This window comes from Tachypleus tridentatus, chromosome 6 (assembly GCF_004210375.1).
Source record: "Tachypleus tridentatus isolate NWPU-2018 chromosome 6, ASM421037v1, whole genome shotgun sequence".
Taxonomy (NCBI): domain Eukaryota; kingdom Metazoa; phylum Arthropoda; class Merostomata; order Xiphosura; family Limulidae; genus Tachypleus; species Tachypleus tridentatus.
In genome coordinates, this window is record NC_134830.1 from 13,577,303 (window position 1) to 13,649,391 (window position 72,089).

Below are 72,089 nucleotides of genomic sequence, written 5' to 3' on the forward strand. Positions count from 1 at the left end.
ATGAATTAACCAATCCACAAATCTCACTTCACCAGTTTAGCCCTTTACGTTTAATGATAACCCAACTCGTTCCCCTGCTCCTTTTTAGGATATGTTTTAGATGTAGCAAAACAGCGACATTTATCATTTCAGTATTCTCATGATGTATTAGCATATTGTTTTAATGTTGCCAAAAATACATTTCAATTTGAGCTGCTTCAGGAAGTTTATGCATGTGTGTGTGTGTGTGTGTATACGTATATATACATAATACACTTGCATTGGTAATCTATATTAATGTGCGGTTTAACTGTCTCTCGCCAACAGTGGTTCAACGGTAATTCTGCAGATTTACCACACTAAAATTCCGGTTTCGATCCTCTTGATGGGCACAGCACACAATTTATAGTCTTGTACCAAATAGTAACAACCAAGCTAACTGGCCCCCTATATATCTATTTTTGGTGACCGTATGTGGACTGTGAATTGTAGGTTACTTAGCTCTATTCCGTTGCTGCAAAAAATGTGGTCCACACTTTTGGGCTTTGGTTGCGTGGTAAGAGTTACTGTCAAATCGCACTATTCTTTCAAAGTAGATTTATGATGAGTGCTGTTGACTAGCTACTTTATTTTATCTGTACTTTCAAAATTACAAAAGGCAATGCGAAATAGTATGTTATGCAGTTTAGGGCAAAAATTTCAAAAAAGTTTTTTGTTTGTTTATCGTTAAGCCCAAAGCTACACAATGGGCTAGCTGTACTCTGCTTACCACAAGTATCAAAATTCGGTTTATGGAGTAATAAGTCTGCAGATATACCTCTGTGCCACTGAGGAAAAATTCCTAGACAAACAAAGTTTTCATTAAACTCCGATGTGTAACTCTTTTAAAAATGTCATTCTGTTATTGGGCTGATGTTTACAGCACTCACTCATTCACATTTTAGGTTTCAGTGTATCATAACTAGTCTGCATGTATTCTTTCATTACTAGAGAACCCTCAAAAAGTGTTGATAGTACATAAGGTAGCGCAAATAAGTTCGATTTAAACTGAAAGAGAGAGAAAAATGAGGTAACAATAAAACAAACAAAATTCACGTTCTTCTAGTTTGGAACTTTAGATGTTTTTCATCCTTTACTTGACATAATTCGACTTTTCCTCGAGCTGTAAGCTCGCTTTCTCTCTTTTCTTTTGGTACAGAAAGTTCTTCAGACCAATATACTGTTAATTTCAAAATTAAAACTTTTGAACAATGTAGTTCGATATCTCAACTAAAAGTGACGCTCTATTTTTTATGCAGTGAGAAGGGGCTGGATCATATCTTGACACATCTTCGATCATTTCAAACAACACAATGTCGATATGGGAACAGTAGTATAGTAACATGTGATCTCTTATGCAGGTCTTGCTAGCTTAATAAACTTACTTATTCGAGTAGCATAGCACTGAGTGGGCGTTGTCTATGTGGCTTTCTGCGCTCAAGGAAATAAGTCTGCCAAGCAGGGTGGGATCACCAAGCATGATGATAAAGTTCAGGGACAGAAAAACATTATAGCATACGTGAAACGACGCATCTACAATCGTATGTTTTGTATATTTTTTGTTTATTCTGGTAACAGTAAAATATTATATAATTCAAGAATACACTGCTTATTAAAATCATTAAATTACTTCGTGAGAAAAAGATGTCTTTATTACGAAAAGTTCCTATTAATCTGAGACTTAAGTAGTAATGCTATAAATGGGTGTGAACCGCCCACTTCCAAAAATTTGAGTCTCAGCACACGTAACCTTCGTCCTAAGTACCCATGCTACGCACTGCATTGAACGTCACTTTTATTTGGCGTCAGCTTCACATAGTTAAAAATTGGAACCAAACTCGAACTGTTCGTCTAAATTGTTATCTATTTAAATCTGATATTTGAGGGGTCCACCTCAAATTGGTTCAGCTGGTTCCTCAAACCAACTTGTGGCATCAAGACATTAAAAAAAAAAAAGAGACGAACATAGATAGAAAGAAAATATTTCCTCTTCTGAAGTAAAACAAGAACCATAAAACACATTATTTACAAAAACAAGCCTTTCTAAGCTCTTATTAGTTAAAAAATAAAACTTATATATTTACTTCATAAAACCATAATATATGGTTAATCCTTTCACACTTGTATCACGTCGTCTGTTTTACAGTAATGACGTGATAGGCTAATTAAAGGGTTGTTGTTGTGGAAAAAGTCTAAATAAAGAACGCAATATTTCTCTGTAGCAGCGCCAAACAAGACGCAAGTTTTAGCCATCCAAAGTTCTGGTACGTCTTGGAACCTTTGGACACAAATTCCAACTCTGTTTCATCGCTTTTCAGCACGTGTAGATAGTTTTAGAGACTATATACTAATCATTATATTATTAATTCACAATCTATTTACTCTATGTACCCCACCATTTGGGGTCATGAGTGCGTTATAAGAGTGAGGGTCAAATCTCAATGGTCATCCAGACAGAGATTAGACCAAACATTTATGGTGTATGCTGTTGACCAGTATATCAGTTTAACATTAGCGATGACTACGTGTAGATAGCGCTCATGTAGATTAGTGCAAAATTCTGAAACAAAAAAACAAATTCCTTTCTTCACGCGACTAATAGCTAAGCTACATAAAATACGTGTTATAGTTAGTTATTTTAAAAATTTTAAGTTGTACTTGCAATAAAAACTTGACCCTAAGATTACGAATGAAACTCGTTTCATTGGCCTTTTAAACATATTCTCTAAACTATTTATTCGAAAAAGTTGCTAATGGATCCAATAATTTATTGATTTACAGGATTCTTAATAACATATAAGCCAGATATAAAAATGTTTGTTTGCTTGAAGTTAAACACAAAGCTAAACAATGGACCATCTGTGCCACTGGAGGGCCGAGAAAATGAAAACAAAAATACCATCAAATATTTCAGCTTCCTTAACCACCATGAACCTTAACAGATTCTTGGGTGATCATAAAGGGATTTTGACGCCCAAATTTATACAGTTCTTTATTTTAATTTTAAACCATGCTGCCGCCCGCATACTCAATATAATAAAACTGAAACCTAATATACCCTTCGAATCATTACTGATCACCGAGTTTTACCAGTTTTGAGGAATTCCACTCCACAACAGTAACTCTGGATAAATGTATGTGTTTGTATGTGCGCGTGCGTTTTTTTTTTTCTTATAGCAAAGCCACATCAGACCATTTGCTGTAACTGCCGAGGAGAATCGAGCCCCTGGTTTTAATGTTGTAAGTCTGTAGACTAACTGCTGCCCCCATGGAGGACCTATGGGCAAGAATAGTAAACCAAAACAATAACTTTGGGTTTCTTATGGCAGTGTAACGTATACGTATCATGTTTTAAATCGTACTTTATTCACCGCAGTGAACCTACGTTCATACAGAAGTGGAAGAATAAACTGGACTATTGCTATTAATTAAGCATTATGAGTTATTAGGCAGTCAATCTATTTAATATAGCAGAAATAATTACTGCTTTAACTCTAACTTCTTCGTGTTCATTAGCTCTGTGGCTTTTCTCAGTTTTCATATTATTACTGCCTTAGTTGTTAATTTTAATAACAGCCACCTATGCTTTCTTGAAGGGTCCGAGATGGCCAGGTGTTTAGGGTACTGTACTAGAAATCTGAGGGTCGCAGGTTCGAGTCCGTGTCCCATCAAACATGATCACCCTTTCAGTTGTAGGGGCGTTATAAAGTTACAATCTCTTGGTAGCCAAAGAGTTGGCGGTGAATGGTGATGACCTTCGCTCTAGCCTTACACTGCTAAATTAGAAAAGGCTATCTACGCTAGTTCTCGTGAAGCTTTGCGCGATATTCAAAACAAAAAAGCAAACTACGCAGTCGTATGTTATACGGTGTGAACATCTACAGAAAAAGAAAAAAACAAACAAGGTTGCGCCAAAGTGAAAACATTTCAAAATAGGGTTTGTCTGTTGTATACCGCAAAGCTGCACATCAGGTTACCTGCGTTTTGCTCACCAGAGTTATCAAAACTCGATTCTTCCTGCCGTAAGACTTTCCCCTGAACATTTCAGAATGGAAGTGAACATTATAACATATTGTACGTTCCTTAAGATACTCTATTAATGTTAAGGTAACAGTAATTTTCGTACAATTTGTTTTACACAAAAAATGGCAAATTTAATTAATTAAAAACAGGTTGTCATTTGTGTCAATTTTACAGTTTTCTTACTACTTCCTGGCAGAACACCAGTAGCAGGGTAATGAGTACTTCGACAATGGAGCCGTGCAAGTCATCATAAGCGGTATTGTAAGTTGCTCCTTTATTTTCCTTTTTAAAATAAGTTACAAAATTGTATTTTTGCCTTTACTTATATCTCTGTGTGCTTAAGAATTCCTTTAACACGCTGACATTTAGTAATAGTTATTAACCTGTCAGATTCGGCAGTTTCATTATTCTAATTTTATCTGAAATTAAATAGAAATGAGATCTATATTATGGCTTTTAGATTAGTTAATGATAAAAGCGACTAAAATATCTACCATTCAGTAGAGATAAGTTAATTTGGTATAAATAATTGCCCAGTTACAATTCTATCGACATGTTCGTCTAATCGATTCGGTAGAAGTAATTGGCTAGTTACAATTCTATCGACATGTTCGTCTACTCGATTCGGTAGAAGTAATTGGCTAGTTACAATTCTATCGACATGTTCGTGTACTCATTTTTTTTCATTTTTCTCGCTGTACAATCCTAAAATCAAATTGGTAATATCACGGCTTCTTCCCGATTTCTTATTTTAAACTATAGTAAAATAATCTTACAGAAAATATTTTTAACCTTATGTGATTTTAGTTAACCCACTATAACATTTCTTTAAAAGTAGAAATTGTGAAAATTTATAAAAAAAAATTATAATGACTGATGTTCAAACAATTAGCGATGACGAGAAACTCACTTGAAGTAAACGTGCATCTCAGGACGGCTGATGTGGGTATTAACACTTTTATTAATAAAGCAGAGAACAACGTTTCAATATTCTTAGGTCATCTTTAGGTCAACAAAGAGATGGTGATGATGACAGAAGATTACCTAAGAAGGTCGCAACTTTGTTGTCTGCTTTATTTTGGTAAAAGTGTTAATACCCATACCAGCCGTCCTGAGATACAAATGTTCAAACTAACTCGATGTCATGAAATCTAAAAATTAACCGATTAAAAATAGAACAATTAATATTTGATTTAACAAGCAAAATTTCAACGTTGTTTAGGTTATTTTAGTGTTTCAGATCTTCGTTACTTATGATTCATTATCCATTGGACATATACACAGGCAAAATACTCATTTACCTGTTTGTCTATAAACTCCAAAAACAGGTGTTTAAAGCGGAATTCCATAAGGTTGCGATATTATGATTTAACACAAACTTTTGTTATCGTTTTCAACAAAACGTCTAATTATTCATTTGTTTCCTTTCATTTGATTTCTTCATAATTTTATGATGGTCTGACAAAGAAATTGCAGGAAAGCCTGGAATCACATCCAAATAAAATCCAGTAATTTCTTTTGAAGGAGCAAATATGTCATATTTATGACTACATACGGCAGCATCCAGCTCTGCATGAGCGCCGTTTGTGAGTAGGAAAAGAAAAACCTTTTCACCATATTTTTATTCCACTAAAACCAACATACTTTAGGTAAGTATAAAGTGACAGCCATTCAACTCTGGGGTTTAATTTTGTCAATTAGTCGTGACAGCCCTCCTATTCTGGGGTTTAATCTTGTCAATTAGTCGTGACAGCCCTCCTATTCTGGGGTTTAATCTTGTCTGTTGGTCGTGACAGCCATCTCACTCTGGGGTTTAATTTTGTCTGTTGGTCGTGACAGCCATCCCACTCTGGGGTTTAATTTTGTCTGTTGGTCGTGACAGCCATCCCACTCTGGGGTTTAATTTTGTCTGTTGGTCGTGACAGCCATCCCACTCTGGGGTTTAATTTTGTCTGTTGGTCGTGACAGCCATCCCACTCTGGGGTTTATGAGAACATCTATGAGCTCTCCAGTTTCGACCTGATTCATCAACGATACTTCATTTTGAAACAGCATTTCAAGTATTTAATCAAATGTTTATCAATTGTGATAAAACACACAAAAATAACGTGTTTGAATCACAAAGTAAAAGTTATTTGCACAGAAAGCATTTGGTTGTAGTCGTCTAATTTCACTGTTGAATCAACTTATCACAAAAAAAACTAAACAAATTCGAAAAACCTACATTAACGGTGTACGTGTAAGGTTATGAAAATAGAAAAGACAAAAAGTATTTTAATGTTAACGACATTTTAACCTTCACAACTGCAATAGAGCTTCAAGCTTAAATAAAATCTTGAATGGATTATTTTGCGCTGTAATATTTATTTGCTGCGATACTGTTGCTTCTTTTCTAAGTTAATTTCAGGGAAACATAAAAAAACAAACAAACACGATCATTTAGATTGTTAAGAGTATCGATCTAAATTTATGTTGTAGGAAAGGTTTTGAATAAGCATGCTGTTTCCAGTGTATTAGTCATGTTGTATAATTGGACATTCGTTATATTTTAATGCAATAAGTTTTCTGACAATGTCACAGTTTTCATTATATTAATCTTATAAATAACCACGAAGGATGTGTTTTACATACACTTTGAGTTCTAAGATATGTACACGTGAAAGGTATTGTCGTAAAGACACAGATTTATTAGAGCATCGATTGCTCCTGCAGTTTTGAGTTGTTGTGTCTATGAAATAAATCTAACGCATTGTATAATTTTGAGAAAGGCATGCAAAATAACTGATTTGCTTACTTTATGCATGAGTTAATATACCACACCTTTAATTAATTTAAAATTATAAGAGAAAATGTGTGTGTTTTCTTATAGCAAAGCCATATCGGGCTAGAGTCATAGTTAAACTAGGTTTAAGATATTGACTGATTACGAAGTACTATGAAGTAAACCTTAAAGATACAATTTAAACCATTTCTATAATATCACAAGGCAGGAATTGAAGAACAATTCATTAAAAGAAGTATTATGTATCTAAAAAAGAAAACAGTGAAACGCCTTGTTGATTGCGTCGATAAGCCATTCACACATAAACTTTCAAGGTGTACGATCCTAAGAATGCTGAAGAAATGTGGTCTGCGAGGAAGAGTGGCAACGGTAATGTCCTTAATGCACAAATAAAATATAACAAAGAGATTAGTATTTGCAAAAAGCAAACAAAAATGATGTATCTTGGTCTTTGGAACAAAAAACCCAAAGGGCTTTGGAGGCACGAATCACAATCTGAATTGTTTGGTTCCAAACGATGTGTAAAGGATCATGGAAGAGTCAATGACAGGTCGCAGAAGGAGTGCTTTCTTCCAATAATCATGCATGGAAGGAGACTCTGTGATAGTTGTGGATACAATATCTGCAAATAGTGTGAGACATTATCATAAATGACAACATCAAGGATCAACATAATACCACAGTAGTTTATAATCCCTCACTCTGGAAAGAAGCTGCTTGGGTATAATTTTATGTTTCAAGAATATATTTATTTGATGAACATTTAAAAAAAATGTAGAACATATTTTGTAAAGAAGGAAAACTTAGAGACTTGCTGTGTTCCATATTTAATAGTAGTACCACCTATAGTGAGAAAAGTCTTGATGTAGCGCTAAGAAAATATAAATAAACTATAAACTTTTCCACTTTTACATTTAATTAACGTAGAAATTAATTTGTATTAATTTGGTGAAAGAATAATTTCAACAACTACAAGGTAGTTTATATATCAGATAAGTAACTCTTGTTTGTAATGCTCATAAAATAACTAAGTTCTAATAAATTTGCAGAGTACTGTAACTTTATACTCTTATTTAAAGTTATCTTTAAGCAAGAAAAACAATGATATGCACGTCGGTTTATAGAAAACTTAAAAGGACATATATATCACTTACAAAGTAAATGTTGAGTAATAAGTAAAACACTGAACTTCACATATTGACAAAAAATTGGGAAATAACACTTAAAAAACAGTAAAAAAATGTAATTAGGCTATTTGATCTTAACTCCTGGTTATAATATTTTATATTAACACCTAATTAATTGTCTGGACAACAACTTTTTTTCACATGGCCACTAATAATCGAAACGGATCAAATTTGAAGTTATTCACAGCTTTATTTGACTGTAACTTGTTCGATCCTTCGAAAGCCGAGGAAAAATATTCTTTTAATTCCTCAAGGCAGTCAGTGGGGTCAAAAAACATATTGTTCATCTGTTGTGAGGACGACAATGAGGCAAGAGGCTTGACCAATGTCCTGAGGACGTGCAATGCAATCGCTTAAATCCAATTCGACGATAACCTTTGTTGCATGACACTACAATAACCTCTTCGATTCTGTAATAAAATTTTGTTGGCATGATGTATCCATTCGCTGGTTCACCTGGGAACTCGCATGCGGGTTTACCTTTTCAAAATAACAGAATATTAATATTATATTTGAGTAACTATACAGAACCCCCCTTTTAATATTAAGAGAGAGTTCAGTATTTTAAAGTCTGAGCTGTCATAAAAATAACGTATTGAATTTCACTCTGAAATACTTAAGATAAGGATAGATTGGTTCCTGAAATAACCAACATAAGGATAGATTAGTTCTTGAACCAATCAAGATAAGGCGAGATTAGTTTATTTTAATACATGTGTATATAAACACACATATTGAAGCAACATCGATAACATCTAAAGCCAGTAATTCACACATTTAACAAGCCGTTCCTAAAATTCTCTTAAATTAACTGTATTCACTACATCCTCATACGTTCCATGCTAAGGGCCAACAACCTTGTTAACTGTCTTAGTTGATGATGGCTCCCACTTTGCCAAAATGTTTACTTGTTTCCCGTAGTCTTATCACTCTCACCATTAAGTAGGAAAAAAGATAACGTATCAACACTCTCAGTTCCTCTTACAATTAGTAAACACCTTAATCAGATTTCCTTTAATTTTCTTTTGTCAACAGGAACCAATTTCAAAGATCTTAACTTATCATCGTATGACATAAGTATCACCCTAGTAGCCCTCTTCTGAACTCGTTCGAACAATTCAAAGTTCTTTCTAAGTAAAATGACTTTAAAAACCTATTTTATCATGCTTTTAAGAAAATTTTCTACCACCAGTCTAGGACTAATAGGTTTATACTCACACAAACAAAAAATCTGGAAATTAATTTTTAGTACAAAGATAGAATTTAATCGTGGCATCTCACAACCACTGATATAATGTAAATTTGTAATATTTTGTGTATATATAAAATACTGGTGGCTTGGAGATAAGTTTATAATGTTAAAATTAGGTTTTTTTTCCTTGCTTTGGGAATGTTACAGGTTGTTCATTGTGCAGCTTTGTGTTAGTCAACAACAAACACACTTGCTGGAGAGAGAATTTTGTGTGTGTATGGGCTACCAATAATAAAGGGTTATTAGTTTAGTCCACTGGTTATGGATTGTTTTTTATATTTAGAAAAAAAAAAAAATTGCGGTGTTATCTTCATAAAAATTTACAAATGTCATTTATGCTAACCTATTAATTTATTTGAAATAAAATATTAAAAAGTGAAAATTATTCCTACACCAGATGTTAATTTATGTTATGTTCGCCAATTGTCAATTAAAGGCTTTTAATTATTCTTCTTAACAGTATAAATATACACTCTTGTTGTTGTTATACTTAGGATTCTTCTGTAGTAGGTGTCTGTGAATGTTGGCGCTACATTCGGAAAAACGAACAATACTCAGTTCAGTTATTTTCAAAATAATATATGTACTGAGCGGCATTAAAAACGCAACAAATAATAAAATGAATTGTTTCGTACAGGTTGAGCAATAACGGTACAAACACGCCTGTGTTTTAATCATGAGTATTCTCTGAAAACAGTTCAGTAGTTCAGATCATTTTAATCATCGTGATCACGTGTCCGTATTTAAACCGGTAAAACTCAACCTTCCCTTGCTGTTGTACATAATGTGAGAGTATAGAAAAACTTTTGTATGCACTACACACTGTTCCTTTAGCCTATAAAATGCCGTGTTTTAAAAGTTTAATTTTATCACAAAGAAAGATGCCACGGCTGACACAATAAAGCAGAGATCAGGGGGTCGGGATGCTCATGACAGGGATGGCACCAGCCAGGGTCACGGCACACTTTGGGTGAACCTTCATGCACGACAATACACGTCCGCACACAGCAAGAGTGTGTACAAATTGTTTGAAAATGAGAGCACTGTGAATGTTCTGGACTGTCCTCCATCTTCGCCCGATATGAATCCCACTGAGCATCTCTGGGACATTATGGATCAGTGCATCCGTCATCGGGATACTACCCCCAGCTATCTCGCTGAACTACGTGCAGCACTTCTGGCTGAGTGGGACATCATTTCCCAGAGGCAGATTGACAGTCTGGTGACATCTATGTCACGCAGGATCCAGGCTTTTCTGGCGAATGAAGGACGTCGAAATCCTGATTAAACTGTTTGTGTGCAGTTTCTAATCAAATCTGAATATTATGTAGTGCAACGACATGATGATTTCATGACATGTACATTCAAAACTTACGTTTAACCTTGTGTATTAAAATTGTTTAACTGTATGCAGAGATGCCAAGCATTACGATTTGAGTGTAACCATTACGATTTTGGTGTATACATTACGACTATACGCTCATACAGACAAATATTACGACTTGTTGCAACTCCTAAATTATTATATATTGTATAGGCCTATATAATAAAGTGATAAATTGTTCCCCCAGGGCTTGAAAGGCGTGAAAAGAAAATTTCTGGTGAGATAAAATAAATTTTGATAATAAATAAAAGACATAGTCCAAATGGCTACTTGCGATAATCATGTTTGTGCTTGAAATAATAAAAATATTTGTATCTCCGACGTCTACCAATAGTTTGAGTGAGGTGCTTCTCCATACTGGGTACGTGGGGAATCCATAGTTACGTCATCAGTGCTTGTCAGCCAATCAGCGCTCGCGTAGATGGGTATTTCTCGTTTTCTAAGCGGCATAGAAACACCAATGTGATTGTTCAAAAGATGTAAAAGAAGAAGCCTCGTTCACCAGATTGTCTTGTTTCTAGCAAATCTAAAAGGAATAAAACTGTGAAAAGGCTCTCTGTCTACAATCATTACGCTCAGTGATTTGAAATAGTTGGCATCTCTGTAGTATGTATGTTGTTGCATTTTTAACGCCTCTCAGCATAATATATTCGGAACTGGTTAAAGGTACGTACAACACATTCCTTACACTAGAAATGATTATAAGAATATCATAAACACTATATATTTCTTTTCTTCCCATCCAAAGTTCAGTTAGGGCTATTGAATTGCTTCAGAATTTCAATTGAGCAGCTGAACTTTTCTCTCTTATTATCGCAAAACTGTTCGAGAACATTTCAGTTACGTTTCGTTGAGTTACTGTACTTCTGAAATCGTCTGCTCAATTTTTGTGTTTGGGCCTACTTTTCGCTTATAGGCCTACTTTCAAATAATCACCTACCTTTTGTCAAAGTCCCCACAGGCAGTTCAATCACTTTAGAACTCTCTTTGATGAAATAAATTCTTATTATTATCATTTTTTGTTGTCGTTAGTCTTACTCTAATGCATATCAACCGTTAGGCTTTCCTTCTCTGTTCAAATCTTTTTTAAGTGACTTTGTTTCTCGTTTACTTTGTCTGTTGTATCCCGCTCAACTCGTACTATGTATTCGTTTATTGTTAGATCGTCTGCTCGCTATATATTCTCGACATCAATAAATTTCAACTGGCATTCCATAACCTCGACATTAGTGAATTATAAACACAACGTACGACTCTAACCAAATTAGGTAACTGCACCTGTCATAACATTTAGTTTAAAATAATTGATCCTAACTCTCTTATTATGAACAAAACTAAAGAACATTAAAATATTTACTCACAAAATAAGTAAATTTATAATATTTATACTAAACAATTTTTTGTATTATGATTTCCTAATTTGTTGAAAAAACAATTAAGAACTGTATTACTGTATAACTGTATTCTGGATAGTTGTTTTTTCTTAAGTGTACAATATTTATAAAAAAAGAAACTAATATACTTGAAACAAGAAGGAGGTGATTGTCCCAATTTGATATTAACCTGAATATTAGAAAAGGATCCAGAAAACAGGGCTATTCCCACTTTAACCGAATGACTAGTTACTATACCTAAATTGATAAAATATTAAACGTTAAGTGAGGATTTATCATATTCTACTACGTTTAACAAAAATAAGATAGTTTTGAGTGAAAAAAACATTCCAGGAACGTACTTTCTCGAAGTGAGTTGTCTATTTTATGAACACTATAATCAGTTAACAAAATAATATTTTATCCATAACTCCTATAATGTAAAATACCATGTTCGAAATAGGCACAATAACTGTTTGACAATAATTTTCATACTATTAACAGAGAAAAGTCACAATGTTTGATTGTAGCTAGCCACAATATTAAATCTAGGCAATACAAAATAAGGCTTTTATTTGAACTCACATATTGGTGGTGGTCCAGACCACTCGCCTTCTTCATTACAAACAGCCAGTGGTTTACCTATAAGGACAAAACCTTGATGACAGATGTACGTTATCGTATCCCTCGTTAGGTAGCGCCCTGTATGTAAGACTCGACCATTTATGGGTGATAATGGAAGTGCACAAACTATAGCTGTCACAATAAAAAAAAAAATATATTACACAATACAATTATAAGTAAAACTAGAAAAATAATATTTTAATTAAAATTACAACTTAGAGTAACTTTCACTCACATTAACTTTTATTAAAACAAAAAGTGGTGTGGTTTTTGGCAACCATAAGTAGTTTGAGGAATAATTTATGTCATCGAAAAATTGCTATAAAATGTCGATTTTTAAATTCGTTCTTTACCATCTCGACCAAACTTTTACAAGTTAACACGTTAACCCGCAACGTGTATAAACAATTTTGAATATCTTTTTGCTTTCTAACACAAAAATTAAAAGACAGTAGCTCTTTTAAAAACACCAGTAACCGGTATTTTAATAGAACATTTCATTGTGCTTTTTAAAATAAACAAATAAACGCCAAGCTTACCATGTGAAAGAAATTTTTTATTGGAAGTAAACAGTTAATTTGAGAAGATTTGGTTTGCTTTGAATTTCATGCAAAGCTACACGAGGACTATTTGCACTAGCCGTCCATAATTTAGCAGTAAGAGATCAAAGGGAAAACAGACAGTCATCAACACCTACTGCCAACTTTACGGTTACTCTTTTTCCAACAAATAATGAAACTGATCGTCACATTATAACGCCATCAAGGCTTAAAGGGCGAGCATATTTGATGAAATAGGGATTTAAACTCCAGACTCGTTGGAGTGCAAGTTAAGCGTCTTAACCACTTGGCAATGAAATGTTCATTGATAAGACATTCTGCTGGTCGACTTTCCTCTTCTTTAGAAATTCATGCTAAGTGGAGGGTAAACAAGGACACCATAATTAATTTATAAATATTGAATAATTGAAGTTCTACGTAGTAAAGGCACACTAGCGTTCAGGTTATCTGAGGTCAGTTTTGTCTTCTTTTTGTTTTTGAGGTAGAATATTCATTTTTGATGATGTTTTATTATGCTCCTGGTTTTGTATATCCTGGTAGTTACAGCGCTTGAAAAACAAACTACGGTTCACAAAATCAAAACCTGTCACTGAAATGTTCGTCGTTTCAATCTTGAGAGTGTTATATAATCTGACTGTTTTGACAACTGGTTAAGAAAAGTCCAAGACTTGGTGGTGGGCAGAGTTGACTAGCTGTCTACTCTTTAGTATGTCACTTATAAATTAGGGTCAAGTAGCACAGGTAGCCCTTGAGTAGTTATATGTGAAGTTCAACAAGGAAGCAGTATTTTGGCGTTTTCTTAGAACCTCTGATGTTGCAGTAACAATACCTAGATTAATCAATAATGTTGAATTTAGAATTTAAGAATACATACTGTGTTTATTTTGTTATAATAAAGCACGTGTTTTTTTTTCTTGCCAGATAATTTCATTATGCTACTTGCTTGTCAAATAAGTCAGTATTATCTAAGAACTGTTACGTTATTAGTAAGAAATTAAACCTAGATCACGAAACACGAATGCCTGACACAAAATAGATTTTTACTATTAGTAGCTAATTGTTTGATGCAAAAAATTGCGAGTATATCAAAATAAACGAATATACAACCATAGCAGTGCAAAACAACTCTACAGAAGTCATCATTTTTAACTTGTCACTTCTTATCAGACAGGAACCTGTCTTTGCTCAACGATTGAGTTTGTTCATAAATCGAGGCAAACTCACACACTACACACACACACAGAAAACATTATCTTGCATAGTGGGTTTCCAGCACTGTTCATAACGAAACCATATGTTAGTCAGATATCAATAAAACAAATCATGATAACAGTTATCAAATAAGTTACGGACTATAAAAGTTTTGCTGAATTAATTACTATTAATTATATTGTAAAATATTTATTGTACTTATACAGTTACTTAAACTATTATATCAAATGTAATTTTCTGTTTATATGTATTCAACTTTGTTAACAACAACTTTCTATTTTTTCTATTGAACATTTATTTAATTTCCTGATATATTATCGATAATGCAGGACTGTGTCATATGTTTGTAAGTGTTTTCAACCTATGAAGATTCTTTAATGTTCACTTGTTATGGAAGAACAAACTTTTGAATCCTTTCAAGCTCGCATTTTCTGCCTCTTGTAATTTGGCGAAAAGAACACATTATAGGGTTAATACAAATGTATAACAGTTTTTTCCGGCAAAAACAACAACAATCTTTTTTATAATTGTTATCGCTTCAGGAAGTTAGCACTCCACCAATAACAAAAGTTTACTCAGAAGAACCGATAAGTAATAGGACTACAAAACAAAATAAACATCTCTATCAATCAGCACTTAGTGTTTTGGCTTCCCGTTTTCTACGTATATGACAAACAAATACATGGCTATTCAATGGTTATTAAAAAATAAGCCAAACAAGTGTACTACAAACGAAATGAAAAATAAAAATAATTGTTGTGTGAAGATTGAAACAATTGTCCGGAAAGAAATGTTGAATTTATGTTACATATGACTTGTGTTTAATTGTTGTCATTTTATCTTATGAATCTAAGATACTGAGAAGTCAACGTGAAGTTATAATTCATACTATGATGATAAATTATTGAGTTGTGTTTGTGAAGTGAAAAGTTACCATATGATTGTAGCTATTCTAATCAAACCAGCTCATTTAAAAGAGAGCTTATGGCCAAGTTTGGAGAACCAACAGAGATTGAACTAAATGTAGTGTTTATATTCCTTCTTATGGATCTATTGAAATGTTGAGTTTGAAATATTTTTGTTTGTTACATTCACATGTATAGTTTTAGTTTCACTGTCTTGTAATATTTTTTTGCTGGAAAATAAGGGTTAAAATTTAGTTTAAGTCTTTTATAACAACCGACTTAAGCTCTTGAATGAGAAACATATATAATAATAGATTCTTCCTTACGATACATCACACATGTTCTAATTTTATGCTAGTGCGATCTAGTATACCGTGCATGAAAAAATAAGAGTCAACTGGAAGTAATAGAACTCAGCTACTAAAAGACAAAACCATTGCTAGTTTGATTGGTTTGAATTTCGCGGAAAGCTACTCAAGTGCTATCTGCGCAAGCCGACCCTAATTTAGCAGTATAAGACTAGAGGGAAGTCAGCTAGTCATCACCACCCGCCACCAACTCTTGGGCTATTTTTTCACCAACGAATTGTGGATTGAACGTCACATTATAACACCCCCACAGCTGAAAGGGCGAACACGCTTGGGTGACGAACCCGCAACCCTCATATTAAGAGTCGAACGCCTTAACCCACCTGGCCATAAAAGTGAATTAAGAGGCGCTATTCAGAATATTTTTAAGAGTAGATTTTGTAATAATATTATAAACTAGGGTTACACTTTGTTTTGTGTAGCGTAGTTAATAAACAATAACGATTAAATCTTATAAAGTTAATTTGTTACCATTTCTTATTGCATTATGATATTATGAAGCGACCAGATACACTTTTGGTTAAATTATTACCAGTACTTAAGCATAATTAATACAATTAAGATGACAAGATAATGGAATAAGCTATGAAATATGGCAAGTTCCATTATTCTAAACACCAGCAGTGAAACATTTATTGAAGGTCTACTTATTGTGACTGTACACTAAATTTCTCGATTCCATGTAATGTTGTGGGTGAGTGTTTTATTCTGACTTTGTATAGTTTTACTAGAAAATTAGTTCAAAGCTCGTGGGAGAGGTTTGCAATAAATGAGCATCCAGGTTAAAAGTTGAATGAAAACTGATAGCACAATTTTATAACAAACAGTTTCATGTGTTTTTATCCTGTTTAGCAGAAAGTTACACAACGGGCTGTCCGTGCTCTGCCCACGAGGGAATCAAAACCTGACTTTTGATGTTATAAGCCATCAAATGTTATTTAGCATATCTTTTATCTATATTGACCCTTTTATGGAAATACGTACATTATACATTTTTATCTCGAAGAGTCCAAGCAGTGCATTTGTTAGTTTGCAAATCTACAATGGGTTATCTGGTATGTCTAATGTATAGAATTGATTGGTTTGGTTTGATTTGAATTTCGCGCAAAGCTACACGAGGACTATCTGCGCTAGCCGTCCCTTATTTAGCAGTGTAAGTCTAGAGGGAAGGCAGCTAGTCATCACCACCCACCACCAACTCTTGGGCTACTCTTTTACCAACAAATAGTAAAATTGACCACGCATTATAACACCCTCACGGCTGAAAGGGCGAGTATGTTTGGTGTGACAGGAATTCTAATCCGCGACCCTCGGATTACGAGTCGAGTGCTTTAACCATTTGGCCATGTCGGGCCATTTTCGTAGGGATTACATTGTCTTGTAATATTGCTTGAAGGAAAGGGAATACGTGTCGTTCTTTTGAGGCAGACCTTTTCGTTTTATAATTTTATATAAACTATTCGATGCTCTTACAAAGCTTTAACATAAATAAAGCTGAATTTTATGTTATTACTCCCATAAGAGGAATCAAGTTGCAGAAAATATACGATATATTAGTATACCCACCGAAGTATTAAAAGCAAGGGCCCTGCATGGCTAGGTTGTTTAGGCAATCTGAGGGTTACATGCTCGTCTTTTCAGCTATGAGGGAGTTATAATGTTACGCTTAATCCTACTATTCTTTGGTAAAAGAGTAGCCCACAGGTAGCGGTCGGTGGTGATTACTAGCTACTTTCCCTCTAGTCTTACAATGCTAAATTAGGGACGGCTAGCACAGATAGCTTTGCGCGAAATTAAAAACAAAAACTTCGAAAAACACTGTATTTTAAGTATCTCCGTAAAAATGAAAACCATGAAAAGCACAGATTTTAAGATAGTTGAATAAAACTATAGCTGAAAATAAACACCAGAAGCTTTAAGCACTATCAATACAATCGCAAACATGGAAAGAACTTTTTAAAATAGTTCACGACCCGGTATGGCCAGATGGTTAGGGCGCTTTACTCGTAACCTAGGATCGCGAGCCTGATTCCCAATCACACCAAACATGCTTGCCCTTTCAGTTGTAGGAGGTTTATCATTTGACGGTAAATCCCACTATTCTTTGGTAAAAAAGTAGCTCAAGAGTTGGCTGGCTGCTTTCCCTCTAGTCTCACACTACTAAATTAAGAACGGTTAGCACATATGACCCTCGTGTGGCTTTGCGTGAAATTCAAAAAACAAATATTAGTTCGCTTTTTCCTCAAGATATTGTTAGTACCTTGTAACACGTCTATTTAATTTCACGTTTTCGCATCCTGTTAATTTCAAATTTAAATACTTTTTTTTTGCTAATACTTGTTTTACTGACGTCATTTCTTTTTTCACACACGAGAGAAGGTATTCACCAACTTACCTTTACATACTGGTGGATCGTCAGACCAAGATTCATTTCTCAGACACTCAAGAAAAGACGCCCCCACAAGTCTATAGCTAGCTGGACAGGAGAAGTTGACTCTACTACCATATGTCCGTTTATGGGTGCTAAGAGTCATATGAGGGTTGTCCGGTGTTAGGCGTGGACACTGGATGGCTTCTCAGCACAACCAAAAAAATAAGTAAATATCAAAACAAACAAAATATATCGATTAGGTTAACAGGATAAGTAATTTATTATATCGATAAGGTTAACAAGATAAGTAATTTCTTTAAGATCGAAATAAATGTAAAGCAAATAGAATAAAATAAATAAAGTAAAGCAACAACCGAAACAACAACAACAACAATAGTGTGGATAGCTAAAATGAAAAAAGAAATTAATACTAAACTAAGTAAATAAAAAACATAAAACTTAATATCATATGTTTTATTTTGTTATAGGTTAGAAAAGATAATACTATATAAAGATTTGTTAGATATTCTCTGTAATTTATGTTTTACTTGCTTCACCCTAAGTGTTTTAATTTAGAATGAGGCTACTGTATATATAGCCCTTCCCCAATGGCATGTCTGTGGACCTACAACACTAAAAATCCTAGACTATCTAAAGGCCTGTGATGTTCAGCCACATATTGTCGGTTTTGTAAATGTCTTTATGTACTTTATTTGCAGGGTTGTACACTTTATATAAAAATATTTCTATCGCCCATGTTTCAAGCTCTTCCATTTTTAAAAGCTTTGTCAGAGGTGTTAACCGTGTTTCTAATTTACTAGTTGTATTCATTCCGGGCGATGAGGAGATGATAGACACACGCTCTGTTTTAACGATGTGAAGAACTCCGTCTTCCAAGCGGCACCGCTCGCGCTACCAAAGACTAATGTGGATTCTCAGGGATGTCGAGAAAACCCATTTGTAGAGAAATATATATGTAAAAACGGCTCGTTTGGGTTGAGAAAATATTTTACGTAGAGGAGCAAACAACGTTTCGACCTTCTTCGTAAAATATTTTCTCAACTCAAACGAGCCGTTTTTACATATATAATGTGGATTCTCCTACTCACTGCATTCATTTCTAAAATGTTCGCCCGCACTACTCGCGTCACGTGTGGTGCACCTCTAAAGATACAGTGAAAAATGCTTATAGCTTTGAGAAGGCTACGAAAACACAAGGAACTACTTTAAAACCTTCAGCAATGGAGTGATAGTATGAAACAAACAAAAAGAGCAGAATAATGTGAGAAAAATGAAAGAAAATGAACAGAAAGGCAGAAAAACAAAACGAATAATGTGGTTAATAAGTGAAAAAGAGGCATTTCGAAATATCACGTCAAAAATGTAACTAAAAACAACAATAATAGTCACTGGCGTATTAAAAGAACGAAACAGAAACTGATTGACTGAGTAAAGTAAAATGCAAGTAGGCTTCGCAAAATTGAAGAATATATATATATATATATACATATATGCACACAAAGAAAAAAGCAGAGGATACTATGAATGGTTATAGAGCGATTCTTCAAGACAGCAAAAAATGTGTTGAAAAACGCGTGAAAATAATGTTGGTTGGTAGTGAAGAAATATATTGAAGCCATCAATATGGGGTTCACAATATTCTAAGGAACTGCGACATTCTAAGATTGTAACGTATAGAAGGTGGTTGATGAATATGTTATTTCAGCACGAAGTAAAAATATTTACACATAAGGATAGCCACCATCACGGTACCTTTTACTTCAAATGTTTTAGTTAGTTTTATATACTTGGGTTTGTCGGGTCAAAGTTCAGTGTTTCTGAATTGTTGCAATTCGAAAGTTTTAAGAATATTTTTTTTTCTATTTTTCATGGATGCTATTGTACAAATGACATATTCGTTTAAATTTGCTTTTGATTGGCTTGCTCTGTTGTTAGGCTGTTTAATAGTAATGAGGCATTAAAGTTAAGAGACTCCAACACACTAAGAACTAGGTTTGCAGTTGATATCAGTAAACACGTGGATTAATGAGTTTTGAAATATCTATATATCAAGAGAATCGATTAAAAGATATTTCATTTCTAATTACGTGATTGTCACAGTATCATCTTATTCTCTTACTTTAAGATTTTACGTGATTGTTATTAAAGCGCTAATTTGCTTATCTTACTAAGTTTTGGCAATATAGTTCCTATGTTTATAATATTAAACGTAAACTATTTTCGTTAAATTAAAAGCTATACGTTATTGTGGTATTATCAATAAATAAATTTTAGTTGAGCAAAGCTGAAGCAAATTTATTCATCAAAATATATATACTCTTCAAAAAAAGAAACACAAAAGGCAAAATTTGAGACAAGTTGTTAACAAGTTTATTCAGGGTAGTTCTGTATGACATGTGTGAAACTTTGCACATTCACTGCTGAACATCCAAAGTCTGCAAAGGCGAAGTCCACGCTCACTAGTTGAAGTTTAACGTCACTCAACGTCAATAACGAGTATGCCCCCCGCGAGCATCAATAACTGCTTGGCATCTCCTGCCCATGGAAGCGATGAGATGACGAATCGCATCCTGTGGAATGGCTGTCCACTCAGCCTGCAAAGCTGCTGCAAGCTGAGGTAGAGTCTGCGGTTGAAGTTGTCGCCGTCGCAGATGTCGGTCCAACTCGTCCCAAAGATGTCCGATGGGGTTTAAATCTGGTAATCTGGAGGGCCAGGGAAGAACGTTGATGTTGTGGTGTCTCAAGAAGACAGTGGTGAGTCGGGCTGTGTGAAGACGGGCGTTGTCATGTTGAAAAACGTCGTTGACGTTCACCATGATGGGTTGCACATGGGGCTTAAGAATTTCGTCGACGTATCGTTGAGCCGTAAGATTCCCTCGAATGTGCAAAAGGTCTGTTCTGGCATTGTAGGCGATGGCAGTTCACATCATGACGCTGCCACCACCAAATCTGTCAACTTCCTGCACACAGTTTGCTGCAAAATATTCACCTCGGTGACGGTAAACACGGGTCCTTCCATCCTGCCTACGAAGCATGAAACGTGATTCATCGCTGAACCAAACATGCCTCCATCGTCGATGAGGCCATACCCGATGTGCCCGAGTCCATTGCAGCCGTGCTTGACGATGTTGCTGGGTGAGGATGACGCCTCTGGCTGATCGTCGAAGTCAGATTCCTGCATCTCGTAGACGGTTGCGTACGGTTTGATCGGAAGCCCTGGTATGGTTGAGGCCAGTAGACGTCGCAGTGGTGGTTCTATCCCGAAGGTGACGTAACCGGATGTAGTGATCTTGTGCAGGCGTGGTCACACGAGGTCTGCCAGATCGTGGACAGTCACGAGTTGATCCATGTTGTTGGTGACGATTCCATAGCCTTGTGATGGTGCTTGGGCGGACATTCACAGCTCTGGCAACATCTGATCGAGATTCGCCTGCTTCCAAGCGACCAATGGCGTTGTTGCGTTGTGCTTCTGTCAGTCTTGGCGTAACTGTATTGCGTGTCGGTGGCTTAAAACTGTAGGTATGGAAACAGAGAACCCGTCACTTTTATAGGGATTTTGCACATGTTGCACTTGCAGAACATGCAGATCTTTCAAACAAATTTATTGGACACGCATGCGTTTTGGCGAAAAATCCGATGTTTTCCTCCGTTTTTAAAGTGCACAACTTTTATTGTCATTTTGGTCTGACAATCAGTGCCTTAACGCGTATAACATCACATACTTTGAGCTTGTAACGTTATTACATATATTTCTCTTTAAAATCAAAAAATATCTTTTTTGCGTTTCTTTTTTTTTTGAAGAGCATATAAACATAATGTGTTTACTTACTGTACTTGAAAAGTTCTTCATTTGTATGTGGCCCAGCATGGCCAGGTGTTTAAGGCATTCGACACGTTATTTGAGGGTCGCGGGTTTGAATCCCCCTAATACTGAACATGCTCACCCTTTCAGCCGTGGGGGCGTTACAAGGTTTCAGCGAATCCCAATTATTCGTTGGTAAAAGAGAACCTCAAGAGTTGGTGATGGGTGGTGATGACTAGCTGCCTTTCCTCTAGTCTTGCGCTGCTAAATTAGGGACAATTAGCGGAGATAGTCCTTGTGTAGATTTGCGCGAAATCCAAAACAAACCATTCTTACGTAACTTGTGTTAATATACGTATTTAAAGAAACGGTGACATCGTAGAAATTAATTAATTCATTTATTTGGTTTAACAGACACAAAATTTATAAACATGTTTTTCCTATCAACTACTTAGATTGTGGACTTTGATGAAAAATAAATAGAAAGCCCAGCACAATAGCCCACAATAGACTAGGTCTAATACTTCTTTTTTTCACAAAATGTTTAGCGATACCAAAAAAAAACCCACAAAAAGCACAACGTAATTATTACTTGTACACATGCGTAGTTAAACTGAATAATTGAGCTTCTTAAAGTGTTGAAATATTAGAGAAATATGACACATAATTATAAAATCACGCTGCTAATAGTTTTTGGTTGTTTCCAGTCTGATACTCTCATGTAGACGCCATACTTTTCAGTCTTTTACCGCAGGCGCCTTTCTAATAAATGTAGATAATTATTCACACATGAGTAACTTTTTCGCGATAAATTTTAAAGTTAATTTCAAGTTGTTTCCAGCTTAGTACTTCTTCAAGAATACAATATCGAAAGTTTCCATACCAAGTATATTTATAAATATAAATGTGTGTTTCTTAGTGAACTTATATAACTTTGCTTAGTTTTGCTCTAAGCTACTCAGTAGTGCTTGTTGTATTTCTAATTTTGAAGTAGTTGCCTAGAGTTAAGTCAGCCTCTCAACGCCATCTATCGCCAACTCTTGGACTACTTTTTATCAACAAACAGAAGGATTAACAATTACATTACAATGACACCAAAACTGAAAAGGCGAATATATTATAAATTTTGATTCCACAACCCTTCTTTATTGTAAATCAAACGTTCTACCTATCACACACAAAACGAACAAATTAAATAGAAGTTTTACAGAATAGAGTAAAAATATCATTTCGATAATAAAACTAATTTTGTTTTATATGAACACTTATTAAGTTACATTAATACTAAGTAACGACAAATACTGCTGATCTTGAAAACTAAAGGAAAGGAAAAATCCGTGTTTGTTACGCTTATTAGGCTATGACACTGAGTCACAACATCCATAGTATTATACATTAAGCACCTATTAGTATAGTAACTACCTTTAAATTACTTAATATAAGGCTAGGCCTAGACTACATTTGGGTAAACCATGCTAATAGGACTTTAAAATACAGTAAATAATATATATATACATATATATCTATTTTCACTGAGGTTTATACAACTTTGCAGTAAGGATTCTCAGTCGTTTCTAATGTTTCATCTTTCTTAAAATGATATTAATTAGTAGTAACCCCTTAAATTGTCATCGTTTTCCACATTTATGCTCATATCTAGATAATATTAAGGCGAGGGACCACTCGCTGTCTATACTGCCATGATGAAACAAAGGTTGTGACTTGGTTTTAAAATATATTTTTACAAGGGTTGAAGTTGCTGAATGTTTAAAATAATTCATATATGTGATGACGAGAAACCTAACTGAAGTAAAAAATGTTTTCTGAAGATGGCTGGTATGGGTATTAAAAATTTTAATAAAATAAAGTACAGAACAACATTTCGACCTTCTTAGGTTATCTTCAGGTTAACGCAGACAGTTTGAAACTGACCGTTACTGGGCACATGTCACGAGCACGAGAGTGTTAATGGGAACGAGATTGTGGGAGCGTTGCAGTTATATATTAGGTTATTAATTAGTTTAAGTATAAAAGTGTTCTTTTATGTTGGTTTAATTTTAGTTTGAGTTCTTGTATAAATTGGACTTCTTTTGTTTTGCATTTGTTTCCCAACTGAGTATGTTGGTGTTTTCTGTGTTTATGTTCTGTTTATTTGATTTTCAGTGTTCAAAAACGTGTGAAGATTTTTTCTTGTGCTCCTCGAATCTGGTTTCCACTTTTCGGATTGCTTCTGCGATATAGAAGTCGTCGCAGTTGTTGCATTGTATTTTATAAATAATGGTGGTGTTATGTTTATTTGTTTTGAGTTTTCGCCCAATGCTACACGAGGGATGTCTGCGCTAGCTGTATCTAATTTAGAAGTGCAAGAACAGAGGGAAGGCAGCTAGTAATCATCACCTACCGCGAACTCTTGGGCTACGCTTTTACTAATGAATCGTAGGATTAATCGTAATATTATAACACCTCCACAGCTGAAAGGACGAGCATGTTTTGGTGTGACATGGATTCGAGTTCGCGACCATCAGATTACGAGTCGAGTGCCCTAACCACCTGGCCATCCCAGGCCACTAGTGTTATGTTTGTCAGTGTAGTTTTTGCTTAGTAACAGGGCCGTCGAGAGCCATTACGGGCCCCAGGGCAGCAAGCATTAAGCCCCCCCCACACACACACAAGTAGCAAGGCATTATATATAGGCTTTCCTCCCGGGCCCCGGGGCACTGGCTTTCTTAACCCTCTTCTCGTCGGGCCTGCTTAGTAAGTAGGGAAACAAATGCAAACAAAGGCAAAAAAAAAATAATCAAAAAGCCCATTTGTACAAGAACCTGAACGAAAATTGAATCAACATAAAGGAACACCGTAATACTTATATTAATTAATTAATAACCTAATATCTAACTGCAACGCCCCCTTCAATCTCGTTCCCGTTTACTCTCGTGTCCATGAGACATGTGGCCAATAACGGCCAGTTGCAAACTGCCTGTGCTTACCTGAAGATAACCTAAGAAAGTCGAAGTGTTGTGTTGTACTTTATTTTATTAATTAAAGTTTTTAATATCCATACCAGCCGTCTTTATAATACGTTTTAAATTTATATTCGAATAAGACTACATTAATTTCTGTCATTTGTCATCGATGTCCTCAGGTGTGTTCCACATGGGTACAAATTATTTTATACTCAAGATATGTCAAAACATTGGTACTATGTGCATCTATTCATAACATTTCTAGGATTAAACAAGACTGGATATAATTTAACATTTGTTACTGAGTTGACACGTTTCACCTTTTATTCTAGCTGCATATAAGAAATGCCAAGTAGAGTTATGAAACGTCATTTGTGTATAGTTTGTGTGATCTAGTGGTTAGCAAGTTCGGATTATGGATCCTATGGTTCGTGGTTCGCTCACCGATCTACACTTGGGTGTTCAGTGATAAAGCAAATAAGTTAATTATTTGTATTTTGCAACTCAACACACATCGTTTTGATGAAATACCCTAAACATAAGCGTCTAATAGAATCTGAAATTATTTACTATTAGGTTACTTACTTTCACACCTAGGAGGATCAGCTGACCATCTACCCGAAGTTGTGCAAGTGATATCTTTGAAACCAACCAGCTTGAAGCCTTCCATACATGCAAAGTGAGCTTTACTGTGTAACTTGTTCCCTTCAACTGCCATTACGCGGTTGTGGTCTACAGACTGAATAGTTGGGCATTCCACATCTATCAGAACATTTTAAAAACATCAACAAAACTGTGATTTGCTGACTTTATTATGACATTGATTATTTTAGATGTCAAAATAAAGAAAAATTAGACAATGTTGATGATATTGTTAGATATTTCATATTAAACAGTTTCATAAGTAATAAAACTGTAACGAGTATGTCCTTATAAACTGTATTCACTGGTTACGTTTTTAAATTGTGATAAGGTTTTAGCCTAATGAGTGTAACTGTTAACATTAATGAAATATTTTCGAAGATTGTTTTTTTTAATATCTCGCAAAGCTACACGAGGGCTATCTGCGCTCGCCGTTCAAAATGTTGCAGTGTAAGATTAGAGGGAAGGCAACTAGTCATCACCACCCACCGCCAACTCTTGGGCTACTCTTTTACCAACGAATAGTGGGATTGATCGTCACATTATAACGCCCTCACGGCTGAAAAGGCGAGCGTGATTTGTGCGACGGGGATTCGAATTCACGACCCACAGATTACGAGTCGAACTCCTTAACCCACCTGGCCATGCTGGGCCGTATTTTGGAAGATGAAAATGGTAACAGTAAAAAAACATATTTTAATAAAAATGTATAAAAAAGTTTAACCCGAAAAGAAATTGGAACTTTGTCAATTAAATCTTTCTTTTTTAATATATATTTTTAATTTATGGCAAAGTTAGTAAAGCTATGTGCTACAGACTTTGATTTTAACCTACTGAACACGAATAATGCAACGAATTAGTAACACCACACACTAGTCATCTACGTTAAGTTAACGAATGCTACCATTATAAGATACCAAAAGTAAAGAGAATATTTAGTGGTGTCGCGCAGATTCGAACTCAGTTCACTAGCTCCAAACTGCAGCGCTCTGGTTTAAAAATAGAATCACTGTAGCTAGTGAGAGTGTAATAAAACTTTGCAGTTATTGGTCACGACACAAACAATATACAATAAATAAACGTGCAGGTATTTTTCTATGAAACAAAACTTGTAGCCGTTAAATATGTCACAAACAAAAACGTTAGAGGAGTCGAGATATATAGTAATATGATATTTCGCTTTCGACTTTCTAAAACTGCTAGGTTTTAATTTTTAGAAATTTGAAACTACTGAATATTCGTTCTCGATGCTCATACTGCATTAATTTGGATCTTAGTAACATACACAATAAATAATGTGTACAGTAAGAAAGATTAGGATAAATGTTTGGATAAATGACACTAGGTTTTAGTTCAAAAGTGAGCACATTCTAAAAGCATAGTTTGGTTAATTTGAAACACTTTTCTTAATCTTCATAAATTAAAATAGTATTTGTAGAATATTTTCAAGGGAATTACTCTGAAATTTGAAAAAAATATTATATTTTATAAAAAAAACCGCGCTAACCATCGAAAAAAACAAAGTAATAATCACTTCAAGAAAAAATATGACAAGTTACCAAAGTGGTCATCATATTGTTTGGTTTGTTTGTTTGTGTGTTTATTGATGAATAACCAACCTTTCACTAAAATGTGAATTTCTTTCCGTTTTCCTCTAGGTGTGGTGCAGCTGTAGACACCAGTGTCTTCTTCCTTAGCATTATAGATTGAAAGTCTGTATTTCCAGCTTCTTTCATCAGCCAATATGGACCACCCGCAGGGATATTGTCTAGAAGTATTGAGCACTGTTCATGTGTAAATAACTTTTTTTTTTTAAATTTAAAATGCGAACTATGTTTTGGTGTAAGCTTTATAAATGTAAAAAAAAAAATTAAGCCTTTTAAGTGTTTCAGCTAACTTTTATCAGCGGCTTATGCTTCATGCTGAGTTTATAAATTCTACTGACATGTCTAATTGAACTCCTTTCTAGCTTCCAGCTACCATTCTGCTTTGTCTGACAATGTGGTAATGATTTACTTTTGTGAGTTTCAGAGGTTTAATATGAAATTATTATTGAACGAGTTTCATTTTCAACAACCTGACAAACTAAGTAGATCAGATATTGTAAAAAATACATAAATTTTGGACTTAAAATAGTTCTGATATGTTTAGCTTCTCTTGGTGTTCACTTATTTGAATTAATAGCTCTGTAGTATGTTATAATTAAGACACTTTGAGATGAGCTTTTGTTTCGGATATTCGCGCAGACCTACTTCAAAAGCCACCCTTAATTTTGAACTGATAGACTGGTGGAAAGGCAGTTAGACAACAGCTTATATGCATATCCCAATACTCAGAGAAAACAATCCATCTCCAAAGAGCATTAATCTGTTAAAAGATAAAAGTTTCATGTAGCAAGTTCATTCATTTGTTATCCTTACGGATATTCAGCGTATGTACGATAGGTTCTCAGAGAACAAATGTAATTATATTTTTATAGGCCAACCATAACAACTCACAAACAATAAACGTACACGTAAAATGTTCAGAACGTTGACAACTAGATGCAATCTATCAATCTAGTTTCTGTTAAGATATACATATTTCCTCATTTTTTATGAGATTCATTGTATGAAATCGATATATAGGCACCGTGTTATGCATCTAGTTGCAAACAGTTGCTTTAAAGACCATGAACATACGTAAAGCAATAAACACTAGTTTACGACAATATGCAAAACAGAGAAAGACTGTTTAATTGTGGTTCTCAATTGCGGTTGCTCCATGAAGGGTAGTATGGTAACATTGTAACATATTACAGTTGAATACCTTCTAGCAGTGGACGGATTTCGATCCATTAATACATTTAATCATAATTTACTCTTACTTAGTTATAGGAAGAAAAAAAGTTTTTCTTCCCAACATGTTTGTGTTTTGACTCAGGTTAAGGTTTCGTCGATTGTATAATATTATTATATCACTTATATATATCAATAAATTAGTTGTAGTAGAAGATTTCCACAAATAAAAAAAACTTTGTTTAACCTGATATTTGGAGTAATGTGAGTTGGCCATGGGCTATCTGTTTTCTGCCCATCGCTGTAATCGAAGCCAGATTTTTAGCGTTATAAGAGCAATAAGACCAAGAAATTTTGAAGTCGAAAGTTTTTGTTTTAAGTATTCTCAATTTATATGTAGTAAAACTCATTATTTACCCAAAATAATGTTTAAAACATGTCAACTTAAAATAAACCTCATGCATATATAGGGTTAATAATACTGGTCTTACTTATTACAGATTAGAAAATGTACGGTAAATTTGCAAATAACAGTAACTCCAGTTTACTTCGTGCTATTTTGGTTGTGCAGGAAAACTTGCACGATTACATATATAAAATGAAGTATTTCAATTTGTATATTTTCCCCAGAGGATCAGCTCGTCATGGAAGATGTCTGCAGACGTACAGTGGTAACAATGATCAATAATGAAACATGCATGTGCTAATCTGATTCGGTCATTAATCAGCCTGAAAACACAGTGTAGTACTACAGAAGGAAGATTATTTTACAGTAATCATCTTTACAGAGACTCTTTCATTAAAATTATTCTTCCTGTGTAAGATAGTTGGCGCTATCATTCCATTTGGTTCATCACGAATACATTGATTTATATAAAATTATATTAATTATAATTTTGTTTTTAAATATTATTTTAATGGGCAAGGGACTTGCTGTGACGTTGTGGCATGCTTTGTATTATTAGATAATGAAAGAGTTATTTAAGATTTATAATACTGACTTACCTTGATGTGGATGACCATGTCCACTCAGGATCGCCATGTTCTCGCTGGAACAGACAATTCAAATGGACAACACTCCCTGGCAAAATTACTACTTCTCCATCTTTATTAACGTCGGCATAACCGTTTGCAACGTTGTAGGTTATTGTTGGTGGGGTTCGTTCTTTTCATCAGAAACAGTAGGAATATGAATATTATACATTTTTTAAATACCACTGGAATAAAATAAGTGTTTAAATATATCGCATAGCTACTCAAGAGTTTAATTGTTACTTAACTATCTAGATGCTTGTATTCTTCGTTATTTGTAGCATATCATTTCCACTTCCTCCCTACTTGTCATTTCGTGCCTTTGTTCGTTCTACTTTTATATTTAGTTGTGGTAGTCTTTTCTTGTTAGTTCTCTGTAGTTTACTTTGTATTGTTTTATATATTACAAAATGAGGTACCCGTTCTTTGTACGGGTTATGAACGTAGAATAATGTGGAATGGAAACTGTGATAAATAACTCCTTTGTTTGTTTGTTTTTGAATTTCGAGCAAAGCTACTCGAGGGCTACCTGCGCTACCCGTCCCTAATTTAGCAGTGTAAGACTAGAGGGAAGGCAGCTAGTCATCACCACCCACCGCCAACTCTTGAGCTACTTTTTTACCAGCAAATAGTGGGATTGACCGTCACATTATAACGCCCCCACGGCTGAAAGGGCGAGCATGTTTGGTGCGACCGAGATTCGAACTCGCGACCCTCGGGTTACGAGTCGAACGCCTTAACCCACCTGGCCATGCCGGGCCTGTGATAAATGACAAAACATTGCTGACTTTCACACAATTTATTTATAACATAAAATATGTATTATCATCTCACCAAAAGTTTTGTATATTTTAATAATTCAATATATTTATACTTAAAACATGGTATACATCGTGTAATGGTCAGGATGAGGTTGTGGAAAGAGGTAGCGGACAAAATTGTGATGCTTCTGTAACCCACTTTCAAAATCAACATCCTACTGTCCTTTTACAGTGTTTTACGTGATTTATTAAGTGGTGGCCATTGGCCACAGAAGTGTCTTTCGGGCCGAAGTTTAAAGGAAGTGGCTTTAACTCAAGAAACGGCTCTTCGTATCAAACTTATGGTGGTTGTTGGAGTAGAAACTTAAGTTGAGTTCATGTATTATTGCAATAGTGTCGGCCATTGTTTACATTGCATTTTTCATTGCACTATCTGAGATATATGAGACATTTACCTTTCCCCCACACTGTGTATGACATGTTATAGAAAATTTAGTAGTTTTCGGTGTAATGGCATGACGCCATCTATAAATATAGTTAACGTTAACGTACGTCAAAGAATATTAGTGCTCAATAATAGGGGCGACAGTGGGGTGAAGAGGTTCTAATCCCCATTAACGTGCCCCATATTCCAAACTATAATCCTATAAAGTTTGGTTGTGATTGGTCCAGTGACCTAAGAGTAGTTAGATAACGGACAGACAGACTGTTATGCTTTTTAGATGACTACAACACTCATAATGATTACTTTAATCTAAATTATATGTTATAAGATGCCAAAGCATGATCGTACATGTTATACATTTCTGTTTCAAGTACAGGTGTCCCCAGTTAAATTTTAAAAAATCCTCGACGAATTATCGTAGTCAATAATCTTCAATATATTATCTATGAGTACGTACGTATTTATGAATATATATTCGCGTGTTCACATAGAATATAAATTCTGATATTGTACGTTTCATACTTAAAAAAGAGAAGAAGGAGCCTAATTCTTCAGTTTTCTTATATTTCAAATTATTTTTCTCAAGTGTAATTAAAAGGAATAACTTAGCATTATCTGCATTTGAAAATAACAAATCAAGTTCTTCAAACGAAAGTATTTAAAGCTTTTTTCCAAATTGTCTGTCCTAGAATTCTATTATGAAAATATTGTCCTTCAAAAATCCATATTTCTACGAGCAACTGCTTTTACTAACCGCGTGGCCCGGCATGGTCAAGTGTGTTAAGGCGTTTGACTCGTAATCCGAGGGTCGCGGGTTTGAATCCCGGTTGCATCAAACATGCTCGCCCTTTCAGCCGTGAGGGCGTTATAATGTGACCGTCAATCCCACAATTCGTTGGTGAAAGAGTTGCCCAAGAGCTGGCGGTGGGTGGTGATGACTAGCTGCCTTCCTTGTAGTCTTACACTGCTAAATTAGGGACGGCTAGTGCAGATAGCCCTCGAGTAGCTTTGCGCGAAAATTACAAAAAAACAATACTAACCGCGTCTAACACTTTTCGAATGTTTAGGAAACCAAAATGTATTAGGGTACCCGCTCAAGTAAATACTTCCACTCGATCATCCCACGGAGAAAAGTTGAAACTGACGTCGCTGCTTGAGGTATTCACGCAGACTCAGTTGATTGATATTCTACATTTTATAATTTTAAACACCAAAGGTGAGAACCTTAACACAAACGTTTTAGTTCGATGCTGCCTGAAATAGAATCTGAAGCTATGACGTTTCTGAAATCGTGTACTCAATTAAGAATAATAACTTCGAGGCTTTTTATATATTGCGCCAATACATTTATTTTTTTCTTCAAAAGCTTATATATGTAGAATTGTTCTGCTTAATAGATGATAGCCGGCACCGATTACTTTTATAGGTAATTTATTTAATTTTTCTCAAAGGCCCTCGAAGACGAGTTACAAGAGCAGTTCTTAATTTTTGAAGCGACAAAATAAATGGAAGACAGCTAATCAACACCACTCACCGTTAACACTTAAGCTACTCTCTACCAACGAAAAGTGGGATTAACCGTCACATTTTAATACCCCTATATCTGATAAGGCAAGCATCTTCGATGATAAGACTCGTAGGTTGCGAGTCGAGTGTCATAACTACAAAGCCATGACAGACCAGAAACTTAATAGCTATAACAAATCGAATGTTGCGAAATTGTATTAAAAATGCTCAAATTTGGAGATTAAGTAATAAAATGCAGTGTAATATAAAAAAATAGTATCTGTTTTGTACAACAGTACACTCTAATTACTGACCACTTAAACTGATATAAAGTATTATTTACTTTTAACTTATTTATTGAGTTTAGACGCAACGCAATAGTAATATTCCTTAAAAAATTTCATTGTCGTGTTGATAGTTTTTTCCAACAAACGAATTCTTTCCTTTTAGCGGAAATTAGGTTTTGACTGTTCATGAAGTGTTTTATATACTCAATGTTAATGAGTGCATTTTAACTGACGTCATCTTGTGGGTCAGCAGTATGTTTATGAAGTTGAGATGCTAAAATCTGGGTTTCAGTGCGTCGCGTTGGACAGAGCACAGATAGTTACTTCTGAAGTTTTATCTACGATAACAACTTTCAACGAACCACTTGAAGAGTTGTGAGTATCAGAATATTTAAAACAACAATAAATACACTGTATGTGTGTTTTCTTATAGCAAAGTCACATCGAGCTATCTGCTGAGCCTACCGAAGGGAATCGAACCCCTAATTTTAGCATTGTAAGTCCGTAGAATTACGGCTGTACTAGCGGGGGGCAAATACACTGTACGAAATATGTATGTATTCATAATACATTTTCTTTGGAGAGATGGAAACGCCCAGAACGTTAAGTTGCTTAAGGTCGGCACTGTTAAATCAATTAGTATGTGTGTGTTTCCTTATAGCAAAGGCACCTCGAGCTATCTGTTAAGTCCACCGAGGGGAATCGACCCCTTGATTGTAGCGTTGTAAACCCATAGTCTTACCGCTGTACTAGCGGGGACAACTTAATTTGTTGTTCACCAAGTTGATAGTCAGTATTATAATAATAATATGCTTCTGATATGAAAATACTATTACGTTTTACATGCTTTACTCAGTAGAATACTTTATTTACCTCATCATTTCATTCTACACACTGAGAACTGATCCTGAAGATCTGTAAAGATTAGTTATAACCCGACCAATAGTTTCCAAAACAAGGCATATTTGTTATTACATATGTAATTATTACCAATTGCGTTATACTTAATTAATTATACCTACATGTCGAGATAAAAGCAAATGAGAGAGCCACTTGAAAATTAACATTAAGATAAACGAAATACCTATTCGTGCTTTTATATATTGGTGAAAAATTTCAAAGCATTGAGATTCTATTCCAGTAATCTGAGAGCGAATTATGATTATTTGCTTAGAAGTACTGACTGAAAATATTTGTCTATTAAAGCTAGTCCAAACATTAACTGCTCAGCATGGCCAGGTGGGTTAAGGCTTTCGACTCGTAATTTGAGAGTAGCGGGTTTGAATCCCACTCACACCAAACATGCTCGCCCTTTCATCCGTGGGGGCATTATAATGTGACGGTCAATCCCAACTATTCGTTGGTAAAAGAGTTGGCGGTGTGTAGAGATGACTAGCTGTCTTCCCTCTAGTCTTACACTACTAAATTAGTTTTTTTCATTTGTAATGCTTTTTCAAGTGTTATGATTCAATAGTTACTGTTTTTCTGGTCCGTTATAGTACAATCTTACCGCACCTGAGAAGAGTCTCTGCATTGTTGTAACCATGCATTTGGGAAATGTTGAACTTCATTGGCCATTCTAACAAGTTATTTTCGTTTGACCATCAAATTTATATATTCCTGCTTTAGAACATCTAAAGTTTAATTTACTCTGGTGAGGAAGAGACAGCTCTCGATCGATAGTTAAGAGTTTTGCCCTCGTAACTTACGACTAGCTCGACGTCAGTAACTCTGAATGATTGTTTGTTTGTTTGAATTTGAAGCTACTCGAGGGCTATCTGCTAGCCGTCCCTAACTAGCAGTGTAAGACTAGAGGGAAGGCAGGTAGTCATTACCACCCACCGCCAACTCTTGGGTTACCTCTTTTACCAATGAATAGTGGGATTCACCGTCACATTAAATTGCCCCCATGTCTAAAAGGGCGATCATGTTTGGTGCGACTGGGATTCGAACCCGCGACCCTCGGATTACGAGTCGAACGCCTTAACACACTTGGCCATACCGGGCCAACTCTGAATGAACATGGACTGAATATGGGTTGAAGATTATCTCCGCCTATGGAAGAAAGTTTCAAAATATTTGACAGTCAATATACTTCACATTTGTTAATGAGTGAAATGCTTTTGACAAATAAGCAGAATCCAGCTCCAAGCACAAAAACCAAGTAAATTATTACTAAATCTAACTTATATTACAACAGAAAGCGCAACATAACTGGTCAACAGCATTTACCTACTGAAGACTTTACACGTGATGTTCTCCCATTTCAGTTAATACGTGTCATTTTGTTCATACCAATCTTGAACCAATTATGTTGCATGTTACAGAAAAGTGATGGGTCCCATGAAGTAAAATCTAGCTTTATTAAAAACATTATAGGCTTAACACGCGCATATTTACGCTAAAATGTTATCTGAAGAGTACATGTTGTAGAATTGTTCAACTATCTATTATTGTTATGCATGCTGACTTGCTTAACCATGAGGTTTCTTGCAGGCTCAAAGATTTAATACTTGACTATACTTGGAAGCACGAAACTTTAACATTTCATTACATACGTCAGAATCACCATTTAAGTTTCTGCCGTTGGGGCATTATAAGTAATGGTTAATCTCACTTTTTGTTAGTAAAAGAGTAATCCAAGAGTTGGCGGTAAGTGATGACTTGTTGCCTTCCCTCTTGTCTTACACTGCTAAATTAGTTTTTTTCATTTGTAATGCTTTTTCAAGTGTTATGATTCAATAGTTACTGTTTTTCTGGTCCGTTATAGTACAATCTTACCGCACCTGAGAAGAGTCTTTGCATTGTTGTAGCCATGCATTTGGGAAATGTTGAACTCCATTGGCCATTCTAACAAGTTATTTTCGTTTGACCATCAAATTTATATATTCCTGCTTTAGAACATCTAAAGTTTAGTTTACTCTGGTAAGGAAGAGACAGCTCTCGATCGATAGTTAGAGTTTTGTCCTCGTAACTTACGACTAGCTCGACGTCAGTAACTCTGAATGATTGTTTGTTTGTTTTGAATTTCACACAAAGCTACTCGAGGGCTATCTGTGCTAGCCGTCCCTAATTTAGCAGTGTAAGACTAGAGGGAAGACAGGTAGTCATTACCACCCACCGCTAACTCTTGGGCTATCTCTTTTACCAATGAATAGTGGGATTCACCGTCATATTAAATTGCCCCCATGGCTAAAAGGGCGATCATGTTTGGTGCGACTGGGATTCGAACCTGCGACCCTCGGATTACGAGTCGAACGTCTTAACACACTTGGCCATGTCGGGCCAACTCTGAATGAACATGGACTGAATATGGGTTGAAGATTATCTCCGCCTATGGAAGAAAGTTTCAAAATATTTGACAGTCAATATACTTCACATTTGTTAATGAGTGAAATGCTTTTGACAAATAAGCAGAATCCAGCTCCAAGCACAAAAACCATGTAAATTATTACTAAATCTAACTTATATTACAATAGAAAGCGCAACATAACTGGTCAACAGCATTTACCTACTGTAGACTTTACACGTGATGTTCTTCCATTTCAGTTAATACGTGTCATTTTGTTCATACCAATCTTGAACCAATTATGTTGCATGTTACAGAAAAGTGATGGGTCCCATGAAGTAAAATCTAGCTTTATTAAAAACATTATAGGCTTAACACGCGCATATTTACGCTAAAATGTTATCTGAAGAGTACATGTTGTAGAATTGTTCAACTATCTATTATTGTTATGCATGCTGACTTGCTTAACCATGAGGTTTCTTGCAGGCTCAAAGATTTAATACTTGACTATACTTGGAAGCACGAAACTTTAACATTTCATTACATACGTCAGAATCACCATTTAAGTTTCTGCCGCGGGGGCATTATAAGTAATGGTTAATCTCACTTTTTGTTAGTAAAAGAGTAATCCAAGAGTTGGCGGTAAGTGATGACTTGTTGCCTTCCCTCTTGTCTTACACTGCTAAATTTTGGACGGCTGGTGCAGATGACTCTCGTGTAGCTTCGCGCGAAATTAAAAACAAACAAACTTAACTATTGTACTGCAAATGTTGTATGCTTTTAGTGGTAAGTTTAATATCCTGTGAATTTATCTATAGACGAATCCTTGTGATATTAAATGTCCCTCAGTGGGATAGCAGTAAGTATTTGGATTTACAACGCTAAAATCAGCGACTCGATTTTGTTTTCGGTGGATACAACAGATAGCCACATGTGGTTTCGCTGTAAGAAAAACACACCCAGGTATGAAATATTGAAGTGTCTGTGATACGTAAAGTTAAGTGCTTCTCGTTTTACACCACATTTTGTTCTTGTCTGGAAGTCTTGAAGTTTTCTTTTATTCAAGTTTTGTAAAGGTCAGTTTGTAGTTTCCCAAGTTTTTGCCATTTCTGAGAACACCTAGCTCCTACATCATTGGACGACATACACATTAACGAATCCACAACTGTTAAACTTACAAGATTTTAATCTGTTTTGATTTGCTTGCGTGCAAAATCATACTATATATCTACCTCTGTTGAAATATGGACACGCTCACACGTACATGCATGAAATATATGTATTTCAGGGTAAATATGATTAATATGCGTTAAATTACAATTAAACTGCATCGTAAGTTTCAATTGTATGACATGTAAGAGTAGTTGCTTAAAATAAAATTAGTTTTAAATATAATTAACCCAAATGTGATACGGAAATACAGGAAAAGTTGTCTTAATATCTCTTCCTCTGTATTTAAATATTCCTAAAGCATGATCAATGAAAGATAACTAAGATGAAACTACGAATGTGGTTTTAAATCAAAGTTGTTATTTGATAAATCATAGGCCTCAAGGGGAATATATAAATGATCATTTCGTGCTCTATAATTATTGTAAAATACATTTCCTGACTTAATAATCTCTCCAGAATTTGTTACAAAAATGTAGTAGATACAACATTACAAAGAAGTTGAAGAGGTTTACATTATGGTAATAAACTAGAAATATTTGTTTGTGTTACGCAGAAAACTATACAAAGGGAAATTGGTGCTATGCCCACCACCGGCGTCGAAACTCAGTTTCTCGTATTATAAGTCCGCAGACATACCACTGTGCCACTTGGGGACGAACGGAAAGATATAAGTAAAGTTTTACATTTCATAAATTCAGTGTCATTGAAATAATTCAAAAATATTTTCCCCGCTCTAGAAATTTAATATAATTGTAATTCTCATCTTTTCATATGTAATGAGTAGCATATTTATGAGAAGGTTTAGACAAAATAGACTGTATGCACTGAATTTGACCCTTTCATGAACTTCATATGCTGACGCGAAAAATTAGACAACGTTTCATTCTCTGTGCTAAAGCTCAATTTATTAAATAATACAATAGTGTACTAATGGTATTTACAGTAGATTTATGCTCCATAAAGCGATAAATACGAAAGAGTTGTATTGATATGATTTTAAGACACTAAAAAGGTAGTTGTTGTGTTAAAAAATAACCGTTTTTCTTGTTGTTGCTTCGTGATTTGACATTCATGTTTCATCGAATCGCTTCCAATTGGTTTTTGTATCCTGTATTACAAACATCTCTTTCACCTGAAAAAAAAAATATTAAACCTTTATATAACCACGTGCAGTGTCTTTTGATATAATTAGCCGGGTTAATTTGTGTGCTTTTCTAATACTTTAGATGACTATAAACTGCTTGTCTTTTTTTTTCTTAATTTTCAAATGGCTTATGCTGGTAAAACATTGTTTGTTGGACTATTAGAAGGATAATGTTGAAACAGTTTGGGCAAACAATAGCTTTTCATAATGATAATATTTTTAGTGCACAAAAAACAGAACAAATTACGTTAAATTTACTTTGTAAAGACTGAACGTAACAACAACAACAAAAAAAGGGTGTCTGAGTTTGTGCCATGAATATTATAATATAGGTTAAGCCTATAATAAGATTAGTCTTTACTTAAACGTTCAGCTCCTGGCTTACCAGTTTCGGTGCAATTTTGCTTTAAATATTACTTTAAAAACTATGATAGTGATGAGCAACCATAAAAAGTTTTCGTTGAAATTAAAACTAGTAGACTGAAGTGTCAAGGTGTTATGTTGTGTGGAATATTCTCGTACATCAGTGAGTACAACATGACCATTGTAGACGTATGGAAACGTGGCAGACACGATCAACGGAAGTAAAATATATATACTCTTCAAAAAAAGAAACGCAAAAAGGATATTTTTTATTTTAAAGAGAAATATATGTAAGAACGTTACAAGCTCAGAGTATGTGATGTTACACGTGTTAAGGCACTGATTGTCAGACCAAAATGACAATAAAAGTTGTGCACTTTGAAAACGGAGGAAAACATCGGATTTTTCGCCAAAACGCATTCGTGTCCAATAGATTTGTTTGAGAGATCTGCATGCTCTGCACGTGCAACATGTGTAAACTCCTTATAAAAGTGACGGGTTCTCGGTTTCCATAGCTCAGTGTTAAGCCACCGACACGCAATACAGTTACGCCAAGACTGACAGAAGCACAACGCAACAACGCCATTGGTCGCTTGGAAGCAGGCGAATCTCGATCAGATGTTGCCAGAGCTGTGAATGTCCGCCCAAGCACCATCACAAGGCTATGGAATCGTCACCAACAACATGGATCAACTCGTGACCGTCCACGATCTGGCAGACCTCGTGTGGCCACGCCCGCACAGGATCGCTACATCCGGTTACGTCACCTTCTGGACAGGACCACCACTGCGACGTCTACTGCCTGAACCATACCAGGGCTGCGTAGAATTTCCGATCAGACCGTACGCAACCGTCTAGATCACCAGATTTAAACCCCATTGAACATCTTTGGGACGAGTTGGACCGACGTCTGCGACGGCGACAACCTCAACCGCAGACTCTACCTCAGCTTGCAGCAGCTTTGCAGGCTGAGTGGACAGCCATTCCACAGGATGTGATTCTTCATCTCATCGCTTCCATGGGCAGGAGATGCCAAGCAGTTATTGATGCTCACGGGGGGGGGCATACTCGTTATTGACGTTGAGTGACGTTAAACTTCAACTAGTGAGCGTGGACTTCGCCTTTGCAGACTTTGGACGTTCAGCAGTGAATGTGCAAAGTTTCACACATGGCATACAGAACTACCCGGAATAAACTTGTTAACAATTTGTCTCAAATTTTGCCTTTTGCGTTTCTTTTTTTGAAGAGTATATTTGTTATTATTTTGATTTTTAAAGATTTTTATCTGAAACTGTATAATGAATAAATGGTGATGACTGGATAGATTACCCAAATAATATTTCGGTCTTCATGCCAAATTTTATTTTGAAAGGTGCGAATATTGTTTTTAGAGCGTGAAAACAAAAACTGACGTCAGTAGTTATTTAACTCCTAGAATAAAATAAGCACAGTTTTAACAGCATTAGTATGTTTTATTCACCAATTTACTTTGAACCTAGAGATTGAGCTAATGTGTATTAGTACATTGTTTCACTAATTTCTTGTCAGATAAATAAACTCTAGAGCCTATGTTGTGAATGAAAGGGCCTAACACATTGGACCTGATAAAATATAAATTTATTGTTGTTATTAGGTCAAATTTCAACTGAAAAACTTTTCTTACTGTTATTTTAGTTACCTTGATAGCTTGACTATCTCTGTTTCTCTCGCAAATAGCTTGATTGTAGCTAAGGGCTTTTTTCCCAATAAGCTGTAAGTTCGTAGACTTACCGTTGTAATACGGGTGATGATTCGTTTAAGTACGTGTAAATCAAATAACAGAGAGCATATGTTTTTTTTTGTATGCGAACTATCTTACATAACAGTAGACGTTATTTCACACTTAGGCTTAATAAACACTGAAAGATGAAAATGAATTTAATTTTCAAAGCTCGAGGCGTCGACGTAACGTCGTAATTCGCAGCGTCCAGTATAATATGAGAAAAAGTACACTATAGGGTGAATAAATATGTCCATATGTAAATACCTTGATATTTAATAATTCTGTGTTATGTTACTTAAAAAGTAGAACACTCTAAAATATATCACAAGTACGCTTTATGTCTACCACTGTTATATAAAGTTTTTGCACGTATTAAATGCAAACTATAAAAACGCTGTTATTTAATATATATAACCATTAAGGTCGTATGCATAGTTTAAACTATAAATCATATATACAAGTATAATTTTAGGACGTAATGATGATAATTACACACACACACTAACTCTTATATATATATAAAACTCCATAAACTAGGTGTAACAATTGTTCGTATTTTAATATGTGAAATTAAAAACATACCTTTTCACCTGCGGCCCGGCATGACCAGGTTGGTTAAAGCATTCGATTCGTAAGCTGAGGGTCGCAGATTCGAATCCCGTCGCACCAAACATGCTCACTCTTTCAGCCATGGGGGTGTTATAGTGTGACGGTCAACCCCACTATTCGTTGGTAAAAGAGTAGCTCGTGAGTTGGCGGTAGGTGGTGATAACTAGCTGCCTTCCCTTTAGCCTTACACTGCAAAATTAGGGACGGCTAACGCAAATAGCCCTCGTGTAGCTTCACGCGAAATTCAATCCAAACTTTTTACCTTGTACATCTTACATATATGAATTACTTTCAATAAAAAATATTTTTGTTTTATTTTCGTGAAATTTCAAAGATATAAAATTATTACAATATTCTAGATACTTTCGTGGGCACTGTGTAATAATATTGTTAATATCAAAATATAAAAACTAATAGAGAGCTATTTATAACCATTACAGAATCTAAGGTGTTTTTCCCGCAATGACCATTGCTTGTACCTTGGGATGTTATCTGTCTATTTTCAGTATTGAAGTCAAAGTTTTCCTAACGTCCGCTAGTACAGACTAAGGCTCTTATTCTTTTGTTTTTTCATTTGCGATATACAAGAAAAACTGAAAAAAAGTCATTTTTTGTTCCATTTTTTATAAAAAATAAGTGATATAGCATTTCATTTAAATGCCATTAATGTAAGAAACCCATTTATTTCGTAACACATTTAGCCTATCAGAATTAATAATGAAGTGTAATATGTTTAATTACGTATGTAGAGTTTTTAATTAAATTCAGAATTCATTAAAAACAGTCGAAGATTAAATCACTTTTTTTGCACATGCCAGTATACAGGTTTTTAGGCTGGGAAAAAGTACTTATTCTGTATACGTTGACATTTTGTATCTGACCTGTGTTTTAAATGGAAGGCTATAGCCTACGTCATCTATTACATTTCCCTTCATCTCTTTGCTGTTTACTGCTCAGTTAACATCTTTTTCTCCTCAGTTTATTTTTACACTACAGCCTTACATTTTCAGCCATTTTATGGGTTCACGTGTTGTTATCTCTGCATATAGCTGATTTTTGGTGTTAGAATGAGTTGAAAGCTTACATACAAATGAAAACCAGAAAATAACAACAAACTTTATATATACAGTTACTCTCAACAAGACTTAACGCAAACGTCACATTAATGTTACATTTCACGTTCGTAGCAGTAGCGTTACTCGTGCGAAAAGCAAGCACATTGCTGTAGATAGATAAAAACTATTTCTCACTTTTCTTTCAAGATAATTCTTTATACTAAACTGTAATGGTTGAAGCTTTACAGACATTACAATTTGCATTGCATTGGGTTAGGTAAGGTTAATTTTCGATTTAATTATTTTTTTAATTTCATTATTTTTCTTTCATTTAATTCTTGAGACAGAAGTCCTTAGTGTGAAGTAACCCTAAATCTGGGTTAGTGAGCCCTTGACGACTTATGGAACGTGTCTCATTGCTACAAAACAACAACAACAAAAAACAACGCACAACGAAATTTGGTTGGATAAGGATGCGCTATAACAGTAACTATAAATCCCAATTTACCAAGAAAAACGAAATCTAAGAGCTGGCGATGGATGCTATTAACTAATTTGGATGAGTGTAGCCTAGGAAATAGCGTACCAGCCCATATATGTTTGACTTCATCATTTTCGTCCCATTTAGGGCCATGGTTGGATTATAAGTTTGGATTGTTTTAAATTTAGCGTAAAGCAACACGAGTGCTATCTGCAGTAGCCGTCCCTAATTTAGCAGTGTAAGGCAAGAGGGAAGGCAGCTAGTCATCACCACCCATCACTAACTCTTGGGCTACTCTTTTATCAAAGAATAGTGGGATTTACCATCACCTTATAACGCCCTCACGGCTGAAAGCGTAAGCATGTGTGAAGTGATGGGAATGGGATTCGAACCCTCGACTCTTATATTGCGAGTCAAATGCCTTAACCACCTGGCCATGCCGGGCCTGGATTATAAGGACAATTCAGGTAGATTAGAGAATTCCAAGAATTTGTAGTTGGTTCTGTTGGCTTGCTACCTCACACCTAATATACCAGTTCTAAATACCTCCCCCCCCAATGACTCAGATGTAAATCTGTGAGACTGTAAGGCTAATATTCGGGTTTCGATCCACTCGGTGGGCAGAGTACAATATATCCTATTGTGTAGCTTTGGTATTAACAACCAACAAAGAAATAGATCAAAGCTATGGATGACTAAGAGAGTAGCTTTGCACGAACATTACAAAATATATATTGACAAACTTCCTTCCCTTTATTTAATACTTGTCAAATTTATTTATGAGGATTGAGAGTGTTGTATCTATTCCTTTTCATACTCACTTATTATTATTTTATCTATGCATGACAACGAATATATCTATTTATATATGTGTGTGTGTGTACGTGATCAACAGTTACATGATCGCGCTGTCAAAACTGTAAAAAAAAACAATGTAAATTTTCCACTTATGGAAAAGTTTAAATGGTAACAATGTGAAACGAAAATATTTGCAGACAAAGCACCAAAAACATATGAGACATTCCGTCGTAATCAAACCAACAGATACACTGTGAGATTATGACGCTAAAATTCACTCGCTTTCAAGTTTTGCACCTAATGAATAGAATATCTATAATACTTTGTAGTGCTATGACCAGCAGACATTTTCACTTCACAGATACAAGCTACACGTTCAATAACGAGCTATGAACTGAACACTAGAGCTCTCTGTAGCCTATGATGGAAATGATAATTGTTCTTGATTATAGCTAATAAAATCATATATATATTATTACGGCGTTAACATTATTGTATAATATATTATTAGAACTATAAAAATGGTGGAGGTATAGAAATAAGGGTTAACACTTTTACCAAACGAAAGCAGAGAACAAAGTTTCCACCTTCTCTGGTCATTTTCAGATCAATATCTTTTTTTTTTTTTTAATGTGAAGATGACCAAAGAAGGTTGAAACGTTGTTCTCTGCTTTATTTTGGTAAAATTGTTAATATCCATACCAGCCGTCCAGTGCAACATTTTTATTTCAAGTGGGTTTCTCGTCATCACGAAGAAATACGGATTGTTTAATGCTATCAGGTTTCCTTTTCTATGTCTTCAGGTTGTTACTATCTTGCCCACAACCGTCTATAGATTGTGAATGGCAGTGAGATCTATTGCTTGCTTTTGGGTTTTGGATCTAATAAACAGAATATTCCCAATACCTTGTGGTTCTGTGACCCGTAGAGATTTTCACTTTAAAATGATATAAGTTTACTCTGTTTTACTACAGTTTTGTTAGGGTGGGGCAATCATGTATTTGTGGACGCGTAAATACATAATAAAATTTATTTATACACAAATTATCCAGTCAGGGTTGTGCAATGTTCAGTAATATCTGTACGCCTTCGAAGTAATACAAATAAATGTGAAATATATATCTATATAAGTACGTGAAAAACAAACGAGAGTTATCTGCCTCTTAGATGTAATAAGTTATTTCGAAGAATTGGCTAAACGAAAATCGATATCATTTAGAAACGAAAATCATGCAGATTAATGATTAGATTTTTATAGCTATATTAGTTTTATTTCTCAACTGATAGAAAATGTCGGAAGCCGGCGCTGGATGAAAGTAAAGTTCAATTACGAACCTTGCATGAACATCTTTACATCATGCGAACAGTTAATGTGCTGTGGCTCAGAACACTAAAAGAGGGCAGCTTTTGCTCATTTTTATAGCATTACTTTTAAAGCCAAGCACTATCAGGAACCTTTGGTAGTTGCTGATATAAATGTCTGGTATTCCTTATTGTTGAAGTCTAAAGTTCGTTACCTTGAGACTTATATTTTCTTTCTATTTATCTAAACTGTGTTACCAGACTGAGACGAAATTCACATATATATTTTTACACTGAGAAAAATATTAATAAAAGTAACAAACTATTTAAACAATTATTTACTATTGTTAAAAGAAACATATTTTGCTACAAGTTTCGACTACATTTGTTCGTAGCATTATGAGGTAAAAATAAAACAAAGAAGAGTGTGTATATATACTATACTTATAAAATTTATTTTTAAAATACGTGGTATACGACATAAAACCACATTCAAATTAAACATCACCAATAAATACACGCATACATAAATATATATATCTATGTATATTCGGTGGATTCAGCAAATAGTCCAATGTGGCTTTGCTCTAAGAAAAAACACACACCCTCTCTATGTGTATATACTAACATTATACACACACTATATCATAAAAAATGCAAAATATAACATTATTTAATACTAGCTGGAGTACCTGGCCCTTGTACAAGAGTTACGAAAATACATAATTATCTTAGGGCAAGAAAGGTTATTTCCATTATATGTAGTTGTAAAAAACGCCTACAACAACTGCAGGCCCGGTAACGCCAGGTGGGTTAAGGCGTTCAACACGTAATCTGAGGGTCGTGGGTTCGAATCCCGGTCGTACCAAACATTATCGCCCTTTCAGCCATGTGGGCGTTATAATGTGACGGTCGGTCAATCCTACTATTCACTGGTAAAAGAGTAGCCCAAGAGTTGGCGGTGGGTGGTGATGACTAGCTGCCTTCCCTCTAGCCTTACACTGCTAAATTAGGGACGGCTAGCACAAATAGCCCTCGAGCAGCTTTGAACTGCAAACCAGAAAATGTGAAACCGAAAATTTACATTTGTATCCGCATGGATCCAAAAAATCTTCATGTCATATTTCGTAAAGATCCATCGAAAAGAGGTTAGGTAATGATAAAAAAAAAACACGCAAAATGTCCATGAAACCACAGAACTCAGAATCTCTATGCACACCCACAAAACCTCAGTGAATCTCGATACCAATTTTGGCGAAGATCCATTCACATCCTGCGACATTCAACAAACAACAGACAATAGTTTTATATTTATATTGATATAAATTGTAGATATTTATAGAATGTTAATCCAAGTATAACTGATTGACAGAAATTGAACTAAGGTCTCTGTACTTAATTATTTTCAGGGATTTTCTCACTTTCAATTGAGTGTAATCACTTAAGATACAGATTAATTCAGTCTCATCTACTACGATGAAATTGTTATTGTTAATAGAATCTTCTGTTACACATGATAAAATGCTGTTTTTGTTTTCCACTGCAAGTTTGAATTCGCTTATCAATTATCTGACCGATACAGACACTGTTACATTCACATTCTATTTTATAAATTTCGTTTTTATCTATAATTGTTAAGTTATATATCTTTTAGTAAAGGAAGAACATTTCAAATTTTATTAAAAGGTCTAAAAAAGTGATTTGGAAGTCTGTATAACTGGGAAAAAAGTTTTATTATTTTGTTTAAGAGCTCAGGGAAAAGAATGTAGGCAAAGAACTTTGTCTTTCTTTTTGTATAAACAGTTGTTTGTTTGCTTGTTTTGGAATTTCGCACAAAGCTACTCGAGGGGTATCTGTGCTAGCCATGTCTAATTTAGCAGTGTAAGACTAGAGAGAAGGCAATTAGTCATCACCACCCACCGCCAACTCTTGGGCTACTCTTTTACCAACGAATAGTGGGGTTGACCGTCACATTATAACGCCCCCACGGCTGAAAGGACGAGCATGTTTGGCGCGACCGGGATGCGAACCCGCGACCCTCAGATTACGAGTCGCACGCCTTAACACGCTTGGCCATGCCGGACCCGTATAAACAGTTGAGAACGTCGTGTCGGTCCGGCATGGCCAAGCGCGTTAAGTCGTTCGACTCATAATCCGAAGGTCGCGGGTTCGAATGCCGGTCGTACCAAACATGCTCGCCCTTTCAGCCATGGGGGCGTTATAATTTGACGGTCAATCCTACTATTCGTTGGTAAAAGAGTAGCCCAAGAGTTGGTGGTGGCTGGTGATGACTAGTTGCCTTCCCTCTAGTTTTACACTGCTAAAGTAGGGACAGCTAGCGCAGATAGCCCTTGAGTAGCGTTGCGCGAAATTCAAAACAAACAAACATGTTGTGTCTTCCGACTTATTTGTTTTACGAGATGTCTTGCTTACAGTTTTATTAATGAACTTTGGATAGCATCCTCTATCTATAACCACATGTTTAAGAGAGTTAATTTCACTGAAGATTTCCACGTCATTGGACAAACAAAACAAAAAAAACCTTTTAGATTCAAGTTTGGATAACACCAGTTATTTAAGATAAAGGACGACGCGAATTTATAAATGGAGGTTCAGTGAACGCAAAAGGTTTCCGAAAACCTGATAATTTTCACATGTGAATTTGGCAACGAGATGTGATGAGCTAGCAGTATGGAAATAAGTAATCCTTTCTATATGTACTTAAGGTAGTGAATAAAACCTAAGAGAGATAAAATTAGACAGTAATAATTGAGAAGTGTGCTTAGTGGGTTAACTTAAGTGTTAATGGAATTTTTACTTAATAGTTTATATAAACATTATGTTACAATACTGTTAATCCCTTTATTAGGGCTCTTATTTACGATAGTAGTTTGTTTACCTTTGCCAACTTTGATTATAACAATGTCTTTATCATATCTGAAAGGCTTAAAGCTAAGCTTTATCCTTTTGTATGACTGCATTTACTACTAATATAATTGTTCGTGACGAGACACGAAACTATACTGATTTTATTTTTAGTCTTATATGAGGTGGAAAGTTTATTTAATAACATTCAATAGCTAGGATTAAGTTCCATGCAAAGTTAGGAACAGGTTTATTTAGAGAAAAAAATTCAATATTTCGCTTAGTAATTTTAATTGGTTTTCATTTATTTGATGATTAGATAAATTTGAGTTTGGAAGACAGAACTATCTGATTATTATATTTATAGTTTAGTATCTCTAGTTTCCAAAGTAATTAATTTTCTGTAGCTTTTTTTTAGTCTTTCTCACAATAATCCAAGTTTTATTTCTCCAAACAAGGCCACTGTATGTACGTGGACTTACCCGCTTTTTGTGGAAGTAAATTGTGAACTTAAATATCTAATTTAGATATTATAGTTTCATTTCTGTTTTATAATACTTCTGAGAAGGCTTAACTTAATATTATAGAAAATACGTTTGGTAAGTTGATCAATCGTACTAGTTTTTACAGAAATACATTTCGTAATTAAACAAATATCTATGGAGTTTACTAAGAAAGTAAGACGATTAATCTATAATTTCAACCTTTTTTCTACCTGCGTTAAAAGCTTCAGGAAAGTTATACGCATGCGTAGCTTTTAAATTTTCTAAATGCACAATTATTTTAAAGAGAGCCTTCATTAATATTGCCTTTTGTTATTAGAGAGCAAAGAGTTTGTCTGTTTGTCGTTTTATAAATAAAGTTAGACTCAGTTGATACAGGCCCGCATGGCCAGATGGTTAGCGCCCTCGAACTCGTAATCTGAGGGTCGCAGGTTAGTATTTCTGTCACACAAAACATGCTCACCTTTCGGCTACGCGTGCGATGTAAGTGCGGTCAATCCCACTATTCATTGATAAAAGAATAGCCCAAGAGCTGACGGTAGGTGGCAACGACTAGCTGCATTCCTTTTAGTCTTACTCTGTTAAATTAGGGACGGCTAGTGCAGAAAATCCTTGTTTAGCTTGACGCGATTTTCAAACAAACAAAATAATCAATTGATGTTAAGCAAAGTTCACAATTTTGGTATGTGTGTGTTATCTTATAGCAAAGCCACATCGGGCTATCTGCTGTGTCCACTGAAAGCAATCGAACCCTTGATTTTAGCTGAGGACATTTTGGTATAAATACTTTATAAGTTACACATTTCCGAGGTCAATTCTTAAACGTTTTTGTTAATTTTCGTGCTCTTATAGCTTAGTTTGTTATGCGAATAGGAAGAGACATTAAGGTTTACGGTTGTCACATTGATATAATTAAGAACAGTTTGGGTATGATTTGAAATCTTCATTTAAGGAAGTTTAATTAACTTACTAATATATCTTATGATATTTTGTTTAATCAAAATAACATGCAATATAAACCATAAGAATATATTATTGAAAAATCAGCTACTTTGCCACTTGTTTCGGTCTTTTTTTATTTGGATTATCCATTATAAATAAATAGAAAATAGAACAGAATATATACTGTGTTAAAAAAACAACAACAACTCGTTACCATAACACCAACTACATGTTAGTCTTGAATTAATGTTTTGTTAAGATAAAATACTTTAATAAGTGCGTGTATACATATATATATATATATACACACACACATACAATAATAGATACAAAAGAATATGCTGAGATTTCTTAATACGTAGGCCCGACATGGCCAGGTGGTTAAGGCATTCGACTCGTTCTCTGAGGGTCGTGGATTCGAATCCCTGTCTCACCAAACATGCTCGAACTTTCAGCCATGATGGCTTTATTATATGACGGACAATCTCACTATTCGTTGGTAAGAGAGTAGCCAAAAGATGGCAGTGGTTAGTGATGGCTAGCTGCCTTCCCTCTAGTCTTACACTGCAAAATTAGGGATGGCTCGAGCAAATCGCTCTCGTGTGGCTTTGCGCGAAATTCAGAACAAACCAAACTTAATACGGAAATTATAAAAGAATATATACATATGTATAATAAGATAAAAAATAAATCTAATGATTTTGATAAATTTCAATGTCACTTGGAAAATACATTAGAAATTTTATTGCAAGAAAAAATTTAAAGATTATATAAATACAAACAAAATTAGATTTTATTCTGTAATGTTTGTTGTTTTGAACGAAGTACAAAGCTATATAATGGGCGATCTGTGCTCTGTCTACTAGGGGTATCGAAACCCGGATTTTAGCGTTGTAAGTCCGCAGACATACCGCTGAGCCATTGGGGGGACTTTATCAAAAACAATAAAATCGTGCTTTCGTATTATTCAACGTGTAACTGAGCTGAAATGATTCAAAACGACGTCTTAAATGTATTTAAATTTTTCTTATTATTTGCAGCCCGGTATACTATTATAAATTGGTAAAGTATATGATGTTTGTGTTTTAGTGCCTCGGGAGTGTTCATTGACATCTGCTAACTCATCAGTATGTGCATTTTAGATAATATAATAATACGGCGATATTCCCTGGGTAGCTGACTGTTTAGTTTCTACTAATTTGCTGAATTAATGGTAAACACCAGGTAGACATCAACAAGTATTATAAATACACACGTATATCAGCTACTATAAATATTCATGTGGAATATAAAATGAGTTAGTTAAGTAAAGAAACAAATCTGTCATTGAATGTAAGTGTACGAGTTTTTCCCCTTGAGATTATTTTGTTCACGAAACTAAATATTTTCTCTCTTTTTATATAAAATTTCGTTTTCGTTAATAAAATATAGATTTAGGTTTATTTTAGAACATGTTTTCACCACAACTGAATCTCGAGATTACACTTCCTATTTTACCCCTTCTTTTGTAATAAATGTCATAAAACTTTCTGAAGGAAATATTGATATTGTTTACGTTTAATATTACAAAACTGCAATACAACTTCGGGTTATGGAAGCTTTACTGAATAAGAAATCGGTCCTGTTATATAGTATGTCCCTCCAGCTGCTGTTTCCCCGATAGTGATATTTTTCTAGACCTTGTGCAACACTGACATCAGTCAGATGTTTGCAAGCTATATTATTATTATTAATGTTTTTCTGTAAAGTTAATATATTGCTTTAATTTCTATCCTACATTATTTATCATTCTGGTATGGAACATTACAAAAAGGGTTCCATTAAGGCAGCCAAAATAAAAGAATAAAGAAAACCTTTTGAAAGGACAAGTAAGATTAATTTATGGGTCGTTCATTTAGCTTGAACAGCCGAATTGCTGGTATATGTGTATGATACGTATTATGCTGACAGCGGTACGTGTGTAAAATATTCAACCCCTTGTACATAAAAATATATATTACATAAAATAAAACATATCATTTAACCGAACTAGGAAACGAAGAGAAAAATAGTAATAAAAATATATATAAATGTTAACTTTTTTATAATAAATAAACCTCTTACAATTTCACACTATAAAATTGTATATATACATATGTTAAAAACTGTATATAAAATTGTATATATACATATGTTATAAACTCCATTCCTTTTTTTCAATTCAACTGATTCAAATAAAACTTTGGTTGACAAGCTTTACGACTTTCACGAACTATACAGTACGACTAACACTTAATATTTGCGAAATTCTCACATTTCTTATATAACACAGACGAATAAAGTTCCGTTTTTAAATCCTAAGGGATCACCATAGCCGTTTGTAAAAAAAAAAATAACGTAGTTACAGTTTCAATATCAACTTCTAAACCGAGAACATAAACGAATGATTGATGTGATGCTGTTCAATCGTGCTAAACATGATATCAAGCAACATAAATTAAACTTCTAAAATTGATTTTCAGCTCTGAATTTTGGAAGTGGTAAAGTGTTAGAATCCGTACGGTAGCACTAAAGATTATTCATACTTTAAAATGTGGGTGGGTGAAATAGTGCTTCTGGGTAACTGCCTCCCCTCCGTTCAGTAGCGAAACACTAGGGACGGCCGCAGACAGCCTCATTAACTAGTATCAAAAATACTTACAATATTATTCATATAAAATATATAAAACGCATTGTTTAGTTCTACAATTCAAAATGAGATTAGGAATAAGTTGTTAGTAACCATAAAATGAAAAATTCTGATTTACAGATATTTTGTGAGATTATATTTTCATTCTGTTTTCATACAGCAAGAATTATCTATCGATTCTGTCAAATTGAAATGATTATCACCAATGAACGTCACACTTTTTGGAATTTCCTGTTAATAGCTTAACAAATTTGTACCCAAGCATCCAGTACCTTTACTGTATGTTCAAATACATGATTTATAAAACCATTTATCAACAACTTCTGTGCTGGAGAAACAACTCCTTTTATCGCCTCTCGATTTCTCTTTATTCGGTTTTCGAGTGAAACAGTCATACTTTATAAATGCAAGGGGCATAACTCGTGCATATTTGAAGTTCTACAGTTTTCGATTATTTTACGAGCTTAACTTATTTTGGAATTATAATTAAAAAGAACCACAGTGTCTAACAAATGTTGAAAACTACAGATCCGAACGTTGAGATTTTTCACTTTCGTAAATGCATTTTAGACTTGATAAACGCAATTTGTATTCATTCTTAATAGAAGTGAATTGGAAATTTTCCTAAAACGACAAGTGACGTTGGAAAGTTGGTTACATTAACTTGTCTATCTTCTTTAAATTGGCTTGCTATCTCTAAGGTGAGACTAACACAATTTGTGTTTTACGTTTGCTGCAGAGAAACATCTTTGATGTTACAGGCAAGATGTGAATAGGATACGTTTATTCACTGATTCATAGTCTAACCCTTACGTCAAATTCGCTAAAATTTAATTTGTTTCATAACTTTAGATCATCCTGTTTCCTATAACGAGAATGGCACAGCATCATACAAAGCTCAGAGAATAATTATAGTTATCCTTGTTTTTAATAAAAAAATAATAGTATTTTTATCTACAAATCTGTCTACGTCATAAATGTAACTTCACTGGCAAATTAGTGTATTTTGTTGTTCGGAGGGGAAACTTTCATCTTACAGAATCAAAATGCTCCCCAGTGGTACAGTGGTATGTCTGCGGACTCACTGCTAGAAACCGAGTTTAGATACCTGTGGTGGGCAGAGCATAGATAGCCCATTGTGTAGCTTTGTGCTTAATTCCAAAGAATGAAAATAAATAAAACTCGTTAATATATTTGTAACGATAGTCACCCAGCAGTTTCATTCCATTAAGCCTAACTGTATTTATTTTTGCTTGATATTATATCATTATTTCTGATTAGCCTTTCAAATTTTTTATCATTTGGTAACAAGTGCAATAGAATTAGATAATAAAAAACAAACGAAGACGCAAAATATAAATTCATATTATATGAAATGTGATACGCAAAATATTAGTGTACAGAAAACAGTTCATAAAGTCCTAATAACTTAATTTATAAAAAAAATGTACATATTAGTAGGCGTTTTAATTACATTTGATGAAGTTCCAACAGAAGTCATAACCATATCTACTATGCATTTTTCGTCACAACTCGTTTTATCTTTTGCAAGATGGGTTTCATTTTTTTTAATTTCGCGCATAGCTACACGAAGGCTGTCTGCGCTAGCCGTCCCTAATTTAGCAGTGTAAAACGAGAGAGAAGGCAGCATTGCTTCTTTCATGGTCAACTCTTGGGCTACTCTTTTACCAGTGAATAGTGGGATTGACCGTAACATTATAACGCCCCACGGCTGAAAGGGCGAGCATGTTTGGCGCGACAGGGATGCAAACTGGCGACCCTCAGATAACGAGTCGCACGCTTTAACACGCTTGGCCATGCCAGGCGAGAGAAGAAGGAAAGAGAGCTAACCAATAATTTAGCACTGTAAGACTAGAGGGAAGGTGACTAATCATCTCCCCTAACCACCAACTCTTGGGCTACTTCTTTTTCAACAAATAGTGGGATGGACCATCACATTATAAAGGCCATAAAAGGATAAGCATGTTTATGCGACGGGGAAGTGGAGCCCACAACTTTCAGATTACGAGTCAAGCTCCCCTAACCAACCCTAACCCTGGCGAGCCACATCAGAACAACATCCTTTATAACTATAAGAAAGATGTTTTTAAATTGGAAGCTTTTTTATGGCTTGAGTTAAGAGCTCAAGATAAGATAGAATCTTATCTTAGGTAACAAATTCTTCTCCAACATGAAGAAGACAGTAGACAAAAAGACTTATTAAATAGTGTCCTGGTATTTAGTTGACATGTTTTGCATATAAATATTACCATTAATGTTCTTGAGTTTATTTTAAAGGTTTATATGATATTTAGGTAACAGTTGATATTATCATTATTATTTAGTAATCAACAACCACCATGACAACTGTTAAGCTACATTACTGGTTTGAGTTGGTTAGTTGTATACGTAGATATAAAGTAAGCAGCAGCGAGTGTTTTTAGACTTTTGTACAGCAGTGTACAAGTCAAGAGTTGTTTTATTTGATGATATAACTTGAAATTATAGAGCTTTAATATAACTATATTAACTGGTAAATAACTAAGGAGAGTTTTCGCGTTGGCTTTTGGGTTTTGATTGACCAGAGGGATTCGCGTTCAATGTCACATAAGGGCTTACTATAAATTTTGTGCTCAGAATGACATGTGGAGTTTCTAGAATAGAAATTCTGGGATCAATCTTCTAGGCTATCTAGTTAAGTTGGCATTGCTGTTAAAACTTGTCAGAGTTTGTTCTAGGTTGTCATTTTTTAGATCTTATTCTGTTAATAAACAGTGTTCGTTTTATCCGAGAACACTTTTTATTCTTGTTATGTTTTGCTTTTGGCTACAGGATTATAAACTTTACGTGAATAAAACAACAACTAATGCTAACACAAATAAAGTATTAAATAATCCACCTGAAGGCAACATGTACTTATGGTGCAAAGAGTGTTGATTTGACTTAATGTACTCAGTTTATTTATCTCGTACACTCTCTTTTATGATTAAGTGTCAGCTACTGAGTCATTTAATTCGGTTTATGGGTCGGTAGTTGTTTTGTCGGGTACTGCAGAATCTCTAGTCAGTATAAAGATAATATGCTTTCACTTTCTGTGTATTTCTGTATTTTCATAGTTTTCTTCTTTGTTGAATATTGCCCACAGCTACTCGAGAGCTACCTCCTCTAGCCTTTCTTAATTTTAAAGTGATAGGCTGGAGAGAAGAAGATTTGTTTGTTTGTTTTTGAATTTCACACAAAGCTACTCGAGGGCAATCTGTGCTAGCCGTCCCTAATTTAGCAGTGTAAGACTAGAGGGAAGGCAGCTAGTCATCACCACCCAGCGCCAACTCTTGGGCTACTCTTTCACCAAAGAATAGTGGGATTGACCGTCACATTATAACGCCCCAACGGCTGAAAGAGCGAGCATGTTTGGCGCGACAGGGATGCAAACCGGCGACCCTCAGATAACGAGTCGCACGCTTTAACACGCTTGGCCATGCCGGGCGAGAGAAGAAGGAAAGAGAGCTAACCAATACCTTCAAAACCAATTTTTGGGTTACTTTCGTCAGACGAAAGAGTCGGGTTTGATAGCCACCTTTATAACGCACCCATGGCTCCGACGTACGGAACGCTGTTTTTCTTTGGCGGTAAGGGAGTGCGAGCCAAGGAACCTCAAATTCACATTTGGATATGCTAGCCTTTTGAGGTTAGGAATACACTATATTTAAAATGTAGTTCCATTTCAGTGTTTTTTTCGTATAGCAAAGCCACGAAGGGCTATCTGCTCAGCCCACCGAGGGGAATCGAACCCCTGATTTTAGCGTTGTAAATCCGGAGACATACCGCTGTACTAGCGGGGGGCTGTTCCATTTCAGTAAAATTGCTTCGGAACAGAGAAAATTTACAGATAAAAAGCGCAGAAGTACAGGGAATTAAAACTAAAACTTACCATATTTACTACTGATTCTTATAGAATACAAACTGTGAGGGATTTTGTTTTGAAAATTAAAACACCAGGAGAGCACAAGTCAGAACATAAGTTTCTAGGGCTATCTGGAGTTGTTTTGGTAAACGTGAACAATTGTGAAATCCATAGAATTTCGTAATTTTCTTAATGTATCAGAGGAAATGTTTAACGATAAGTGTGGCAGAAACAAGTAATCACACAGAAACAAATAAATAAGTGTAACGTCACACATGGATAAGTCATGATGGCATAATTTAGGATTTGTATTAAAAACTACCACAAATGATGTCTGAAGTTAAGCGTAAAAGTTAACCAATAAATACATCATAGTGTGTTGATACTATACAACAATTTTGATTATTTAAAATGCGTTATACTTTAAAAAAAAAGTTCTCCGAGATTTTGAAGCGAAATTACTATAAAAAAAATGAAAACTCGCGTAAATATATACGTGTGTGTTCGAAGACACTGGAACAAAAATGAATTGAAATACCACTATCACATGTTTGGAGTAATACTAATGAAGAACTTACAAAATATATTGTGAACTTGAAAGAAGCTCGCAAGTTTGGGTACATCAAAATATTTACAAGTCACAAGAAACAGAACAAAGCTTTCCTTTGTTCTTGGGTATATTCCATGAAGGTTATGAAATTTAGTTGTCACGCAGATCAGACTGGATGTATTTGTTAGATATGGTGTAAAATTCATATTAGCTTAGTTCTTAATTAGATTTTGTGGAAGTGTGTTAAAGATACAGCCAATCTATGTGTTATTAGTGCATAAGAATAATCTATAATAACATGATTATTCATAACAATGTTTTTCAAAGAACCAAGCTAATGATCATCTTCATGAGAAGTGGAATAAAAACTAAAATAAAACAGATTAGAATGTAATTACTGCATCGTTATGATGAAATATAATATGATGCTATTGTTTTTTTACTATGTTAAGTTGTCACTGTTTTATTTTAAATATATAATACCGCAAGTAAATTCAACTAAATCAAAATAAAACCATTTTGCAATAATCTTAACAAATGTTCATCGTTTGTTTGTTATTAAGCACGAAGTTATACAATGGGCTGCCTGTCCTCCGCTCATCGTAGGTATCGAAACCCGAATTTTAGCATTGTAAATTGTGGTACTTATCAATAAGCCCTTGATTCAATATTGATCGAGTCATTAACCCTCAAGTTTAACACAGTAATTAATTAGATTTATCTTGTTTTTTTTTGTCCACAGAACTGAGATAAGATATGAAGATGTGCCGTATTTTTGTTTTCTTTAGGAAAATTTGTACTTGTTTATTTTTATTGTTTTTCGAGAGAGCACAGAATTCCAAAAATAGTTAAAACGTGACGGAAAAACAATAATACGAACATTATCTAGAGAAAGAACTTTTTTTCACCCTTCACGAAGGAAGAGTCCCCCGTCAGTGAACAATCAGTCCTTTTATCTGATTTATTTTCATCAGTAATTTCATGTATACCTTTCCAGTTTTATTTTTTTTCCAAAATTATTCTTACTAATTTTGGAATGTTTAAAATATTTAGTTGTTTTGGATATTCCTATAAAGTTGCACACGAGCATGTCTCTACTGGTCGTCCCTACCGATGTTACCCTAATCAAATGGCGTGATCTACGTTCACTTTTATAACGCACCCATAGCCCTAAAGTGCAGAGTCAACGGGAAGTGAATATTAACATAGGATTCACTATCCAGCATGCTAATCATTTACCATCTCTGGCTCCAAGTTTAAAAATGAGTTCTCTATTGATAGAATTTTCACTTGTGTTTAATGAAACGGAAAAATAAAACTTTAACAAAAGAAAACAACAACAACAGAGTTAAAGCGTTTATGGAAAAGAACTTACACAGGAAAAGTAGCGTAGGAGAAATTGACAGTAACATACAAATACCATGATATGTAAAGAATAGAAACCACTTCAGGTAAATTGGATGCATAAATAAAGAGACAGGGTGGATATAACTTGTAACTGTAACGTATAATAAGAAACAATTTATTGTTAGAATAGCTTTAGAATATATGTACATATGTTCACAAATTATACGAGTTTCTGCAATGTTTGAAATTGCAACGACAAATAGTATAATAAATACATAAATAGTTTGTATATTAAACGTTTCATGACAACTCACAGCTTTAAAATATTAAAAAAGTACACGTACCTCCGTTCAACAGAATTAAAGCTGGTAATTGTAGCGTATAAATATAAATTCGACGCAGTAAAAAAACTACAAGTAAAACAAACTTACCTTCTAAAGTTGCCATCATGATATGAGTTTCTGTAAATAACACTGTCATTAGAAGAGCTCGAGCCACAGACACGAGTGATTTGATAAGGGAATACATGGCAGGGAGTTTGGTTTGTTGTTTAAAATGTGGAAATATTGAATACTAATTTAATTCAGATTTTAAATATATCATGCTAGTTAATAAAAACGTTTTGAGATCTCAATAGATGAGAGACTAATAAAATCAAAGTTTTCAAAAGATGCCTAGTAGATTAAGTCGCTAAATTTTTGAGAAAGAAGATTGGCTAGCTTAAGAGAACTTTTCGCTGTCTCTTCGTGCGTTTCAATTTCCCGTTCCTTTTTGGCTGAGTGTTTTATGAACAGCGGCATTTTGTGATGAACTCACCCTCTCTGGTTACTAACGCAATCGAGACGTCATGTCAGGCTTGACCAATCACCAAGTTGATTTTTTTTTTTCGAGAAGACGCTGCTGGGAAGACAATAAATCTAACGGGCGTTTACTGATAGTCTGGTGGTTCCAGAAGATGAAAGTTTTCTTTTCTGTGATTGACAAATCTTATTGTCTTGGAAAATAAGGTTACTTTATTTAATACATTAATATTAAGGAACTAAAAAGATAATTTTATTATTATTTTCAGTTTGTATTTACTAAGACATTTAGATGAAAATCATTTTCTTTTCTAGTTGCTTTCAAATCCAGTTTCACGAGCGTCTGTAAAGACAGTTATTGTTTGAAATTTTTGCGCTATGTTTTAAAATATTAATCTAGTATTATATAAGACGTAATTATAGTATTATATAAGACGTAATTAGTCGAATTATAGCTCATGCAACGGTATGGAGATTTGTAAGCATTTAAAAAACACATGACAATGATAATACTTAAAGTTTCATTGGATTACAATATGTTAGTAAGACATAATTCATGGATGGCGTACGTGTACTTTTCCATAGACATAACAGTGGTTACTACTTCAGCAGTATCTAATCAGAATTTTAATATTCACATTAAAATTCTTATGCCTATTAGTACACTGCCATCATCACATAAAACTACTAGAAAAGTGAATGTTTCGATATAGATATTTAAGTCAAGGCGAAGTGATAATGAAATAAAAGTCATTTATCATGAACAGTTATTTATTTTGTTGCTCCTTGAACTTTCTTTGTCAATAGAATATACATTAACTCTTTCAAATGTTGTAACTTCGTGCATTATGACATTTTCAGCCGTGGGGGCATTATAAAGTGACGGTCAATCCCACTATTCGTTGGTAAAAGAGTAGCCCAAGAGTTGGCGTTGGGTAGTGATGACTAGCTGTCTTTCCTCTAGTCTTATACTGCTAAATTAGGGATGGCTAGCGCAGATAGCTCTCGAGTAGCTTTGCGCGAAATTCAAAACAAACCATAATCGTGCGTGATGTCACTGTGCTAAAATATTGGGAAAACATGTCCTACGAATGGGAATGTGATATTCCTCTGCATCCGTCGATTTTAATATGGAGAGTATTGCCTTCACTAGTCTCAAGTTGTTGATATTCATGAAGTAGTGAATGTCATTTCTGTTGCAAAACAACTGTCAATGTAGTAATATTATCAAATATTTCTTCTTTTTCCTTCATGTAGCGTTCCAGAGCCGTTTAACGTAGTTTTTTATCTGAAAAGAATAAAATATCTCAGCATGTGAACAAAGGGTATTATGATTTGTGTCCTACAACGCATATCCTTTGTTTTTCAAATAACAGGGGGTATTTAAATTCTGTAAAAAAATCATGTGTTATAATTTTTTACTTCCTCAATTCTAAAAGAAAATAAGTATTTTGTAAAAATATTATTATTTATATACGACATTAATGTGCTGCTTAAGCAATTGTAATTGTAACGGTACCAACATAAAAATATACGTTAAAGCAAACGTCTTTTGAAAAATAATTGTTACAACCTTCAGTTCTGCGTTCCTTTTCCAGTTGTTTAGAATCTACATGCTAAACTCAAATATCAGATGAAAGAATGTTGCAAAGAAAATACATACGTTCATAATCTACTAAATCTTGAACTGATTTATTAACAAATGACCAGCATCAATCAGTAAGAGTCTGGAATCGTCCACCTAATCGCAAGAAACAAAATGAAATGGGTATGTGCTGTAAACACTGTTGGTAATATGGAACATACATACATGTCTTAATTCATTGGAAAAAAATCTTGCATACCATGCTAATAATAATTTAACTATTTTACACGAACGACTATCTTATGCAATATATCCACTTTATGTTCCACAAAGGACGTTAAATGGTTAAAGTTTTAAGGTTCAGAACAACGTGGAAATAGCAAGTACACTCACTTTGGTGTGTTTTATTTACAAACCAGCTTTCGTGTCCAAAGAAAAATGGCTGCTACAAAATATGCTACATCACTTGAGCCTCCTGCATATTTCAAGGATTAAAGCTTTGAGACATATCAGTTATATAAACTGAGGAACATGTAACCTAAAGCGATAGTTAGGTTGTTTCATCACGTGCACAACAATGTCCTATTACGGACTGAAATTCAGTCACTGCTTGCGTTGTAAGTATCATCAGTATCACGTGGTTGATATCGTCGGTGTTGTCCAGAAGGAAGGACACTATGACGTCATGCTCATATTACAGCTGTTAATGGTTCTACTTCAGCTTCATTATCGCTAAGCCTGATTCTTTGTATCTCAAGCTTTAACCTACAGTATGTACTTGATGTAGCTTATAAAATGTACTTGAGATACTGAAGATTTATATTAGTATTTGGAAGATTACACTAAGCCAATGTTTGTTGGAAAAGGGGAACCAATTTTAACCTATAGTGCTCCTCGAGGAACCACAATGAAATACGATGGCATGGGAGCCTCCATCCATTACCGTATGAGCTCATGAATAGTATTTGATTACTTGATATTTCCATAAAGTTTTATAATTACATAACACGATAAGGATACAATACATCTTAAGTGATCCATTGTATCTGCTAATGTATTTGTACCACGTTTCGTTTAAACCTTATATAGGCATGAAATGTCTTTAGTAACAGATTTTAAACGATAGTCCATAAAGTTTTATATAACTAGATATTTCAGTCTTATTTTCGTGAGTTTGCATGATTTGATAATAACCGTTTACAAGCTTGATTTGTTTTACAATTGTTTTCAAGGTGCGACCAGCACTTTTAAGCAATATTTCATCCAGTTCTGTAGCAAGATACAATATTGTATATAAATTATAAACAAAATAACACATTGAAGATGACATTAAGTACTTTCATGTTCATCTTGATGTCACAACTCTTAAAATATTTATAATCAGATTTCAAAATACTCAAATTTAGATATCAAAATTACAAAGTTACCTAAAAATAGATATAGTACATTTTTATACCAAGCTGTTGTTTGTTAAAACGATCATTTTAAGAAATTGAGTGAATAAAATCCAAAAATGTATCTATAATTCTTAAGTGAAGAACACTACAGAGCCTATAACTTATAGTGTCATAAACGGCACGCACACGTAATTTTAACCAAACAAAAAATACTTCACATAAATACGTCTTGAATAATAGTAAGTCTTTTATTATAGGAGCATAGTTGTCACGTGATCTTTTAATAGACTAAATTTACTTTAAATCTAAGCATAAATCAGATTAAAATATCATTCAGTTGCACTCATTATATAATAAGGAATCGGAATCTGTCTATTAATTAACGCGTCAGGATGCGAATTGGAAGGTCCAAGGTTTGATCTAGTTATATGCCGCTGAAATTGTTTCTTACTTTCAGGTGAAGGCGCGTTATAACAGTAACTGTCAATCTGGCTATTCCTTTACAAGTGGCCCTGTTGGCGAAACGTGCCACTGAGTGGTTACACTCACTCTCTCTAGTAGTTCAAAATTAGGGACTGATATATTTCAACCTTAAGGCCAATGATTTGACCGCTTAGCCCACGTGTCGCAAAGTGAAGATATTAAAATATAAAACTATGCTAGGTTATGTATTCAGGGTTATAATAAATTAAGGTGTCTGTCAATGCACTTGTAAAGAATATATGCATTGTTTTGACATTGTTTATGTTTTTATGTAAGCATCTCATTTTTACAGAGTTCCTTTGTCTCATTGGCAAAGTCTTCGGACTTGCAACACTCTAAACCGGATTTCGATACACGTGGTAGGTAGAACACAGATAGCCCATTGTGTAGCTCGTACTTAATTACTAATAAATAAACACACTTGCTAAAACTTATTAACTTTAGCGCAATCTGTCAATAACAATAAATCTACCAATTCTTTCCATTTTAACCTTCACTGTGATTCATACAGATGACTGTTGTTTTTTTTTTTCTGAAGTATCTCTGAATAAACAGATCACAGTATGGAAATAACACATAGACGTAAATGTTATCTGTGTAATATTAAGTAGGCAAGATTCTTAGAGTTATTTCCGATGCTCAGACCGAACATGCGAATAGTTTTGTACTTTCGTACTTTGTCACTTTCCAATAAATCGATACTAACCATGTTTGATTTGTTGTTGTTTTTTTTAATTCGAAAGAGTTTCTAACAATTTCTGTTTATTGTAATGTCCTGAGAAATATATCATGAATCTAGGTTGTTTATAAAGTTACGTTTTATAAGTATTACAAAATATGACGGCCCGGCGTCGCCATCTGGTTTAAGGTACTCGACTCGTAATCCGAGAGTTGAGGGTTCGAATCCCCGTCACACCGAACGTGCTCGCCCTTTCAGCCGTGGGGACGTTATAATGTGACGTTCAATCCCACTATTCGTTAGTAAAAGAGTAGCCCAAGAGTTGGCGGTGGATAGTGATGACTAGCTGCCTTCCCTCTAGTCTTACACTGCTAAATTAGGGACGGCTAACGCAGATAGCCCTCATGTAACTTTGCGCGAAATTCAAACTAAACAAAATATGACTGCATCCAATTGAAACTCATTCTAAACTTTCTCGTTTTAACTTTAATTATTGCTTCTTATTTATTTATTGACAATTTTTGTACATTATAGCATCCGTGCTTTTAATTTAAATATTTTTTGCATAAAAACGAATAATATAGTCTGTATGAAAAAATATCTTCTCTAACTAGTTAACAAATTATATACGTATGTCAATAGAAGTGTCCGATTTTTAACCCAAAATAAATAAAAGTGCAGTTATAACTAAACTTAATATGCACGTATTAGAAATTGTCTTTTATTTATAAATGATTCGAAGAATGTTGAGCATTGATTGTACTAATTTATTTTTTAATTATTTAGCAGACAAGTTAATTAAGGTACTATATATAAATATAAAGAATAATTTATTAGTTCCTTCATACATTTTACTGAATTATACCGTTTTCAAAGAAAAAATATTTCACCTTCATGAAGACATCAATAGATTATGCTTTATATTAATATCAGTTTGTTTGCTTTCTGAATTTCGCGCAAAGCTACACGAGGGGTCTCTGCGCTAGCTGTTCCTAATTTAGCAGCGCAAGACTAGAGGGAAGGCAGCAATTTATAATCACCCACCGCCAGCTCTTGGACTCCTTTTTTATTGAAGAATAGTGGGATTGATCGCAACATTATAAAATCTCCATGGCTGAAATGGCAAGCATGTTTGGTGTTACGGGGATTCGAACCCTTGACCCTTAGATTATGTGTCCAGCGCCTTGACCACTTGATTATTCACTTCAGAAATTAAACATAAGTTAGTTCTAGAGTTATATTTCAGTAATATTAGAGCTATACTTATAAACGGACCGGATGCGGCTTAGTATTTGTATGTTGGACTGTGAATGTTAAGATTTTTGGTTCGAGTTCTGTTGCACCTGCGTTATCAGAGAGACAGGTAAATCCCACAATTTGATTAGAGTAATCAAATGTTGGCGTTGAATATGGTTGACTATATATCTCTTTTTATATCTATATATCTATCTCTTCAAGTTAACGTCATGGGTTTGATTCCCCTCCGTAGACTCAGCAGATAGCCCATTGTGGCTTTGCTATAAAAAAAAGCACACATATAGTATCTTTTCTAAAGTATGGGTTTGGTTGGTTTTGAATTTTGCTAGTCATCACTATTCACCGTCAACTCTTGTACTCCTTTACAGGGGATTGACCGTAACATTATAATGCCCCCACTGCTGAAAGGGCGATGATATTTGGTGTGACGATGATTCGAACCCGCGACCTTTGGATTACGAGTTGAGTGCCTTAACCTCCTGGCCATGCCAGGCCCGAAAGTAGGAGACGACGAAGACAAATATCCTTTGTGTAAGTTTGTTTGTAGTCTTTAAACAGAGACAACAGGTCTTTACTATTTATTTTAATCGATTAATATTTGTTTTTAGTCTTTGTAGATTGTTCTACGTATATTTTATCTTATGTTTTTGTAATATCTTTCGGGCATTATTAAAATATTATTGTTAATAGAATTTATCAGTTGTTGATTTTATTTATTAAAACGTTCTGTTCCTAATTTAAAAAAAATAAATCCGTCATGCTGAAACTAACATAAAAAACTAAGCTTAAAGAAAATTTGTATGTTTTCGGATATTTGCGCAAAGGTTTCCGTAAGACCGTTCATAATTTTGAGCTGTCAGACCAGAGGGAGGGCAGCCAGCCAGTCAGTAACATACACTGCCATTCTTGAGCTACGTTTGTTTGGCCAAATAGTGGGATTTGACCCTCACCTTAATAAATGTATACACGAGCCTAAAGGACGCGAACAAAGACCGATAAGTTATCATCGGCTCAACTTTGAAAAAAACCAACAACAAATCAAACTCATCATGTATATATTTATATTCATACAAAACTCTGTACGTGTATTTAAGTGTTTAAGTTGTTACTAAGGGAAATATTTGCTGTCATTACGTGACTACGATACGAATCACTCCAGTGATTTTCAAGATAATGTTAAACATGTTGCTGACTTTGGATAACGCTGATTGGGCATACTCTGTTGAACAATCAAAAATAATCTTTTTACCATCCTTGGTTTTGATAGACTAGATTCACAATCGATATTTCTCTTCTTTATTCCATTATTCAGTTATTTAAACTCATGTGAGTTCATGCTCACATTGTTGACAATATCATTGGTTTCAATTATCATTCAAGTTTCGATACTATAGGACTCACACCTCAAGTTAAGTAACATGAATATTCGTCATATTTTAGTTCTGATATGTATAATAGAAAGCTAAATGAGTTACTTTTTCCTCTGTAGGTTAATGTTAGGGGTGAAATTGGTAACGTAAAAACAAGTAAGACATTATAAGTGTTTTTATGCGGAAACTGTTGATATATTTTAATATTCTGGCATTTGTATTTAAAATATATAAAAAGTAAATATGAATTATAGTAAACCACATATTAAAAAAGAGCATGTTTCATATTACTTCAATAATTTTCTTCTCGACATGGTTTGCTTTATTTTGAATTTCCGGCAGAGCTACACGAGGGCTATCTGTGCTAGCCGTCCCTAATTTTGTAGTGTAAGACTATAGGAAAGGCAGCTAGTCATCACCACACACCGTCAACTCTTGGGCTACTCTTTTACCAAGGGCGAGCATGTTTGGTGTTACAGGGATTCTATCCCGCGACCCTCGAATGACGAGTCGAGTGCCTTAACCATCTGGACATGCCGGACCAATTCTAGACCTAGATTTGGTTTATATGTAACATAAGCAATCTACGAATCTGGTGTAAGATATATGGAAGTGTAAAGTTAATTAATTAATTCATAGTGTTTCAAAGTGTGATACGCAATGTCTGAGTTAACCACACTAATTTATAGATAATGGTTGCGAAGTAGGCCCTACATGCCTCTTTGTGACTTAGATAACCATCGGGATTCGATATCCGTGGTAAATCGAGCAGAGATAGTTCATTTTGTAGTTTTGTATTTAACAGCAATTAGACCTAATCTGCATAATACTCGGAAATGATAAAATAAAAAAAAAGAATAATAATATATGTATTTCTGGATAAGTCCCCCGCTTGTACAGCGGTAAGTCTACGGATTTACAACGCTAAAATCAGGGGTTCGATTCCCCTTGCTGGACTCAGCAGATAGCATGATGTGGCTTTGCTATAAGAAAAACATACAATCCCACATTTCTAGGTAATCTGAGATGTGCCTTTTTCAATTCTGTAATGTTCGTAAAGGATTTATACTTTGATGTGGCCTTTGACTAAGATATTCGTAACGGAATTATATCTTGATGAGGCTTTTTCTATTATTATGATGTTCATAATGGAATTATATCTACTTAAGGTTAATCACTCACATTATTGTAGCTATGCCAGTCTGGCCAATAATAGTCGTCTCTGTAACCGCTCGACTCAAACGTCAACTCTTTGGCTCACGACTAATTTATTTAAAGGAAGAGGCCAAAGTTGTACCTGACTCTTCCAGATCCAGACAGGTCTAAATCACGAGGCAGAATACGAAGGAGCGATTTAATTCAAAATGAAACCAGTTTTGTGAGGATGTTATTTTACACCACGTATTCTTTTGCAGCTCCTTGTTATTCTTCTCCTTTGATGATTTGCATCATTTTTTTCATCACAACCAGTTTAATCGTTGTGCACGAAACCTCTCAGTTTGGTTTTTCCTCAACTCCCTTTCTTCCATATCCTACAGCTTCATCTTTTTTTATCATTACCTTCATAAACCTTATCTTCTTCTTCATTCTGTAGCTGATTCTTCATCATCGTTATTTTCAACGTCGTCCAATTTATAATATCCTATTCCACAAACTGTAGTCCCTCCTAATTCATCATAACCATCACTATTTTCTACGACCCGCAGCTCAAATTTTTGCATCATAATAATAATGTTTGTCTTCCCACAGCTCATTCCTTTTTATTTTATGTAAACAGTTTTTAGTCACACAAGACTGTTTATGTTTCAACTGCTCCTGACGCGTTGCTTTGTGTGGGTTTCTCAAATATACAGACTTTCTAGTGTATCAATCCGCAGTCATTTTACACAGGTAGATTATCAACGAACTTATTGTGTCGATATGTTAGCTTTGAAAAAACAGATATAAAGAATATATTGTAACAGTACCTTATCCAGAGCCAAAGTGTAGTGATAAATGTCCACAGTTGCCAAAAAAAAACAAAAAAAACAACAACTAATATATCCACTCAAGTTGTTTCCAGATTTTGGATTGCGGAACACTGTTGAATTCCCCGTACGTTATTACATATTGAGGAAATCCTAGATGTGTACCTCTTAGAGGTGAAATAACGTCTGGTTGACTCAAGAGGTTTGTCGTTCAGCTAATCATACCTTAAAAAGTTAAGTGACGTTTATACCTAGTTATATTTTGAAATTGGAAATGTTAGGATGTATTTGGGCATTATTTATTACGAGAACCTTAAAATTGCAACTGACGATTTCGCATCAGGTGTTTTTTATATTTCTTGGTGTTAGTTCAGAAAATGAAAGTTCACTTGCTAGCGATACAATAAAACTGGAAGAGTGTTTTCTGACTATAATTCTAAAATTATTTAACTTCTTTATAGAGAGTAACCAAATAAGTAAGATATTAACAGGTTAAATTACCATAATGATCATGGACATGTGAGATATCCAAATAAATCACGAACAGTGTTTTTGATTTTGAGCAGGGTTTCAACCTGTGTTGAAACAGATTTGGACTAAACACACATACAACATAAACACACATGAGTAATTGTATTCTTCTCTATGTAATTCTGTTTGTTGGCATAGTTGTTGGTAGTGGTAACCTCCCATGGTTCAGTAAGCATCGCGAACTACACGCTAAAATAAATAGTCAACAGACTAATTTTGTATACATTGCAACACATTACAAATAATTTATAATATCAGGAACAGTAAAGTAAACAAATGTGTTTTACTTTCAAGAGGTCCTTTGTAATGAAATGAAGTGTCGGAAATATTCAGGCCAACACATTACACGTCATTACTCACTGTATGAACTTTTGTTGTCTGTTTTGTTACGGGGAAATATGTATATATATCACCTTATTGTAATAATGGCGGTTCATTTTATGCCCCAAGTAAAAAAGGATGCAGTGATACATTACGTTGTACAGAGTTGCCTGAAGCTAATCATTAAAAATCAGTGAACCTTTTCACCTGCACCTTTTAGGTGTATCTTAAACAATGCTCAGAATCTTAAATAACCCTGGGAGTGAACGGGATTATGAAAGAACAATGACAATAATGCTTATATTTCTTACTATACTGTAAATGTGCCCCATAAGATCTAAACGTTGTAAGTGAATTAGAAACAAATATTTGTTAAAGTTTATATGAAAAAAGAAATAACCCTTGTACGTTTTATTAAGCTTAAGGCGTATAGTTATACGTATTTGTTGTATTAATTAACATAGAACGTAACATATATCTTCTTCATAAGATTTTAGGTTTCATTTGCATGCAGACGGAACGTGCAGACGAATCTCTTTCAATGTGAAGAAGCCAACGAAATAAAATCATTTCGATCTATATTTTCGGTCACCTTTCATACAAGTTGTGGTTGTGTTTTTACGAGGAACGTTGGCAAGGAACCTCTAAAAATATACTAGATTTCAAGAAAACAGTGATTCAGAGGATCTGAAATGTAAACACGTCAATATTTACTCAATTACCATGTGTGTCTTATATTCTGAAATGTTTTCTGTGAGAACTTCATAAGAATATTTTGCCTTTACCTCCGTATAATAAAATTTACTTATATAATGTTTTTAATAGATTACTTTCAAAATCCTCTTACATAAAAAACCTGCGTAATTCAAAAACACAGTAAAATTTGGTTTGCCGAACTCAGTTCACTGGATTGCGACTAATCTTTAACCAATGCATGACTCTCTTCTGTAAGTCAACTCGACTTTAGTCCTGACAATAATGCTAATGTAGACCTAAATTATAATCATTCAAGATATGATTTATTATATTTCATTTGTTGGTGGTTCTTAAACTGCTCATTCTAATATCTGCCTTGATGAACAATATCCGAAACATTTGTGACGAATAAGTCCTCAAAAAGTGTTAGGTATCTTAATGTTTCTTGTTTCAATTAAAACAAAAAAGTGTTCCATGCGTATATTTATTGAGCATTCCTATTGTAAACAGTTATGAATGAAATAATATAATTACATGTAATATCATGTTAAATATCCTACATCTCCTATATCCGATGCTGACGAGGCCTTCTGCCTAATACCATGGCTTATCAGGCCGGCTGAGATACATAGTAATGGTATAGTGCTATTTATATGATTCATAATATAAAATCTATGGACATAAATCGTCAATGTGTGAACTAGATTAAGTAACTCATAATTATATATATATTTCTAAAAGATATTAATAGTTAAGTAAATTAAAACAAAATCAGAAGGAAGGACTGCGTTAAAAACAGGAAATTCAAACCTCTGACTAGTTATATTAGTTTGTTATAGCTTAAAAACAAGCCGAAACAAAAATAAAAAACGCTGTTGGGATCCTTTAAATTATTACAGGTTTTTTTATTTTTTTACATTTTTATTTCGGCATGTCTTTGGTTATAACAAACTAATATATATATATATATATCATTTTAAGTCATTTACAAATTAGAACGAGAAAATAATTACCAACATAATATAATATACCTTAATTACCGATTATTTACGACTATTATTCTATTTAAATTAACTTTACTGCTATCATTCAGCAGCACAGCGGTATGTCTATGGACTTAGAAACCTAGAAACCGGGTTTTGATACCCGTGAGGGGCAGAGTACAGTGGTCCCATTGCGTAGCTTTGTGCTTAACTTTAAACAAGCGAGTCTGTAAGACGTGTTCAGAAATACTTAGATGAAAGATAAGAAAAGATAAATTCAATCGTGAGGGCCTTATAATGCTACGATCAATCTCACACTTAATGAGTAAAAGAGTACCCCAAGATTTGGCAGTGGGGGGCTGATGACTACCTGCCTTCACTGCTAAATCAGAGACGGCCAGCGCAGATAGCCCTCTTGAAGCTTTGCGCGCAGTGTCGCAACTAACCGAGACGTCACACAAAATAAAACTTAAAGAAAAATTCTTATTTCAGTAGGACCTTTTGTCTCTCAGTTTTACCCCCTCCCAAGTGGCACAGTAGTATGTCTGTGGACTTTAAAAGCTAGAAACCGCGTTTCGATACCCATGATGGGCAGAGTACAGATAGCCCATTGCGTAACTTGGGGCTTAATTTCAAACAACAGTAGAACTGGGGACTAGTTGTTTTTGCTCTGTTTAATGATTTTTCTGCGGGGTTTCAACTTACGTAGTCACTTCTCCTTACAGTTAAGTCTGCGAAACAATACCATTGTGACTGAACGATATATTTTGTTTCCCAAAATTTATATTAGAGTATTTTTGATAGGTGTTTGGCTTCATAGCGAAAACAATTTCTAAATTGTGTTATTCTAATCAGACAAAATGTTATAACATTTATTTTTCTTTAACTTGGATAACGAATGAAATATGGTTTTATCGGAAATGTGCAAAATTCAATGTGTTCTATACGTAGTTGCAGTTCGACACCAATAAAATGTCGCATTATGTACTAAATTTATCGAAATTGTTTTAGAGTGCAATCTCAGTTGTAGACTTTCCAGTGAGTCAGCGGCAAGTCTGGCGGCTTATAACTCTAAAACCAGGTTTGAATACTATTGGTAAGCACAGCACAGATGACCCCCTGTGAAGCTTATTTTAATAACTTTCTGACATTGCGGCTGAAATAATGAAAAGAGCAATCTTAATGAACAGTTATTGTGTACATTATTTGAAAAAAATATAATTATACCAGTAAAAATAATTATTGCAAAATGTGCTTTTTTTCATTGCACAACTAACATGTAAGCAAGTAATTCTGAAAAAGATGCACATTTGTCAAACTCAGTACAACGTGATAAATTTAGACATCAAAAATCGAGAATAGAAACTGAAAAATTACTGACATAGAGCAGTAGGCTTACCTCGTGTCTATAATTCCAGTTTTGTTGTCTAGTCGCAATTGTAACATACATCGTGAAAGCGGATGAAGTGAAATAAAACTCTTGGTTTTCTCAGATCTCCCAGCTGTATTTGCTGATCACGAACCAATCAATTTATTTATTTTTCCTAGTAAATTACGACAGGTTATAAAATAACACACAACCACATATGTATGTTACGGAAATAAAATACCTTTGTTACTTGGGTTGAAATCTCACTAAACCTCTTCCAACGCAGCTTGTTGTATGCGACAGTATATTATTGACAATATCATAGTTACAGCTATTTATATCTTATACCACAGTTTAGAATCAAAGTTAAAATATACTCTTCAAAACAAGAAACGCAAAAAAGATATTTTTTTTATTTTAAAGAGAAATATATGTAAGAACGTTACAAGCTCAGAGTATGTGATGTTACACGTGTTAAGGCACTGATTGTCAGACCAAAATGACAATAAAAGTTGTGCACTTTGAAAACGGAGGAAAACATCGGATTTTTCGCCAAAACGCATGCGTGTCCAATAAATTTGTTTGAAAGATCTGCATGTTCTGCAAGTGCAACATGTGCAAAATCCCTATAAAAGTGACGGGTTCTCGGTTTCCATAGCTCAGTGTTAAGCCACCGACACGCAATACAGTTACGCCAAGACTGACTGAAGCACAACGCAACAACGCCATTGGTCGATTGGAAGCAGACGAATCTCGATCAGACGTTGCCAGAGCTGTGAATGTCCACCCAAGCACCATCACAAGGCTATGGAATCGTCACCAACAACATGGATCAAATCGTGACCGTCCACGATCTGGCAGACCTCGTGTGACCACGCCCGCACAAGATCGCTACATCCGGTTACGTCACCTTCTGGATAGGACCACCACTGCGACGTCTACTGCCTCAACCATACCAGGGCTGCGTAAGATTTCCGATCAGACCGTACGCAACCGTCGACGAGATTCTTAGGCCCCATGTGAAACCCATCATGGTGAACGTAAACGACGTTTTTCAACATGACAACGCCCGTCCTCACACAGCCCGACTCACCACTGTCTTCTTGAGACACCACAACATCAACGTTCTTCCCTGGCCCTCTAGATCACCAGATTTAAACCCCATCGAACATTTTTGGGACGAGTTGGACCGACGTCTGCGACGGCGACAACCTCAACCGCAGACTCTACCTCAGCTTACAGCAGCTTTGCAGGCTGAGTGGACAGCCATTCCACAGGATGTGATTCGTCATCTCATCGCTTCCATGGGCAGGAGATGCCAAGCAGTTATTGATGCTCACGGGGGAGCATACTCGTTATTGACGTTGACTGACGTTAAACTTCAACTAGTGAGGGTGGACTTTGCCTTTGCAGACTTTGGATGTTCAGCAGTGAATGTGCAAAGTTTCACACATGTCATACAGAACTACCCGGAATAAACTTGTTAACAATTTGTCTCAAATTTTGCCTTTTGCGTTTCTTTTTTTGAAGAGTATATTTTTTTAAAGTCCAATCCAGTTACCTTAACAGCTAACCTTCAGAATCATCTAATTCTGCAAACA

General features: G+C 34.7%; 1 protein-coding gene across 1 annotated transcript; it reads right to left on the reverse strand.

Annotated features, from left to right (window-relative positions):
- Positions 1-7,777: 7,777 nt before the first annotated feature.
- LOC143254488 (locomotion-related protein Hikaru genki-like) lies at positions 7,778-57,807 on the reverse strand. The gene is made up of 7 exons (XM_076509662.1): positions 57,482-57,807; positions 29,270-29,429; positions 27,107-27,255; positions 25,431-25,607; positions 18,084-18,260; positions 12,605-12,775; positions 7,778-8,490 (listed from the first exon to the last, which is right to left on the reverse strand). The coding sequence occupies exons 1-7, from the start codon at positions 57,576-57,578 to the stop codon at positions 8,294-8,296; spliced, it is 1,128 nt and encodes a 375-aa protein (XP_076365777.1). The 5' UTR covers positions 57,579-57,807; the 3' UTR covers positions 7,778-8,293.
- Between the last annotated feature and the right edge of the window lie 14,282 nt (positions 57,808-72,089).

Excerpts from the sequence above, each read along its gene's own strand:
- LOC143254488 (XM_076509662.1), bottom strand. The coding sequence starts at position 57,578 with ATGTATTCCCTTATCAAATCACTCGTGTCTGTGGCTCGAGCTCTTCTA. Across the intron at positions 18,261-25,430 it reads TGATCCTCCTAGGTGTGAAA|CCATCCAGTGTCCACGCCTA; the intron begins GTAAGTAACCTA and ends TGTGCTGAGAAG. Across the intron at positions 8,491-12,604 it reads GTCTGGACCACCACCAATAT|GTAAACCCGCATGCGAGTTC; the intron begins GTGAGTTCAAAT and ends TATTTTGAAAAG.